Source organism: Amblyomma mixtum, chromosome 1 (assembly GCF_055824585.1).
Source record: "Amblyomma mixtum isolate Tamu chromosome 1, ASM5582458v1, whole genome shotgun sequence".
Lineage (NCBI taxonomy): Eukaryota > Metazoa > Arthropoda > Arachnida > Ixodida > Ixodidae > Amblyomma > Amblyomma mixtum.
In genome coordinates, this window is record NC_143012.1 from 43,996,286 (window position 1) to 44,068,374 (window position 72,089).

The following is a 72,089-nucleotide window of genomic DNA, read 5'->3' on the forward strand; positions in this document are numbered from 1 at the left end:
CAGGTGGCGCCACGAAAGAGCAAGAATGCAATATAATATAAAGACCTTACATCTTCGCCGAAAAACCATAACTTATCCGCTTAATTCTTTTTCGGCGTTATATTAAAAGCACGCTTCCAGTTGTAGTGTCCGAAATAAAATTGTTCCGGCAAGTATTTTCCAACCCGAAACCCTGTTTTCACCCTAGAGGAAACGGACAAAGGTACCCAGATAGACCTCAAAGTGTTAATTATTCTGACACATTCGCAAATGTACGCTTTCTTTGCAGTGTGTGTTACGACTAATGTATATAATGAAAAGGTGCGTTTTGTAGCACTAGGCCCCTTCGGTAGTTAATGGGGTTCATAGACATGAATGAAACTTGTGCGGCAGTGAGGCCACCTATTTCCGATCACCGCAAACAGCGCGAAATGGGGCTCTTGACTTCAGCTCCAGAGAGCGCCACTCGGAAGTAATTTTTCTGGGACTGTAGGCAAAGCTTTAGTTGAGCGGTCGGATAGAAATCTTCAACAGAGCACTCAATGACCGTGAAATGAGCCCCCCCACCTTCCCCCGCCACCTCCCCCCCCCCAACCTAGGCGCCCGCTGACCATCATGACATTGCTGACAATCGCCTTGTCCCTGCTAACCTCCTTTGATGGGACGCTAGCACATGCAAGGTGTCATGCAACCATACGTCGACGCCACTCTTTGAAAAGCCTTCTTCTGAGAGTAATTTGCCGCTGCGTTAGTGGGATATGCAAATCTGCCTATGGTAGTCTCATTTGTGTAAAGTTAACTGCGAATTAAATATTAAGTTTTTCGAAAGATTTTTCGGAATGGAGAACACGCTGTGATCTTGTTGAGGAGGAAAGCCGACGAGAAATATTTTGCCCTAATATAAGACACAGAAAAAGAAGCATGAAACAAGTAACTGGGCAGCAGCTCTACTTTTGTAACGGGAAAAAAAGTGACAAGAATGCACAAGATAAAGGAAAACAGGTCAGGCGCCCAAATTTAATAAACGAAATAGGTAGACTTGGAGTATACTGCTTCTATGCCAACAGCAACGCCGCATTGCTAACCACTCTGAACTTAATGAAATGGGTAGCATGAGCCAACCGTCAAAAGAACCAAGAAGTTATATGCCCTGTAGCTATTATCACTATCCCGCTTATTCAGGAACGTGGCCATGAGCGACAGCTATTGATGCATTCAATGCACTGCGGCTACATACTGCTGGAGAAGCCTATGCAAGCGTAAGAGCGCAATGTCGGATTACAAAATGACTGCAGGTGTTTAGTAATCCACAGAAGCTCCTTACTTACGTTAATCAGCCGCCTTACTAACAAACCAAAAGGGCTTTCTTTATGGCCATGGCGGCTTGACCAGCTAGCCCCAAACAGCACTCTAATGCCTTAAAAGTGCACAGTTGGCGCTGGGGCAATACTTTTTGACGCCCCGAATTTGACGAAATTACAGTTATGGTCTTGTAGTTTAGACATGCAATGAGCTACCTCTAGATTAAATTAAGGCAACACTTATTAACTATTCCCAACAATTACATGTATCGTTAGGAAATGCAAAAAAAAAATGTGGAGCCTTTTGCTGAGCGTTTCAAAACGTACGGATTTGTCGAATAGAAGGGAGCCAAATGTTTCGGCTACATATTTGTAGTTTAAGCTGCTGTTCAGCTGAAATAGGTACATTCAACTCGGCTACCTCTGTGGCACAAAGAAAATCGCGACTGCTGCTGCAACTGAGAAAGGAATGCAATTTCATTACTTCTCAAAACTACCGTGATTCGATCTCATTTGTACTGTAGATTTTTTCTAACTATAATTTATTCAGTCCAAACAGAACGCAATAAATGACGCGTTTTAACGGCATCACTAGAAACGAAAAAAATCACTTTTCATCGACAAGCACAACTATTCTTCTATCTGGAACGTCAAAGTGGGGAGGCGAAAAAGCACTTCCTGTCTTTGTGTTTCTTCGTGAGCACAAGTTACTAGGAGATGGTTCGTGCGTGGAATGGGTGTCCGTTCAAAGTGCTTGCGATGGACTTGAAGTAATGGGCTTGGAGTAAGTGCTCACCCTGCGTGGCTTGCACGTTCTCGAGCAGTTTTCCGCGGGTCCACCACAATGCGAATCACAAACAGATCGCAACGGCACAAAGTCTTCTTCTGTATCTCGCACTCACAGATACCAGGAGCACCTCCTTGTATTCTACTGTCCTTGTACGCGTCAGCCGCTGCATGCTTTGGACCCCGCCTCTACGTTGGACATGCCTTCGTATGAAATGATTTCCTTGTGGACCTTTGTGACATAGCTGCAAGAAAAAGAAAGCGTCATGATGACATCGCAAGCAGCAGTACTGCATCTGCGTCTTAAATGACGCACGCCCTAGATGACTGTCGTCTGTTATAAATTTAAATTTATTTGATTTATATATTGATCGATATTTCATTTGACTGGTTTTTCTCGTCTACGAAGGATACTATATTTTTTTTCGCGCAAGCGTGTATATTCAATGACTTCAGCACCCTCTCGCTAAAAGAATGGGCACAGCAAGAGAACCAAAGCTTTATATTGCTTCTCATATAACAAGCATATTTTTTTTTTTATTAATGTGACTTTGACGGTACGACTTGGCATGAGAAGCCCCATTTTCACTGGGCGGTCGTGGGTGTCAAAAAGCGTAAAATGTGGTCAGACTCCTGAACTTCTCTTGCCGAAAAGCTTTTAGTAACCCCTGCCTCGTAGACGGGAAAGGTAACCAGTTAACAAAACACTTCTCGCAGCTATGGAGGCCCATGTTTTTCTCCTCCATGGTGTCGCTGCAATTTTAGTCTTCGTTTGATCTAAAATGCTTTGCAAACTCAAAAACTTGACCTGTGCTTATGCATGTCTACAGATGAATCTATACTTAAAAAATTCTAGAACTTGGGGGACCTGTTAACTGAATTCTTAAGGAAAAAAAATGGGATAGCCTTTATGCTCCCTGCTATGCTGTCTACATTGTGTGTCTAAAGTTGTTCTTGCGAATTTCTCATCAAAACTCCGGTTGCAACCGGTTTCATCGCCATTATATGGTGTGCATGAGCCATCTCCTGGAGTATTCCAGTACTTTTCCTTGCATTATCAAAGCGTATTATACTAATCCGACCCACTAATCCACCTTAATTCATTTTGTGGGGTGAGCCTACTTCCAAAATACCGGAAATAACTGAAGCTTCCATCTCAGGGAACAAGCACTCAGCTTGAAGGCGTACTTGCCGCTTAAGCCTACTGCCAGATAATTATTTATAGATTATAGCATTATGTTTGAGCGCTGCACTGTGCGCTGTTAATTCGGCCGCGGTCCAAGGCTCTGGATTGTTATCAGCCACCTGTGTTTTTTTAATGTCCACGTCACGCTTGGCAGTCATATCTACACCCTTGATGGTCAAAAATGAGGTCTTCTTTTTCGGAGTCGGTGTTCCAGACAAGTCGATCTCATTATGAACGCTTCTGAAACCAATATTTACTCAGATATAAGCGAAAAGAAATATTTTTTCTCGCAGTTCTTTACCTGAAGAAGAATATTACAAATAAGACATTTTCGATTTTAGTGCAGAAATAAGAAATGTAAAAAATTTGGTTCTTGTTCGTGAATTCACTTCTACCTTCTGAATTTCAGTTACCCTATAAGTAGCCATTCACTCTTTCCCGGTCTTGTTTTTTTTTTTTCAGTCTAATTATTTTCTCCTTTTCCGTCTGCTACACACGCGCATTGCTTTTTCGTGAACAGCAAACATATGCTGTAACTAAACCAGCGCTTTAAAAGTGCACTGAAGAGGAATCTGAACTCATCTTTTTACCGCGGAAACTCAATCTACGCGTTCCGAGCATTCTTAGAAATTTCGAATTATTTGTCCTGTCCGGCCGACTTCCCTAATTTAAATCGTATTGAATGTCCCTGCTCCCGCCTTTTTTGTACTCGCTGCTGACGGTTGGAGGAGTCAACTAACGCGTGGAGGGCCATTCAGGCAGTACAGTGGTGGCTTCGCTTTCGCTTTTATTTTTGTTTTTACTTTTCTCTGAAAAGATCGATCCAGTCAGAGACTACATGGCTCCAAATTACGCCCACGGAAATAAATCTACGTGTGGACTCTGCTTTCGCTGATCGCTACGTATCACTCCGCCGATGGCAAAGCGACAAGCCACCACTGGACTGGCTAAAAGGTTTGGTTTGGTTTATGGGGTTTAACGTCCTAAAGCGACTAAGGCTACGAGAGACGCCCTGGTGAAGGACTTCAGAAGTTTCGGAGCCCTCCACTACGGCGTCTCTCATAGCCTTAGTCGCTTTGGGAAGTTAAACCCCATAAACCAAACCTTTTAGCCAGTCCAGTGGTGGCTTGTCGCTTTGCCATCGGCGGAGTGATACGTAGCGATCAGCGATAGGTTTACAAAGTAAGTTGCTGGGCGAGTTGGTTCCGATATTCCATGACTACAGCGCAACGAACGGGACAAGAAGAAGGACGCAGTGTTGTGTCCCTGCCTGTGTCCTTCTCCTTGTCCCGTTCATTGCGCTGTAGTCAAGGGACTAAAAGGTTGGTTGGCTCCTCCTACCGTCAGCGGTGAGTTATAAAAAGGCAGGAGCCAGGGCGTTTAATCCGATTTAAATAAGGGAAATCGGCCGGCCAGGACATCATTCTGAAGTTCCTAAGAATGCTCGGAAAGTGTAGATCGCGTTCCCACGGTAAAAAAAAGAAAGGAGTTGAGATTCTTCTTTAGTGAGGACCCACTCGCTCTTTATGAGAAGTACTGAGTGCAGGCAGTAACTATTAAGTGTGGTCAGCTTACGCAATCAAGCCAGTGGCGATGCAGCCGATCACTGCGGCGACCAGGAACGGCAGACCTGGCAGGCTCGGCAGGAATGCGAGTGACACGTTGAAGAGCCACGTGAGTAACACGTCCCCAGCGATGGGAACCAGTGAGTCGAAGGAGGAGAGGAAGGCGAACACCTTGCCTGCGAGAAGGAGGCACGCAAGTTCACGAGCTTGATCTCATAGCGTACTTTGCCGCTTTTGGAACTCAGTTTCTGAAAAAAGACTTTAACTGGATTTATTAGGCATTCGGTTTATTTTGGGTTTAACGTCCCAAAGCGACTGAAGCTATGAGAGACACCGTAGTAGAGGGCTCCGGAAATTTCGACCACCTGGGGTTCTTTAACGTGCACTGACATCGCACAGCACACGGGCCTCTGGAATACTCGCCTTCAAGAAATTCAGCCGCCGCGGCCGGGATCGAACCCGCGTCTTTCGGGCCAGCAGCCGAGCGCCGTAACTACTCAGCCACCGCGGCGGGGTTTATTAGGCATTCAGCAGACAATGTAGCTTTCAAGTTTCTAAAGCAAACATGTCTTAAGCGGCTCTGCCTGTGGTATATCGGTTGCAAGAGTTCTGTTCGAACTTTTTATTGAAGAATGCTCTCTTATGTCAGGTATGTGTTCTATCCTTACACAGTGAACTAGCAGCACAAATGAACGCGGGAAATTTGAAAAAAAAAAAAAATATTGCACTAGGAGAAAGTGTATCCTTTCTTACTATCGCTCTTCTCTTGCTTTCGCTATCTCTGTCCTCTCCCTGCTCTTTCATTCCCTCTAGCCGCAGCTCAAGTGCTTCATATTTCCATAGAAGATGCCGCGGCTAGCAATATCTTTTCCTTCCATTTGTAGTTTTATTTAAAAATAGCCGCTGACAACAACAACAACAACTAGGGAAGATTCATCAAGACGGTTGGTGGAAGCCCTGGCGCCATTGTTATTTTCAAATTGGTCGCTTATCGGCTAGTTTTAATGCATCAATATCAAGTATCTACCATTGAAATGCTTTGATGTGACACACGTGTAGCTCACATATCGAGGCGTGAAACGTTGAAGGCGCACTGGTCTTTCAATAACGTGTCTTCTATTGGAGATGACTGCCGTAGTCTCGTTTCTCTCCGTCAACTACCTACTTCTTCTTTTAAAGCACTAGCGTAAACCAAACCAAACCTAACCAAACCAAACCTAACACATTTTTGTCCGCATTCTCATTTAGCGTGGCAGTTCTCTGAGGGCTCACTTACCAACTTCATCGTCATCCAGCAGCTTAGAGAAGTGCGTACGGATGCCGACCTTTGCGAGGAAAGTCGGGACGCCGACAAGGCAGTCTAGAAAGAAAATTAGAAACACATTTTAAAGATCGACAGTCGCACATGCGCACTTTTCTTCAAGCACACAAAAGACATTGCCCTTCACTCCGGCGTTCGTCGCAGCCTGACGTCATAGCCCCCTTAACCAAATCAAACCAAACGAAAGCGATTGAAAAAGTGCAACAAGCGTGAAAGCTTTCTCGAATTAGTAAGCTTCCACGGTGTGGTTTGGTTTTTCACATATGTAGGTACGTAGCATCAGGAAAGAACTACCATTAACAGAAGCCGCACAGGATATGTTGACATCAACCATGTGGAAAACTACGATGCTTGCATTTTTATTACGCAACTGAAAACCGTTCTGGTAAGAGTTGAGCTGGAATTTACAAGAACGATATTGAAATGGGTCCTGTATTCAAAGTAACGGGTATGCGATGAATGTCCCTTCAATGGGTGGTAGGTAGTTTAGGGAAGTTATGAGAACTGGAGTAACTGTGCACGTTGCATCAATAACGACTTCACCCCCTAGCAGACTTGAACGGACCACGCTTGTCATACACAGACTCATTTCTGGCTCATGACGAGTCCAGCCTGTCGTCTGTTTTCCGGCATTGTGTGTTCGGTTCAAGACTAGCAGGACACGTACAACGTATTTTTTAGTTTCCAACACATGGCAGCAGGGGTACTAAATGGCCATTTTGGTGCCATTTTCTGAATAAAAAACCTGTCCGTAGATGATTAAAGGAAGGGCTAAATAAGGCAATTAAAGAAGGAATAGAGAAATGGTTGCTGTTGTATAGGGCACCTAATTAATTTTGGTTAACTGGCGTTTTTAGAGTTGACTACACTCCCATCACGCAGTCTTTCATTTCGTCTCAGATAGTGCTGCCGAGGTATGGATTCGACCCTTGTGTTACAGATCCTCGCGATGCAAAGGAAAGTGCCACGCCAGAGTATTTTCGCACTCGTACTTTATGCTATCATCAGATTCATGTCTTCTTTAAAAGCTGCTCATTACTCACAAATATAGTAGAGCCACTCCTTGTAGGCGATCCCGAGTATGACCATTTGAGCAACAGTGAAGCAAGCTCCGACAAGGGCCATTGAAGGGTCGCTCACTTTGAACACTCTCAGGAAAAGGTAGATGATGGGAAGATTCATAGCCACACCGACTATGGCCGATGTGGTCTGCACAGCCGTGTATCGAGCCACCGTCCAGGAGTACATGTGGTGGACGTAGAAGTACGTGATCGCCATCGCTGCGAAAAAGAATGCAAGGTTTCTTGAGATACCGCGATATTCATAGAATGTCCCAAATTATTACACTCCTTCGATGATTTCTGAGATACATGGACTGGACCGGGTGAGCTACATAACGTCTGCAACACGAAATACGCGGTCACAGCAAACATTTATAAGCAAAACGCACTCAACGCTATTCAGAATAGAAATCCCTGAAACCTTGAACACAACTGGACAGGGTCATTACAAAGCTCTTAACCCATTTCTAGGTATATATTGTACAGCGAAAAACTACTATTTCAAAGCCAGCGGTTCTTACGTGTTGCATATCATGTTTAAAGCAGCTAACACGTGTCCTACTGATAGAACTTATTGAATTCCAACAGCTTCCAAACGGCGGGTCGTGTTTTAGCTCAGGAGTTTTCCAGCCATGCAAGAAAGTTCCTTGCCCTTGGTACAACAAATATTTTACAAAACGATCAGGAAAGTCCCCTTAATGTAAATGTCCACTCTGGTAAAGACACACGTTCACGCGTCTATCAATGCAGCAATGAGCACAGAATGTCATGCGAATTCATATACTCACTAGCATGGTCGAACACGATGCAGCAGGTGGCGGCCACAAGACACCACAATTGAGTCCTTCCCTTGTTAGGCCTACGTTTCACCGTGCTCTTCAAGCCCGCGTACAGATTGTCCAATCGGAACAGGTTCCGCACCCGTAGCCGCAGTCCGTCCTTCACATTCTCGGGCTTCACCACGTTGCCAAGAGCAAAGCAAGCCCAGAGCAGTCCCAGAGTCCCTACCAGGAAGGACACGCTCAGAACCGAGTTCCAACCATAGCGCCCGTAAATCAATCCTCCGATGAAACCACCCAGAGGAGCGCCCAGCGTTATGGTCAAGTTAAGCGCGAAGAAGCGACCCCTCCGCCTCTTAGCACCGGTTGTGACGGTCGCCTGACTGTGAACTGCGGTGAATACGGAGATGATGCCGCCGCTACAGCCGTCAGGAATAGCAGCGAGGACGTTGGCGTACAGGGGCAACTGCATGTGATGCACGGTGATTAGGTTTAGCGTGGTAGTCGCCAGGAATCCAAGTGTAGCGCACACGACCGGCGTTCGGTAGCCGTACTTGTCGCACCAGGGCCCGATGAAGATTGAGATTATCGCTGAGGGTGCCATAGCGACGACCATCTGCATCGTGCTCATCGCGCTGGATATCTGCTCGACATGGCTCTTGATGTCGTCGTTATCGTCCAAGTGAGAGCAGACGCTGGCGTTGAACTTCAGGGTGTAGAGGCAAGCCTTTTTGATAAGCAGGTCCTGAAATATGATTCACGCGTGTGTCTGAGTGGGATTTGAAACGAAGGACTGCTTGCAAGGTGTCTGGAAGGGCGAGGGGCCCCCGCAAAATGTTCATACGGACGTGAAACTGAAGTGTGTCAAAAAAAAACAAAAATGAAACATTATATGCCTTTGCGTTAAAGCAACACATCCGCTGTTATAGTAACTAAACGTGAAATTGTAAATGTCCGAAAATGTTTTCATCTCCGCCCATCATGTAAATTTGCGGAAGGGATAAAGAAAGCTTCAGAATGGTTCACGATTATGACTAAGAAAGGATAGGTGCAAGTAAGTATGAAACAAGAAAGTTGAAGGGGTTTGCTTCTCTTTATTTATTTATTTAACCACTGCGCCAACAAGCATTACAGTGGCGGAGGATACGCAAAACGATCACATAATTGTTGGCAGCGCAACTAATGGACAGCGATGCAATAAAGCAAAACGTAAGAAAACAAAAAATACACACAGCATTACAAAGCTGGAAAGCGATCATTGCCACATAGAAAAGAAAACATCATTACATATAATAAAAAAAAACATTGTTTCAAGTCAACTTGTTCAATTAGCGGATTGTTTCTGACAAAAAAAATACAATTGAAGTATATTGGCAATCTCCTATACCTCCAACCTGTGGTCTACGCCGACACACGTACATTGACGTGCAAGCAAACATTTCGGTTTTTGAATACCACCTCCACAATGATAAACACCGCTAATATATTTGAATCGCAAATAACGCCTGCGGCTTTTCAAATGCCTTCAATGCCGATTTTCTTGCTGTATGGTGAGGCTCTTGGAGCAACCGTGTAGATTCTAAAGTTCGGAGAGGTTAACACCAGAGCTTGTCGCCCCATCAAGAGATTCAGAACGCTTCTGCATAACCAGCCTAACAGCGTGACCATGAACAAGCAAGCATCTTGATCTCTTAACCTCACAGAAAGGCTGCGCTTTAAGCTGGGTACTCACAGATGCAATGGATGTGTTCCTAACAGTTTACTTTAATGACTTGGAACGTTTTTTAGCACATGCAGCAAACTGAAACAATAGCGTACATTCGAATCTCGCGCCATATGTGTCTGAGGTCAAGTTCCTCTAGTGTGAAGTCGGAAGAATTTGTGCCCTCTATGAAAGTTCGAAAAGCGAGCGTTCATGGCCAAAACTGGCAAACTGGCAAAAATGGCAAACTCGCGTTCCGCAGTCGACTATTTCCAGACACCTACCTGAATCGGTGTGACGACCATGAAGCGTGAGGAGAGGTAGAAAACCAGGAATATCTCCAACCTTGCCTTCGAAATGGTGTCGAGAATTCGACGGTACAGGGGAGGAGGCGAGGCGACGGTGGCGTCAATGATCGGCGTGACTGCTTGGTTGTCGCTGTCATCGATTGGCTTCATGATTGGCCCGCAGTCCATAGCGTCTCGTGACGGAGGCGGCGACGCACCGTCAGTGCTGAGAAGGATAGCCGAAGAACGATGTTGGCCACCGCCAATTCTGTGAACTCCGTCAGTAGATGATAGCTTCTGGCTTGGAAGCTCGCATTCCGAGGGTGACGTCATCTCTGCTGGCAACGGCAGCTGCGAAATTACACACCACTGAAATTTAAGTAACTCAGCCACTTTCATTCTCCCTTAAGAGGAAACTAGTTCGAGGATCACCTACACTATTAGCAAAAAAACACCCAAAAGGGAGTAAATGGCTTGTCCTCTAACGCAAACCCAAAAGGAGGTTTTTTTTTTTACTCCACATGTATGGTGTTTCTTTATTTACTCTCTTATATAAGGGAGTAGGTTTTTTACACCCACAGAAATGGAGCCCGAAAATGGCGTCATGTTTATTCTCATTCAGGCTTATGTTTACAGCAGTGACAGCGGCGGAAACGGGAAGTAGCTCTGCGGGCCACCGGCAACCCAACTTGGGAAACTGCGCTGCCCTAATGTGACACCACGTCACGCATTCTTTTCGCCGTCTGCAAGCCCAGCGGCGGCGTAGGCGGCGGGAGCCGTCTGCTTGTCGTCTCCTTTTGCTGTACGAGCTCGTTTGGTTGACCATGTTCGTAGATAAAGGAATGTAACATTATAATCAATAGTTGAAAACTGAAAAGGAGTCGCTGGGCAGTTTTCATGGTCATGCGCCACGCTATATTTGACTAAAAACCAAAGCATAGAAGTTGAAAACACCCCTGATGGTAGTTTCGAATCGCAGTGATTGCTTTCATAATCACTTCATTAAGGCTTGGCTTTTCAATATGATTGCGGAAAAATGTAGCTTCATCAGCTCAGTCAAGAGCTCAGCGTTGACACTATGTTCTATCATAGTTCCATTTTCATTCAACACATAATCTGCTGCAACACACTGCGAGAACCACACTGAAGAAAGCTTTGGAGAATTAGTCCTAAGCGGGGGGCTGTAACGGGGTGGCGATACTAACAAAGGAAAGTCAGGTATGGTTAGAGCACTGGAGGCTTCACAGGAGCAATTCAATTATCTAGCGTACTGTAGCTGAAAACAACGACAAACCGACATCTTGTACCGCGGCACGCGCCCGTGAAGGAGCTAAAGTGAGCAGAGATCCAGCGACGATGGCAACCAAGCGGTCTTCACTCACCGCCATTATCAGACAACTGATCAGAAGCAGACGAGACGCTAGGTGGCGGGGCGGATTGCACGAAATTGTGTTTTTTTACTCAATTTCGGCACTAGTGGAGTATTTGGCACAATTAACTCCTTTTCTGGACTAGAGTAAAAGCAGGTAAATCCTCATTTTTACTCCATTATTCCCTCATGGGAGTAAAATGGAGGACAGTCCACCTTTTTACTCCACACTTATGGAGTAAATGTTTTCACTATAGAGTAAAAAGGGTGGCCGCCACCATTTATACTCCCTTTTGGACTTAATTTTGTTTACAGTGCATGTTTGAACTCGGCAAAGTTTTTCTTCTTCTCCGTGCAATACAGACACTACCCTAGTAGTTTCTTATCTTTCGAAAGTGCATGAAATTCTTGCAGTGTTGAACAAACCACACTTTTAGAGATTGTTGCTTGCTCTTTTTTTTAAACAGTCATGAACGACCAGCTCTCCTGCATACAGGAGATTGAACCGGAGGTAATGCATAGAAATCATGACAGAGGCGGATTTATGAAAGAACTTTGGATCGGGCGTTTGAGATGGGCGGGAATTCCTATGACCTGCATTTCCAATCCCTTCATTTGGAAGTGAATATAGCGCTCCCTTTGAAACATTCTCGGTCATTGCTACATGAGGGAAGTCCCTGCCACTGCCTCCACCCCTCGTTTTCATTCCTATGCTCGTGTTTGTATCGCCACGAAATCTAAACCTCACGACAAGCAGCCTAGAAGTTTGATAGAGCAGCGATTAAATTAGCAAGACGATTCTTTGACTCCAGTGCTTGATGCTCATGATCTTAGTAACATCCTCGTCCATGATTTTCTTTTTTCTGTAGGTGTTGAGAAGTTATAGCCGTTCTCTGGACTTAATTGGTCAGTCATTTATTTCGTCACCAAATTCCTTAATCTCAATTTCTAGCTCGAGAGCTACAAGTACCCGAACGCTACAAATGTAGAGCTTTGCTCTAACTTTTTCATGGTCTGGACATTGCAAGCTTACTGGTAAGGCAAGGTAGGCAAAGTTCTCGAAATCAAGTGAAGAACCAGGTGACGGTACCCCTTTTCACTTCTTCGAAAATTCCGTTAGCCTTACGATCAGTGCCCGAGACCTTATCTCATGGGTAGACATATCCAACACCTTAATCGTGCGTTAATTCATCCAACCTCTTTAGAAAATGACTCTGCGACACGTTCACCGAGCATCACAACTTCTGAGGTAGCCTCCAAGAAAATCAAACCATTTCATCTTTACTTTTGTTCGGAAAAGGAATGAAGTGAGCACAGAGTTGCGATGCGAACAAAATTTATTGATACGATTTGTAGTGCAGTGATGACGTAAGACAAAAGAAGCTTTCCTTTAAAATGAGCTACGTGTGGAGGAAAGTAAGTATCACGAAAGTGTAAAAGAGCAATATCACATCAAATAGGAAATTTTCCAGTGTGACCGCAAGAATACGTGAAGTATTTGATCTGTGGATTGGAGCTGCATTTCATTTTTTCCACCGGTACATTCTCTCGAAATGGATAAAAAAAAATGTTATTAAACCGGAAGCATAGAAACTACTCTACAGCTGTTGAAAGCTCAAAGGAAAATATTGAGGTCTGTCGAGGAGGTGGGGGTGAGTAGTCACAGGATACGCGTTGGATGATTCATTTCATGGGTGCAGTGAACGCAAGAAATTCCTTCGTAATGACAAAACGCGTCATCTACCGATTTCGTTTTCTATAGCCTCCACGCAAAATAATAAAACAAATATAAAAACGGACGTGAATAGCACAGCTGGCAAAACTGCGGCGCGTTTTATACCTCTGCTTTTCTATCTCTAAAATCTTGGCAGCGTCGCCGGAAATCGCACTTCAAAAGAAACCACCGATGCAGTTGCGGGTATAGATGTTAATGTAATAAACAAAATAACAAGAATGAATTTGCTTGGGCGGATTTCCTTGCCGTTACACTGCTCTTTATTATGTACTATGTTGGCTGCACTGTGCCACGTTACCTGAGGGAAGTGACTTCTCGTGGCTCATTCTTGAAACGGCTGACTAGCACATTCTTGCCTCCGTTGTAGCTCAGTTATAATTTGGCATCATTGCCTCGGCAGGGGAGCAGTTGAACGCCATGCGACTGAAACGTTCAGTGGTTTTTGTAACTTTAGAGGGATGGCGCCTTTTGCTACTTACGACTGATTGAGAAACCTCTTGCTGAACTATCATCGGTAACGCGTGCTCCTTCTGATTCGAGCTAAAACCCGTGCTGACCTAATCTACAGGTTCCCATTCTTTATTTTGTAAAGAATGATATGTAAGAAGTGAACGAAATGAGGAGTAGTAAAATGCGAATTGCGTCGTCAAGTTGCTTCAAGTGCAGCACGACATTACGGCGCCACAAAATAGGTGGCCCTTACCAACAACTATCCGCCAACAACTAATGGTTTGGTTTATTGAGGTTTAACGTCCCAAAGCGAATGAGGCTATGAGAGACGCCGTAGTGAAGGGCTCCGGAAATTTCGACCACCTGGGGTTCTTTAACGTGCACTGACATCGCAACAACTATCCGAGGCAGCATTAGAAGCGCTATTTTCTGAAACAAATTTTCTGAAATACACTTCTATACGACGGATTATGGCAGGGCTTACCCTTGCACTCGAAGCAAAGTTGCCCTTTGTTAACAAATCCGAGCCTATATCGAAACTTTGTCGAGATTAGCCTGTATCAGTTAGTTGCAGTTAAATGATGTCGAGCTTGCAGATCTGGCCTCAATAAGTCCCACATTTTCAGTATAAGCGTTACAACTCGGAAAAAGACAAGGTTATCACAAAACACCTAGAGCTGAGCTGTGCATGGAGATTTGTCTTTTTCAACACCGGTTCCACTTAATTTAATAACGGGCACAAACTAGCTCTGATTGATATTTTACTAACAGCCAGACTTTTCGGCCCTCTTAGACGGAGAGGAAAAGACGCAAAACAATGCATGTATCCTGGCTTCCTCCGACTGACCAGCCTCAAGAAACCCAACATAAATGAGGCACTGGTGCCCCCTTTGCCAAAAGTAGCCCAGCAGCAGGTTTTTGCATCTGAACCGAATAACGGATCCTTCAGGGCACTTTTAAAGACTGAATGGTGTCAAAACGTGAAGACAAAAAAGTTCAGCTCATTTTACACAGATTCAGAATTTAAGCGCTGCCATAAGTGCTTCGCTACGCGGCTAAGAAAGGAGCCACCGTTGCCCGGTTACTTTTCGTAAAGACGGTACATCACGTCACTCCAGGCCATTCCGCGTACAAACTGACTAGTACTGTCATCGATCAATAGGCGAGCACTGCAGTCTTTCTGACACTACATAAACCAGTAATAACATCGTCTGATGCCACAGCGGCTTCTTTACTGAGCTGTCGGTTTAAGAACAACTCCATCATTGCTGTCACCAGTCACCACTGTGTCGCGCCGGTTACCTTATTGGTGTCCTCGCACATGACCGGTACTAGGCCCACGTACCAGTTTGTACCGTCGCCCGTGATATCACGGACCCAGCTACAAAAGGGCCAGACACGAATACATTCTTCCAACGCACTTTTTCTGTCAACGCGCACAAAGCACCACAAACTCTCCTGCGCTAAAGACATGCTCCGAAATAAATCTCTGTGAGTCGATTCAACCTGTCCGCGCTCATCACAGTAAGATTCATCCATTCCTTTAAAAAATAAAAAATCGGATTGAAGCGATCGTTGTAACTTACGAATTTGCTGAGTTATCGTTGTTCGAAGTCTGCCTGTCTCGGCTGTGGCTAGTATTGAAGTGGTACGCTGATCGCTGGCCCCAATACAACATCTGTGCTCTTGTATACTGCGACGCTCTGTTGCTAGTCCGCCACACAGGGGCATGCATTTATACGAGAGCGTCATCGTCTGTAGCAGCTGCCACTGCTTCCTTTTTTTGTTTTTTAAAAAACGTTCATCCTGGCAAAGAGCTGCTCGATGTCCTTGCAATCAGGAAGAAGAAAATATAAACGAAAAACGGGCTGGTGCACGGCATTGTTAATAATTCCTGAATTTTTTTGTTTCGTTGCGGACGGGAATGTTTGAAATGCGCAGTGAGTCGTCAAAACATCCGCACCTGCTCAGAATGCTTCGCCTAACATGGAAACGAGACGCGCTTTTTCATATACCCCCATATAACCTAGGTACAAGCAGAAACTTCCCAAAGCCGTTGCCAGGGCGACACCATTTACATGCTTATGGTTACGCAATAATACGGACTTGGATACCGGGCCTATTGCAGCGGCCCGCAGTTACAATAGTTGCTACAGGCAGCCTCGCGAGACGGAAATATCTCCCACAGGTGGGACACATATTGCTCAAGCACGTAGAGCAGCCAATTCATTGCTTCGAATACGTTCTCCCAATTTTTTACTGAGCGCAGAAACAATATGAACGCTCTATAATATCACGGAAAAATAAAAAAAGGAAGACCATAAGAGTATCCAACCAATAGTGAGATTACAGGGTTAAGAAGAACATCTCTTCCCTCTTTATAGGCTGCTGTTGATTTAGACAATAATACTAATGAGGCCGTTCGAGCTTTAGTGCAGAAATGACAGAAACGTTTGTTTGTTTGTGCATTCTGGGTGTTCCCTTTAACGCCGTTGCTATCTGCACATATCTCCAATGCCACGTGCGCCGCCCTCTACGACCACCATATACCACGATGATGGAGGGTAGTTGTAGGCGTCCCCTTTGAATTGATGTGGTGACAGGCGTCACTATACTCTGTATTTATTTTCATTACATATCTGTAATCAATATGTAAAACTTAACGAGTTCATGGCCAGCAGCGCCACGTGAATAGTTTTTAGAGCACAATATCTCCTTCATCCCTCGACAGATCTGCTATTATCTGATTCAAACCAGCTTCTTCCCACTTTTGCATTGCTGCTAAGGCTTTGTTTAGTTTTTCGTTTGTTACTGGCGGGACATCCATTTGCTTTGGGATACTGTCCATCTAATTTACGTCCTGGTTACGTTGGCTACGGTATAGATCTGTGCGGAACTCTTCCGGTACTTTAACCATGTTATTCATATTGCTAATCACATTACCCTCTTTGTCTCCTAACGCATAAATCGAACTTCTGCCTATGCCCATTTCCATCTTCACCACTTTTAGGCTACCTACCTTCTTTAGAGCGTGCTCGATTCTATTCGTACTGCTCATGTAAGTTACCTTGCTCTTATTTATTAACTTTGATAGCTCTACTAACTCTATTATCTCTGTGGGGTTTGACGCTCTCGTGCTTTGGCATCTCCTAATCACATCTTTCGTCTCCTTAGAGATATTGCCGTTATCCTGTCGTACCACTTCACCGCCTACCTCTGCTGCGCCCTCCGTGATGATAGCCGTGGAAATCATCGTTCATAGTTTAAAGAGTAAGGTCGTCGTCGTCACTTAAAGTGAAATATGCGTTCTGAAGTTTATAATGAATTTCTTGGATAGCCTGCAATTCGGGATATCGCTTCAGGAAGGCAGTATCAAACGTAGGATATGACGCAACCCCCGGCAAAAGTTTAAAGAGGTAGAAACAACATAGTGGAAAAGGCTCCTGAGCATCGCCATTTAGCCTACGTCCATGTGACGTCAGCTCCGATGACGTCATATTACGTCCATCTCATGTAATCGCAGATAAACGTGCCGAAGAAACAGAAGGGAAATAAAGTTTCAATGCAAGAATGCCTCAAAGCATGCCAATGCACCTTAGACTACGAAAAAAAAATTTTAAATTACAGCTACAGCTTATGCAGAATGGGAACAATTAAAGGAATCATGTCGTCCTGTCAAATGTTCTCTTAAACTGTGTCGCATTCCTGTGTGTGTTCTTCTTGAAAAGTTAACAATGTGCGCATATCCGCCATGTGTTGGCAGTCATTTAGTAATTAATGTGATTTGATCAATTAGTGATGAAATAAACTTCGTTTGTTGTAGAGAAATATCATGTAATATATCCTTTAGGTAAATTGCTGCTGAAATATCCGCCAATAAAATCTGTAAAGTCAGCAAAGCTTGGAATACGATTTAGCTAGGAGCTATCATGAGACATTGTACAGGTAAGTGCGTCTTTTAGGAAACGCCCTCTTATACACTGAGCCTGTCTCTTTGTCCTCAGGCCAGAGTGTCTCGATAGTAATATCCCGCAGTCTGTTTGCTGCCACATTCCTTTAACTTTTAGCGCCGGATTCTGTTATTCCGGTTTTGCTCAATTCGGTTACCCTTACTCATTTTTGTTAGGCAGCATTCGAGCGCCTAAAGCGTGACTCACAATTCCGTCCCTGATTTCCTAACGAACCAAGGCTGGAACTCAGTTGCTACACATTTTTTTCGTTATATTTTGTCTTCTTCGAAACTGCGCATGGCTTCATGCGTCGCGGCAAAAAAGAAAAAAATGTCTTTCTTTTTATTGCACACGAAACATCTGAAAAAGATAACGTAGTGAGCAACGCATTTCCTGTTCTGCATGCCGCACTTCGCGCACAAGTGCACATGTCTGTTGCCGGAGAGATGGCAGCGTGCCGCTGCATGTGCGAACGAAAACACCGCATACCTTAAGGCAAAGAGACGGTACTGGTTGAAGGGATAATCAATCTTTATAGGCTGATCATCATAATCGTAATAAGACTGCTTATTTCCCCTTGAGATGAAAAGCTTCCGACACTGGTCTTTAGTTCGACTTGACCTATGCCAGCCTAAGCTACACCCAGAGCACATTAACCTCTGCGCCGCATCTGTGTCTCCATGGCTACCGCCTCTGCCCAAGCAGCGCTTTAATCTTTTGTTACAGTTCATTACTCCTCTGCTTTTTTACATAATTATCTCATTGAAATCAAATTCTCTCGTTTTATATCTTCTGAGTAATGATTCACTACAGCTTATTCTCTAATTGGAAATGCAGTCGTTGTCGTTGTCCCCTATCACTGCCCAGTCGTGTTTCTTCTCAACAGCCGCCTGCACCGCCCTGAACCAGAATGCTAGCTTTTTTACTACCATCACAGTTTTCTTCATGCAGACATAGGGAGCAGCACAAATAACTAAACTGGAGTGATGGGAACTACTCCTACCAACAATTCCCGGAGTATCTAAAAACAGAATCAAAGTTTCAGCGTATTAATTGTTCACAACAAATTTTCTGCGCCCACAAAGGCAACGTCGCAGTCTGCTACTTGAACTTAAAACAATTCTTATCCATAGGTTTTCCCCTCAGCAAATGCGTTAGATTTAAATATTCGCCACTTGTCTTTTCAGCTTGGAGAAATGGGACGCTGGTTGTCCAGCCGCAGTTGACTTCCGCTCGCAATCCAGGCTTGCATCGTTATTTGAGAATTTCTATTTTTTTTTTTTTGCGGCTGGCGCACACGTGTCGTCCTGCAATGTGTAACGGTAGGGGAAGGTAACCATTTCCGCTCAGCGAATATTGCGAAGCCAGCAGCGCCAGCGTTAATGAGAATCCTTTTTTTTTTCTTTTGGGAAGGTACGCTTTACACATGTCGGGATAAAAAAGGCTTACAATAGGCGGCGAGACTGACAATGCTTTTCAGCTTCCAAACCTCGGTTGTGGAGAGTTAATAAGAATAGCGCACTGGTCAGGTTTGTATTGGCTGATCATTACAATGTGCAACTTAATGTACAGGTGCAGTCAAAAGTAAATGGAACGCAATATTCACAAAAAAATTTAATCATTGGCCCCCCCCCCAATTCATGCACCCTTGAATACATATGTGCAGCCTGATTGCGATTTCGCGAATTGCACTGTGCACTAACAAGCATGGACCACTATGCTGTAGATTTAAAGAAACAAAATTTTTTTGACAAAGTCGCGTTCCATTTACTTTTGACTGCACCTGTACGCGTGAGAAGGTTGTAGCATCGTGTCCACTATCTAGTTGTGTCTGCTTATAGCATCCTGTTCATTCTCTGCAATGTGTAATTGAGATTAATGTGGAGTTACTGCTCACAGAGCTCATGACTAGCTTCACGCATTTCTGGCTGTTATGATCATCTATGCGGGCAAGGGCGGAATATTTAGCCTCCTGAAACCGGAAGTGCAAACTGTGGCACTGAGATCTTCAAAACACTTAATATATAATGTTCTAAAAACCACTTTGTACCATGGCGCTCTTTGGGCAAACCTGCCGTTCGGGGATTACAATTCAGCGTCATCAGGATGTACTATCGCGCTCAATATGACTTGCAGCCCGCGAGCGTGTGGCCGCCGCTTTTTCGGAAGCATGGTGGGGCCGAAAAGCGGCGCGCCTGAAAGCTTAGTGGAAATTATTGTGCTGTTTCAGCGGCCAGGCGCATCCCCCGCCCCGTCTGCTCAACGAAATCTGAGCTCTTTAATTCTCACAGGCGCCGGTGCGTCTAGCCTCAAATCGTCAAAACCGCTCCACTCATACTGTGATTGAAGTGCTATTTGGGAAACGGTGAAAGCCAGGTGAAAGCAGCAAAGGGAATGAAACAAAATCAACTGTGACATGCGTCTTCTATTCGTCACGCAAGTGCTGGCGATGCGATAATGCCATGGTACTGCCAAGATCCAGGGGAGAAGACTGAGTGGTGGAACAGCAATATTCTTTCCCTTTCGTTTCCGAGCGCGTCGCTTGTCGGCTCCACCATGCTTCCGGGGAGCGCTCCGGCCACGCTGCTTGAGGTTGCAAGTCATATTGATCGCGATAGTACTCATTAGGATTCCAAAAAAAGTTTTCACCGTCTTTTTCTAAGCTTCGAACTCGTCTCGGTGCGCTGGACAACCCGTAATGTGGAAAAAATTATATTTGCAACCGTAAAGAGATATTACACCCCGTGTTCGCTAAAATGTGGTTTTATATGCATTGGATCTACTGCTAAGAACACTAACAAGCCCTTAGAAGGGATTTAATGATTGTACAAATACACTTAATCCAATAATTTTCAGCTGCACCGTCCAACGGGCTCGCTCTGACTTCTACATTTTCGAGAGCTCCTGATGGAGGCGGTAGGGTGAAACTAGGTTGACACTAGGATTAAGTAGGGTGATATATTTTTAGCAGGCCAGTCCAAGATTTACGATAGCTGTTTAATAATGTTGGAAGGGTAGAGGATAATTTTTCTATTGTGGCCGCCACGGTGGCTGAGTGGTTAAGGTGCTCGGCTGCTGGCCCGAAAGATGCGGTTGCGATCCCGGCTGCAGTGGTCGAATTTTAATGGAGGAGAAATTCTAGAGGCCCGTGTACTGTGCGATGCCAGTGCACGTTAAAGAACCCCAGGTGGTCGAAATTTCCGGAGTCCTCCACTACGGCGACCCTCGTAGCCTGTGTCACTCTGGGGCATTAAACCCATTTGAAATAAAAAAAAAATAACTATTTTCATGGCGTAGTTTGTTCTGGGGGTTTGTACAATCCATTCCTCTTTGTGACGGGGAGGGTAAAATACAGTGCTCTTTTTCAATAATGACATCTCATGCAGAGACTTACAGGGAAACTGCATACGTTTTAGAAACCAACGAGCTTAATTGGGTCGAATGTGTGAAACCTGCTGGTAAAGCATGCGGAGTCTTTTTGGGCTAGCGCTTGAAATAATGAAGTAATCGCCGATTAAAATCCGGACGCCCTGATGACGTCATCGAAGGTATCGGTGCATTTCCAACGCACAAACGCCTGCTTTGAAGGAAAAAAAACCAAGGCCACCGAAGGCGAACCCTGCCGAGTGTTGTTTGGCAGCAAGCATCTGGCGAGTCAGGGCAGGGTGTGACGGACGACAGCGGTAATTTGAAATCATACCTTCCGTCTTAATGAAGTAATCGCCGATTAAAATCCGGACGCCCTGATGACGTCATCGAAGGTATCGGTACATTTCCAACGCGCAAACGCCTGCTTTGAAGGAAAAAAACCAAGGCCACCGGAGGCGAACCCTGCCGAGTGTAGTTTGGCAGCAAGCATCTGGCGACTCAGGGCAGGGTGTGGCGGACGACAGCGGTAATTTGAAATCATACCTTCCGTGTTAATGAAGTAATCGCCGATTAAAATCCGGACGCCCTGATGACGTCATCGAAGGTATCGGTACATTTCCAACGCACATACGCCTGCTTTGAAGGAAAAAAAACCAAGGCCACCGAAGGCGAACCCTGCCGAGTGTTGTTTGGCAGCAAGCATCTGGCGAGTCAGATCAGGGTGTGGCGGACGACAGCGGTAACTTGAAATCATACCTTCCGGGTTAATGAAGTAATCACCGATTAAAATCCGGACGCCCTGATGACGTCATCGAAGGTATCGGTACATTTCCAACGCACATACGCCTGCGTTGAAGGAAAAAAAAACCAAGGCTATCGAAGGCGAACCCTGCCGAGTGTTGTTTGGCAGCAAGCATCTGGCGAGTCAGGGCAGGGTGTGGCAGACAACAGCGTTAATTTGAAATCATACCTTCCGTGACGTCCCGCTGAGTTGCCCTGCACTCCTACGGTGCATTGAGGAGAAGCGCAAAATTCAATCGCGATTACGTCACTATTTTAATTGCTAGTGCGAAACATTTCGAATGCTTTACCTACAGCCTATATAGATTTGAATCCTTGAATATCGCGAAATTCTCAAAAAAAGTGCGGCAGTTGCCCTTTAACATCTTTTAGTTCGCGCTGGAACGCAAGTGTTACCTTATAAGTGTAAAGATTTTACACTGGAATTATGGTCGCTTGGGAGAAAAACTGTAGGCTGGTATAGGCTGCTGATGGTGTGTTTGCCAGTTGAGCGTCAGTGCTAGAGGTGGGGTTGCATCAAGATCACATGAATAGGCCTGCAGCCCCATAAATGGGTGGCAAGAACCAGAACAAAACTAGATTACCAAGGATTCAGAAGCAAGCCGTTTACTGTATGCAATGCGAATCATGAGGCATTTAGATCTTCTCGCTGGCAGGGCCTGTAATAAATTCGATTAGCGCAGGTCCTTATCATTCACTGACATTTGAGAAGGCCGCAAGGGGTGTTCCCACTCGTCTCCATCGAAACTCTACTGTGACGAGCGGAACACATACGGTTAAGGATCGTCCCCACCCGGATTAAAGTGACTGACGTCCGCGATGTATTTATACAATGCTCGGAACCTCACATAGAACACCCGTCCATCTTTGCTAATAGCCGTAAAAGGCCGTTTAATCGTGCTCGCTATTCAGTGATTCGTCGTAAATAACATAGCATCGTCGAGAGAACATCCACGATGTAATCGGACACGTACAGAAAATATAAAATAAAAAATATGTCTACCTGAGCCGTTAGAAGAAAGAATCACGGCTAGGCTATAGGAGACTTAAATTTAAAAGCAGTGCTAGAAGCTGAACTCGCTAAACGACCGGAGGCGGCTCCGAAGGAATGACAATTGCCTACAATTGTCGGGACTAATATTCGCGTGCAAAAGAAGTTCACTTTGCGTAGCAACGAGAATGGCGATGAAACTTGCATTTAACCGAGCAAAAACATAAGCAGCCCCAATGGGAACACTTGCATCACTCATCCCTGCTCCCTGAAGCAGGCAACAGCAGCTCGTATTTCTGGCGGAAAAGCGGACAAGGAAGGTACAGAAGCGAACGCAAAGAATACAAGGGACGTACAAAAGGCGAAGATGCGTCATCAGCATCTATCTCTGGTTTGATTCGCCCTCCGCTATGACGCCCGGCGTAGGAAGCGCTGGAGACGGGGAGGCCTCGGTTCCCGCCTAGTTGCCTTGGACGCAACTGGCGACTTGGTCATTGTCCGAAGCTACCATGTGCCAGCTTCCGTTGGCTTGGACGACCACGGCGATGGAATGTTCGTTGGCGTTGGCAAGGATGTCAAGCCTGAAGAGGTCGATGCGGAGGTCCTTGACGAAGACCTGGTCGTTGCACACGGGGCACCTCCAGCAAGGCTCCAGAGTGGCCTCGTAACTTCCTAGGTACGCGTGCGCGTCAAAGCACTGGACATGTCTGCACCGGACCCCACGACAGGGGATGTGGATCCTCATTCCAGAAAGAGGGCAGACTATAGATACCTGCGAGTCACGAGATAAATACAACGGCAAATATACTCTTTATCCCTGCCTCACCTACTACAAGCGCCGACAAGTGATATCAAAGGAAGAGCTTGAACCAAGTAAAGAAAAATTACGCGCATAAGAGCTCGCAGGAAGCTGTAAGTTTACACTAACGACGCCTTGATGGAAAAACGCTGCTGCGCATGCACGGGCGTATCAATATAGCTCAGATAACACTATAGCTCAAATAACACTATAGCTCAAATAACACTATAGGTCAGAAAACATCTATAGGTCAGAAAACATCTATAGGTCAGAAAACATCTATAGGTCAGAAAACATCTATAGGTCAGAAAACATCTATAGGTCAGAAAACATCTCTAGGTAAGAAAACATCTCTAGGTAAGAAAACATCTCTAGGTAAGAAAACATCTCTAGGTAAGAAAACGTCTATAGGTCAGAAAACGTCTATAGGTCAGAAAACGTCTATAGGTCAGAAAACGTCTATAGGTCAGAAAACGTCTATAGGTCAGAAAACGTCTATAGGTCAGAAAACGTCTATAGATAAGAAAACGTCTATAGGTCAGAAAACGTCTATAGATAAGAAAACGTCTATAGATAAGAAAACGTCTATAGATAAGAAAACGTCTATAGATAAGAAAACGTCTATAGGTAAGAAAACGTCTATAGGTAAGAAAACGTCTATAGGTAAGAAAACGTCTATAGGTAAGAAAACGTCTATAGGTAAGAAAACGTCTATAGGTAAGAAAACGTCTATAGGTAAGAAAACGTCTATAGGCTAGAAAACATCTATAGGTCAGAAAACATCTATAGGTCAGAAAACATCTATAGGTCAGAAAACATCTATAGGACAGAAAACATTACAGGACAGAAGAAATTATAGGTCATTAGACACTACAGGTCATTAGACACTACAAGTAATTAGACACTACAAGTCATTAGACACTACAGCTCAGACGACACTAGAGCTCATATAACACTACAGCACAAATTTATTTTTTTATTTTATTTATTTGTTCAATACTGCAGGCCTTGGAGTGGCCCAAGTAGGAGGGGCATATAAGTAATAATAATACAGCGGAACAATCAATACAAGCAGGTAACACTAAAAGAAATTCTCAATTTGTTGGAAGCCGTGAGCATCCTTGCAACTTAAATGTGGACGCGACGTGTTCTAGAGGTAAATAGAGCCCATGCCGTTCAAATTTACGGCCAGCTAATACACGTGAACTCGCGAACAAATTACTGTAGCGTCCAACATTTTCCACTTGCCGTTGGTGTCCTCTTTTGGCGATGCATTGTACGCTCAGCTTACATGAACAAACTGGGCCGAAGCTATTTTAAGACTGGTTACATGCTCCAGAAAATGCTAATTCTGCACTCGGGGCGCATCCATACCTATAAGCATTGCACGGTGGCCTGATATTCAGTGGCGAGGCAGGCTTCGACAAGAGCCACGGTGTCTTCTCGCTTGTACACGTAGGGGTCGCTTTCCTGAATTGTTTGCAGCACATAATCCTCCGTGGTCCTCGTCACTTCATCTAGGTGCACTGAAACATGCCACGGGATGGCTTCGAACCGCAACGTGAAATTCTTTGTAGGTGCGGTGCAGAGGAGCGGTGTTATGTTCACCATCGTGAACGGCAGACCACCATAGACTTTGCCGCCTAGTCTCAATGTGGCTGTGCAACCACGCGCGGGAGCCTGCTCCTGATTGAAGGAAAAGTGGGCAAACATCACTGTAGAATGGATTCGAAATCTCGTGGTATTCCTGAACTCTCGCAAATATGACAGGACTTCAGGGTGCCGGGCCGAATGCGAGGGCGTCAGGTCCCATCTTTGTAGATAGATGTAGAACGGCTGGGCCGAGAACATGGCGATGGCTCCAAGGAAAACGTGAACGTCCCGCCGTCTATCACCTTAAAGATAAATATGCGGTGTCAGGAGCATTGCCGTGCATAACTACGTCGCCTAAAATTCAAGGGCACTTTGTTCACCGAAATAGCGGTGAGGTTAAGCGAGGTGTTGCTGCTTGTGTCACTGATGTGTGGTTAAGATGTTAAGCTTCACCTCTAAGAGTGGAACGCGACAGCGTATTGCAACGCTGCCAGGGAGTCCACAGAACGCCATCGCCCGTTCGGCTCTAAGCCTTGCTCGTCGGTAATTTGATTTTCGAGGAAAGGGAATGCATGCGCCTCGCATATCTCGGTGGTCACCTGAACCTCACCGTAAATGACGAGAGGAAGATAGGAGTGAACGAAGACACCGTATTCGTTTGGTTTATTAGTTTATTGGGATTTAACGTCCCAAAGCAGCTCCGGCTATGAGAGACGACGTAGTGAAGGGCTCCGGAAATTTCGACCACCTGGGGTTCTTTAACGTGAACTGACATCGCACAGTACACGGGCCTCTAGAATTAGCCTTCATATTCATTAGACGCGCCTTTGTTCATTCCAAACCATCGAGCTGGCATGGCGGAGTGGTTAGCGTGCTTGTCTCGCACTCTGGAGACCCTGGTTCGATTATCCGACTCGACCAACTTCCCACTCGGTTTTATTTGTTTTTCTGGTCTTACTAGAAAGGTTAATTAGGCTAATCGGTTAATTAACTAACTCAATAAACTCATTCCCACTTACTTGGAGCATCACTATATCATTCCTTTAATTGATTGCATGGTTACTAGCCAAAGTACAATTGACCCTGTTTGAAATTCGCGCATTGTGACGTCACGACCAATTGAAAAGCGTGAAATTTCTGTCGACAACTCCTGCTTACAACGATGAGGCATTAAAGGCTTCCGCCTTAATATCGACCGGAAGGTGCGGGTGGTCATTGCGCCGCGGAGAGGATGCGTTGCGCTTCAGCAGAATCCTATTCAAGTAGAAACGACATTTTAGCTAGCTGGCATACCATCATGGCAAAAATCGTGCACTCAGGACAACGGACAAGGAAGACCAAACAACGCAAGCGCTTGCTCGCAACTGGGCGTTTGTTTAAAAAATGCAGAAAAAGAGAGAACGATAAAAAACCACAAAGAGAAAAAAACGCCATCACGCAGGCGCATCAGGATGAGAGTCACGCAGGAAACGTCAAGATAAGAAAACTTTTCATGCAGGACCACCATTTTGGTCAGCAGCACACGTGTGCTCATTCTCACGGCTATGATAGGCCTCTGAAACCTTTCTAGTTAGTTGACTTGGATGCCGAAACAAGATTGTGGATTCATCCAGCAAGGGCTAGCAACCAGTACATTTCGAACACTGCTTAGCACGATTAGATGAAGGCGGCTTTTTCAAAGACAAAAAGCGCTTGGTCAAACTGGCTGTTGCCTTAATATACTATAGCGATAGAAAGAAACGCGAACAGAGCGGTGCCTAGGCGCACCGTTATCCGCATTTCTTTTAAACACGCTCTTACTTCGGGGGTAGCAAAAAGATGCTGTGGTTGTCCGTGATGCATCCTAGGACGACTCTACCCCTTTTTTCTTACGACCCAGGTAAAAGCGACATCAAAAGAAATTCGAACAGAGGAGCCCGTAGGCTCCACTCTGTTTGCGTTTCTGTGCATCGTGATAGTATGTACAGCCACGAGATCTATGAGCGTGAACCCGGCAGCGCGTGCCTGCTAGCCTTGAACCCTACTCGTGGCGATACGCGGCGGCCGCCTTCATAAAAAAAGTGGAAAGAGAGGCGTGTCCTTTAGCTTGCTGGAAGGTGGCAAGGCGGCATAGCCCTTTCCACCACGTTGCTAAAAGCAGCCGCCGTGGGTCGCCATCAGTAGGGCTTGAGGCTATCTGTCACGCACTCCCGTGTTCCCGCCAATAAGTTTCATGACTGTACAGGCGCCGAAATCTTTAACTGGCGTGTGAGAGCGTCGACTTTTCTGTGCCTCAGCGCCATATGACGGGGCGGAGTTTGAAACAGGATGAGTCTAAGCGGATGCTCACAAAGCACGCTGGGCTGGGCCCGTCGTCTGCCAGGCTTTTCCTTCTTAAGGACGTCACCCCTTATTATCGCGTTTCGATGAGCAGGCAGCGTGAGTAGACGAATGGTTTTGCTCGCATTTTACGTTGCGAAGAACAGCGTTGTAGCAACCAAGCGAGGAAATAAAACTGAAAGATAGGCCGAACACTCCCAATCGTGCGATAAGCCGGAGAACATGGATCGTTCATGTGTTACTTAATGACGCGAAAGCTTTTTTACATCTGCACGAAGGGCGCTTATCAACACTCTGCGTGCTTTATGCTTCAGCGTGGCGACGAAACTAAAAGGCCGCTGTGAAACTGATGTGCTCTCACGTCTGCAGCCGTGCTCGCAGCAGTTCGGAACAGTTATCAAGATGCCACTCCGTGTATGTCAAGCGACAAGACTCCGAATTATAGGGATGTCGTTGGGCGGCTCATCGCAGAAAGAGATGCTAAAGCAACTGGAGCGGCTGGCACTTCATTGGGCAGATCATACGTGCCCACTGGGACGAAGGTCGGATCGAAGATGATCCTTGCTACCTCATCAGGAAAACAAAAGAAGACTTGCAGATTGTTGCCTGAGCTAGTGATAACCCTTTCATAACGATAATGACCCATGTTCTCCATTCATAATGATAACCACCCATGTTCTCCGGCTATCGCATGATTGGGCGTGTCCGGCATATATTTCAGTTTTATTTCCTTTCTTGGTTGCTGCAACGCTGTTCTTCGGAACGTAAAATGCGAGCAAAACCATTGGCCTACTCACGCTGCCTGCTCGTCGAAACGCGATAATAAGGGGTGACGTCCCTAAGAAGGAACAGCCTAGCAGACGACGGACCCAGCCGAGCGTGCTTTGTCAGCATGCGCTTAGCCTCATCCTATTTCCAACTTCGCTACGTCATATGGCGCTGACGAACAGAAAAGTCGCCGCTCGCACACGCCAGCTAAAGATTTGGGCGCCTGTACATTCTTTGCCAAAAGTATCCAGGCTGCACGGTTGGCTTCTCAGTCGTATATTAAAGCTATTATGCCAGCGCTCAAGCTCTAAATCTGTGTATGGTAAGGAGAACCCCTGTCCTCACCTTCAAAGAACTTTGATCTTTAGGGAAGCCGTGAGGGCTTTGCTACACGAACGAGGAGCAAACCATGCAGCCTGGCTATTTTTGGCAAAGACTATACGTCTGCAAAAGAACAAGATCACCTGCGTCTTTTGGGTCAGCAGTCGAGCGCCATAACCCCTAAGCCACCGCGGGAGCTCACGCTTAAAATGAATTTTGATAAGCGCCTATGGGGAGGCTCCCAAGGTGTCCCTACGAACGTTTTGCTAAGAACGTTTGGCTGTGCAAGTAGAATCACAGTATCTGCTGCACTCGTCGTGGCGTTCTAAGCATGCAGAACGAATGGCGGTTTACTAGAGAATATTTCAGGGAAAAACAAACTCCTCTGAAGGGCGAGACCAGAAAATATCGGCAAGGTTAAGCACAGACTACTTACAGGGAGTGCCCTTCTCTAGTGTACTGAAGGAAATGTTATGTGCTCTCACGTCCGGAAGATTCAATGCGTTGCGGTTAGTAAAAAGAAGGAAAGCAAGCTAAAATATTGCGAACACTTTAATATACGGTTAAAGAATCCACAAAAATGGATGGAATTTAAGTTGCATGCCGTCAATAAAGGGTTCAAAGTAAGCACATGCCGCACAAAAATTATCACTTACCTAAAACTGAAGCAACGAAGCCCCCGAATTTAGGAAAATGTTCACGAGCGGGACCTCAGAAAAGACTTCGGTGCTCTCAGCCGTGGAAATGGCGTATGCTTAAAATCAGCCAATAGGAAAGCGACGTGAGCGATGAACAAAAAAGAAGCTGATGCGTCAGGTATGATTGAACGGGCGATTAAACTTGCGATGAAACGAAAATGTGCTGTAACACTACCTATGATAAGTATTATCTTTGACACTCCTCCCAGCTAAAAGCGAAAGAGGTAAAAAGATGGCGAAGAAATTAAAGGCACGATCACTAGTACTAATGGTACTCTGAGGGAGTACAGGTGGATAGATCGACATATTTCGTACTTCGCCGACGATGGAAACATGGATGAGTATTAGAAGCGTCCCCTTTAAAACAGGGTGGTGAGAGGCGCCACTATACTCCGCTCAGCGAATATCGCGAAGCCAGCAGCGCGAGCGTAAATGAGAATCCTTTTTTTTTTCTTTTGTGAAGGTACGCTTGACACATGTCGAGATAAAAAAGGTTTACAATAGGCGGCCAGACTGACACTGCTTTTCAGCTTCCAAACCTCGGTTGTGGAGAGTCAATAAGAATAGCGCACTGGCCAGGTTTGTATTGGCTGATCAATACAAGGTGCAACTTAAAGTACGCGTGAGAAGGTTGTAGCATCGTGTCTACTATCTAGTTGCGTCTGCTTATAACATCCTGTCCATTCTCTGCAAGGTGTAAAATAGATTAAGGCGGAGTTACTGCTCACAGAGCTCATGACCAGCTTCACGCATTTCTGGCTGTTATGATCATCTATACGGGCAAGGACGGAATATTGAGCCTCCTGAGACCGTTAGTGCAAACTGTGTCGCTAATATCATCAAAACGCTCAAAATATAATGTTCTAAAAAGCACTTTGTACCGTGGCGCTCCTTGGGCAAACCTGCCGTTCGGGGATTACAATTCAGCCTCATCAGGATGTACTATCGCGCTCAATATGACTTGTAACCCGGGAGCGTATGGCCGCAGCGTTTTCGGAAGCATGGTGGGGCCGAAAAGCAGCGCGCCTGAAAGCTTAGTGGAAAGGAATCTGCTGTTCCAGCGGCCAGCCGCATTCCCCGCGCCGTCTGCTTAACGAAATCTGAGCTCGTTAATTCTCAGTGGCGCCGGTGCATCTAGCGTCAAATCGTCAAAACCACTCCACTCATACTGTGATTGAAGTGCTATTTGGGCCACGGTGAAAGCCAGCTGAAAGCAGCAAAAGGAATGAAAAACAATCAACTGTGACATGCGTCTTGCATTCGTCATGCAAGCGCCGACGATGCGATAACGCCATTGTACTGCCAAGACCCAGTGTAGAAGTCTGAGTGGTGGAACAGCAAAATTCTTTCCCTTTCGTTTTCAAGCGCGTCGCTTGTCGGCTCCACCATGCTTCCGGGGAGCGCTCCGGCCACGCTGCTTGAGGTTGCAAGTCATATTGATCGCGATAGTACTTATTAGAAATAAAAAAAGTTTTCAATGTCTTTTTCTAAGCTTCGAACTCGTCTCGGTGTGGTGGACATCCCGTAATGTTGGAGAAAATTAAGAAATTAACAACCGTAAAGGGATATTACACCCCGTGTTCGCTAAAATGTGGTTTTATGTGCATCGGCTCTACTGCTAAGAACACTAACAAGCCCTTAGAAGTGATTTACTGCCTGTCGAAATACACTTAATCCAATAGTTTTCAGCTGCACCATCCAACAGGCTCGCTCTGAATTCTACCTTTTGGAGAGCTCCTCAAGGAGGCGGTAGGGTGAAACTAGGTTGAAACTAGGAATAAGCAGGGTGATATATCTTCAGCAGGCCAGTCCGAGATTTACGATAGCTGTTTAATAACGTTGGAAGGGTAGAGGATAATTTTTCCATTGTGACCGCCACGGTGGCTGAGTGGTTAAGGAGCTCGGCTGCTGGCCCGAAAGACGCGGTTTCGATCCCGGCTGCAGTGGTCGAATTTTAATGGAGGAGAAATTCTAGAGGCCCGTGTACTGTGCGATGTCAGTGCAGGTTAAAGAACTCCAGGTGGTCGAAATTTCCGGACCCCTTCACTACGGCGTCTCTCATAGCCTTAGTCGCTTTGGGACGTTAAACCTCGTTAAACCAAACCAAACCCATTTGAAATTTAAAAAAAAATATTTTCATGGCGTAGTTTGTTCTGGGGGTTTGTACAATCCATTCCTCTTTGTGACGGGGAGGGTAAAATACAGTGCCGTTTTCCAATAATGACATCTCATGCACAGACTTACAGGAAAACTTCATACGTTTTAGAAATCAACGAGCTTAATAGGGTCGAATGTGTGAAACCTGCTGGTAAAGCATGCGGAGTCTTTTTGGGCTAGCACTTGAAATAATGAAGTAATCGCCGATTAAAATCCGCACGCCCTAAAGAGGTCATCGAAGGTATCGGTACATTTGCAATGCACAAACACCTGCTTTGAAGGAAAAAAATACAAGGCCACCGAAGGTGAACCCTGCCGAGAGTTGTTTGGCAGCAAGCATCTGGCGAGTCAGGGCAGGGTGTGGGGGACGACAGTGGTAATTTGAAATCATACCTTCCGTGACGTCACGCTGAGTAGCCCTGCACTCCTACGGTGCATTGAGGAGAAGCGCAAAATTCAATCGCGATTACGTCACTACTTTGATTGCTAGTTCGAAAGACTTGGAATGCTTTACCTACAGCCTACATAGATTTGAATCCTTGAATATCGCGAAATTCTCAAAAAGTGCGGCTGTTGCCCTTTAACATGTTTTAGTTCGCTTTGGAATGCAAGTGTTACCTTTGTGAAGAAGAAGCTTTCTTCCGTGCTTTCTTATCTGACGTCGTTCAAGCCCTGCTTGCTCAGTGCAAAATCATTCACCCCACTTGCACAGCCTACCACCCGCAAACAAACGGTCTTACTGAACGATTTAATCGCACCCTTGGTGACATGTTGGCGAAGTACGTCGGATCCGATCACACCAACTGGATTATTGTTCTTCCTTATATCACCTATGCATGAAACACTGCTACGCAATCCAGCACGGGTTTCTCTCCGTTCTTTTTGCTTTACGGTCGGCATCCATCTGCTCCCCTTGATACTGTGCTCGCCTCAACCCTGATGCATCTGAATGTACCACAGTTACCGAAGCTGCACAGCACGCCGAAGAATGCCGCCAGATTGCTCGGTCGTTTACGACTGACTCTCAATGGCGCCAGAAACATCACCATGACACCAATCAGAAGAATGGACTACACTTCGAGCCCGGTTCACTCGTGTGGCTATGGGTTCCATCCGGCAGCCCCGGCCTCACATCAAAACTGCTCTCCAAGTACCATGGGCCCTACCGTGTCGCCGAGCGCACTTCGCCAGTAAATTACGTCGTTGAACCTGTTATGCCGCCTTCTGATTTTCGGCGCCGAGGCTGTGAAACTGTACATGTGCAGCGCCTTAAGCAATTCTATGACCCCCTTTTCTCTCCGTCCCCTTAAGTGGCCAGGATGGCTCCTTTTTCTCTGGGGGGCATTGTGATGAAGAAGCTGGACCCCTTCGATGGACGCTGATGAAGAAGAAGCAGTTGTGGGAAAGAGGTGAAGAAGAAGAAGAAGATTGCCATCGCGCAGATCGTGTTAGTCTTGGTCGCCCCGCTCCATCGCCGACCTCGACGCCGTCCCCGACGTCCTTCTTCTACACCTTATAAGTGTAAAGATTTTATACAGGATTTGTGGTTTCTTGGGGGAAAACTGTAGGCGGCTATAGGCTGCTGATGGTGTGTTTGCCAGTTGAGCGTCAGTGCTAGAGGTGGGGCTGCAGCAAGATCACATGAATAGGCCTGCAGCCCCCCAAACAGGTGGGAAGAACCAGAACACACTAGATTACCAAGGATTCAGAAGCAAGCCGTTCACTGGATGCAATGCGAATCATGAGGAATTTAGATCTTTGGGATGGCAGGTCCTGTAACAGTTTCGATTATCGCAGGTCTTTAACGTTCACTGGCATCGGAGAAGGGCGCACGGAGTGTTCAGAAATCTGGAAACTCGACGACAGAGCTTAAACACTGCTGAAAGGAAAGAAGGGAAAGAAACTCGACGGTGGCGAGAGCAACACATATCGCGTGTTGCGTAAATCAGAGAAAATCGAAAAAATATTTCCGCGGCCTAACCGCACGTTTGTTCGGGCTCAAATTTCGCACAGAGGTTGCATTTGGGGGTCAGTTTTGTTTTATACTACATTTAGGTGGGCTACTTGCTTGATTCGGTCAGAATTATTTGTAAATCCCCATCGTCTGCGGCGACAACGAACCAATACCGAATGACATCGCATCAACGGTGCTCGTGGCGCCATCTCGCACCCACCGGAGAAACCCAGCTTTGCTAAGTTGGTGAGCAAATGATCTTTGCTTGGTGGTCCCTGCTGCGAAGCAGCGCAAGACATCACCGAAAATGCGGTCGTACAGCGATCAACAGAAGGTCATGGCCGTGACTTGGCTATGCGAGTCTAACTTCTCCCCCCGGGCCCTTCCCGGTAGAGGGCTCGTTTCTCCGGTGGGTGCGAGATGGCGCTACGGGTACCACTGTTGCGTTGTCTTTCGGTTTTGGTTCGCCGTCACTGCTGACAAAAGGGAATTATAAATTCTGACGGAATAAGACAAGTTCCCCACTTAAATGTAGTATAAAACAAAACTGACCACCAGAATTAACCTCTGTGAGAAATTTTAGCCCGAACAAACGTGTCGTTGGGCCGAGAGAATTTTTTTCGATTTTCTCTGATTTACGCAATAGTCGGTACGCTTAGGGATCGTCCCGACCCGGATGACAGTGACGGACGTCCGCGATGTATTTACACAAAGCACGAAACCTCACACAGAACACCCGTCCATCTTTGTTAATAGCCGTGAAAGGCCGTTTAATCGTGCTCGCTATTCAGCGATCAGTCGTAAATAACATGGCATCGTCCAGGGAACATGCACGATGTAAACGGACACGTCCGGAAAACATAAAATAGAAAATGCGTCTGGCTGCTCCGTTAATGTACACAATAAAAGATCATGACTACAGGAAGGGGGGAGGGAGGTAGGGCTAAAAGCTGAACGCGCTGAACGATGGGTGTAGGCTCCGTAGGAATGATAATTGCCTACAATTTGCGTACCTAAAATTCGCGGGGAAAGAAAGTTCACCTCGCGTAGCAACGAGAATGACGATGAAACTTGCATTTAACCGATCAAAAACATATGCAGCCCCAATGGTAACACTTGCAACACTCATCCCTGCTCCCTGAAGCAGGCAACAGCAGCTCGTATTTTTGGCGGAAGGGCGGACGAGGAAGGTATAGAAGCGAACAAAAAGAATACAAAGGACGTAAAAATGGTGAAGATGCGTCATCAGCGTCTATCATTGGTTTTTTTCGCCCTCTACTATGATGCCCAGCTCATGAAGTGCATGAAACGGGGAGGCCTCGGTTCCCGCCGAGTTGTCATGGACGCAACTGGCGCCTTGGTCATTGTCCGAAGCCACCATGTTCCAGCTTCCGTCGGCTTGGACGACCACGGCGATGGAATGGTCGTTGGCGCTGGCAAGGATGTCAAGCGTGAAGAGGTCGATGCGGAGGTCCTTGACGAAGACCTCGTCGCTACACACGGGGCACCTCCAGCAAGGCTCCAGAGTGGCCTCGTAACTTCCTAGGTACGTGTGCGCGTCAAAGCACTGCACGTGTCTGCAGCGGACCCCACGACAGGGGATATGGATCCTCATCCCAGAAAGAGGGCAGACTAGAGATACCTGCGAGTCACGAGATAAATACAACGGGAAATATACTCTTTATCCCTGCCTCACCTTCTACAAGCACCGACAAGTGATATCAAAGCAAGAGCTTGAACCAAGTAAAGAAAAATTACGCGCATATGGGCTCGCAGGAAGCTGTAACTTTACACTAACGACGCCTTGATGGAAAAACGCTGCTGCGCATGCACGGGCGTATCAATATAGCTCAGATAACACTATAGGTCCGAAGACACTATATGTCAGAAGACACTATAGGTCAGAAAACATCTATAGGTCAGAAAACATCTATAGGTCAGAAAACATCTATAGGTCAGAAAACATCTATAGGTCAGAAGACATCTATAGGTCAGAAGACATCTATAGGTCAGAAGACATCTATAGGTCAGAAGACATCTATAGGTCAGAAGACATCTATAGGTCAGAAGACATCTATAGGACAGAAGACACTACAGCTCAGACGACACTACAGCTCAGACGACACTACAGCTCAGACGACACTACAGCTCAGACGACACTACAGGACAGAAGACACTACAGGACAGAAGACACTACAGCTCAGACGACACTACAGCTCAGACGACACTACAGCTCAGACGACACTACAGCTCATATAACACTACAGCACAAATTTATTTATTTATTTTATTTATTTGTTCAATACTGCAGGCCTTGGAGTGGCCCAAGCAGGAGGGGCATATAAATAATAATACAGCGGAACAACACAAGCAGCTAACACTAAAAGAAATTCTCAATGTGTTGGAAGCCGTGAGCATCCTTGCAACTTAAATGTGGACGCGACGTGTTCTAGAGGTAAATAGAGCCCATGCCGCTCAAATTTACGGCCAGCTAATACACGTGAACTCGCGACCAAATTACTGTAGCGCGCAACATTTTCCACTTGCCGTTGGTGTCCTCTTTTGGCGATGCATTGTACGCTCAGGTTACATGAACAAACTGGGCCGAAGCTATTTTAAGACTGGTTATATGCTCCGGAAAATGCTAATTCTGCACTCGAGGCGCATCCGTACCTGTAAGCATTGCACGGTGGACTGATATTCAGTGGCGAGGCAGGCATTGACAAGAGCCACGGTGTCTTCTCGCTTGTACACGTAGGGGTCGCTTTGCTGAATTGTTTGCAGCACATAATCCTCCGTGGTCCTCGTCACTTCATCTAGGTGCACTGAAACATGCAACGGGATGGCTTCGAACCGCAACGTGAAATTCTTTGTAGGTGCGGTGCAGAGGAGCGGTGTTATGTTCACCATCGTGAACGGCAGACCACCATAGACTTTGCCGCCTAGTCTCAATGTGGCTTTGCAACCACGCGCGGGAGCCTGCTCCTGATTGAAGGAAAAGTGGGCAAACATCACTGTAGAATGGATTCGAAATCTCGTGGTATGTCTGAACTCTCGGAAATATGACAGGACTTCAGGGTGCCGGACCGAATGCGAGGGCGTCAGGTCCCATCTTTGTAGATAGATGTAGAACGGCTGGGCCGAGAACATGGCGATGGCTCCAAGGAAAACGTGAGCGTCCCGCCGTCTATCACCTGAAAGATAAATATGCGGTGTCAGGAGTATTGCCGTGCATAACTACGACGCCTAAAATTCAAGGGCACTTTTATGCGAAGCATACTATAGCTACCACTTCAGCCCTTCACCGTTGTTATGCGCCTCCAAATCACGTGATACATGACGTCGCACCACGTGACACGATGACGTCACGACAGTAGAGAAACGGGGGCCCACCTCGCGCCATCGCTGTCGTTGTGTGCCCCCAAATCACGTGATACAAGACGTCACACCACGTGACACGATGACGTCACGACAGTGGAGAAACGGGGGCCCACCTCAGGCCGTCGCTGTGGTTGTGCGCCTCCAAATCACGTGATACATGACGTCACACCCCGTGACACGATGACGTCACGACAGTGGAGAAACGGGGGCCCACCTCGCGCCGTCGCTGTGGTTGTGCGCCTCCAAATTACGCGACACGATGATGCTTCGCATTCTCCAGGCTTAAAACCAGGTTAAGCCTCAGCCATTTTTTTTTTACCTAAAAAGCGGTGAGGTTAAGCGAGTTGTTGCTGCTTGTGTCACTGATTTGTGGTTAAGATGTTAAGCTTCGCCTCAAAGAGTGGAACGCGACAGCGTCTTGCAACGCTGCCAGGGAGTCCACAGAACGCCATCGGCCGTTCGGCTCTAAGCCTTACTCGTCGGTAAATTGATTTTCGAGAAAAGGAAATGCATGTGCCTCGCATATCTCGGTGGACACCTGAATCTCACCGTAAGGGAAGGAGGAAGATGGGAGTGAAGGAAGACACCGTATTCGTTTGGTTTTTAGTTTATTGGGATTTAACGTCCCAAAGCAGCTCAGGCTATGAGAGACGCCGTAGTGAAGGGCTCCGGAAATTTCGACCACCTGGGGTTCTTTAACGTGAACTGACATCGCACAGTACACGGGCCTCTAGAATTAGCCTTCATATTCATTAGACGCGCCTTTGTTCATTTCCAACCAACGAGCTGGCATGGCGGAGTGGTTAGCGTGCTTGTCTCGCACTCTGGAGACCCTGGTTCGATTCCACGACTCGACCAACTTCCTACTCGGTTTTATTTGTTTTTCTGGTCTTACTAGAAAGGTTAATTAGGCTAACTGGTTAATCAACTAACTCAATAAACTCATTCCCACTTACTTGGAGCATCACTATATAATCCCTTTAATTGATTGCATGGTTACTAGCCAAAGTACAATTGACCCTGTTTGAAATTCGCGCATTGTGACGTCACGACCAATTGAAAAGCGTGAAATTTCTGTCGACAACTCCTGCTTACAACGATGAGGCATTAAAGGCTTCCGCCTTAATATCGACCGGAAGGTGCGGGTGGTCATTGCGCCGCGGAGAGGATGCGTTGCGCTTCAGCAGAATCCTATTCAAGTAGAATCGACATTTTAGCTAGCTGGCATACCATCATGGCAAAAATCGTGCACTCAGGAGAACGGACAAGGAAGACCAAACAACGCAAGCGCTTGCTCGCAACGGGGCGTTTGTTAAAATATGCAGAAAAAGAGGAAGATAAAAAACCACAAAGAGAAAGAAACGCCATCAGGCAGGCGCATCAGGATGAGAGTCACGCATTCAACGTCAAGATAACAAAACTTTTCATGCAGGACCACCATTTTGGTCAGCATCACACGTGTGCTCATTCTCACGGATATGATAGGCCTCTGAAACCTTTCTAGTTAGTTGACTTGGATGCCGAAACAAGATTGTGGATTCATCCAGCAAGGGCTAGCAACCAGTACATTTCGAACACTGCTTAGCACGATTAGATGAAGGCGGCTTTTTCAAAGACAAAAAGCGCTTGGTCAAACTGGCTGTTGCCTTAATATACTATAGCGATAGAAAGAAACGCGAACAGAGCGGAGCCTAGGCGCTCCGTTATCCGCATTTCTTTTAAACACGCTCTTACTTCGGGGGTAGCAAAAAGATGCTGTAGTTGTCCGTGATGTATCCTAGGACGACTCTACCGCTTTTTTCTTACGACCCAGGTAAAAGCGACATCAAAAGAAATTCGAACAGAGGAGCCCGTAGGCTCCGCTCTGTTTGCGTTTCTGTGCATCGTGAGAGTATGTACAGCCACGAGATCTATGAGCCTGAACCCGGCAGCGCGTGCCTGCTAGCCTTGAACCCTACTCGTGGCGATACGCGGCGGCCGCCTTCATAAAGGAAGTGGAAAGAGAGGCGTGTCCTTCAGCTTGCTGGAAGGTGGCAAGGCGGCATAGCCCTTTCCACCACGTTGCTAAAAGCAGCCGCCGTGGGTCGCCATCAGTAGGGCTTGAGGCTATCTGTCACGCACTCCCGTGTTCCCGCCAATAAGTTTCATGACTGTACAGGCGCCGAAATCTTTAACTGGCGTGTGAGAGCGTCGACTTTTCTGTGCCTCTGCGCCATATGACGGGGCGGAGTTTGAAACAGGATGAGGCTAAGCGCATGCTCACAAAGCACGCTCGGCTGGGCCCGTCGTCTGCCAGGCTGTTCCTTCTTAAGGACGTCACCCCTTGTTATCGTGTTTCGATGAGCAGGAAGAGTGAGTAGACGAATGGTTTTGCTCGCATTTTACGTTGCGAAGAACAGCGTTGTAGCAACCAAGCGAGGAAATAAAACTGTAAGATAGGCCGAACACTCCCAATCGTGCGATAAGCCGGAGAACATGGATCGTTCATGTGTTACTTAATGACGCGAAAGCTTTTTTACATCTGCACGAAGAGCGCTTATCAACACTCTGCGTGCTTTATGCTTCAGCGTGGCGACGAAACTAAAAGGCCGCTGTGAAACTGAAGTGAAGCTACTCTGCAGCCGTGCTCGCAGCAGTTCGGAACAGTTATCAAGATGCCACTCCGTGTATGTCAAGCGACAAGACTCCGAATTATAGGGATGTCGTTGGGCGGCTCATCGCAGAAAGAGATGCTAAAGCAACTGGAGCGGCTGTTACTTCATTGGGCAGATCATACGTGCCTACTGGGACGAAGGTCGGATCGAAGATGCTCCTTGCTACCTCATCAGGAAAACTAAAGAAGAAGACTTGCAGATTGTTGCCTGAGCTAGTGATAACCCTTTCATAACGATAATGACCCATGTTCTCCATTCATAATGATAACCACCCATGTTCTCCGGCTTATCGCATGATTGGGCGTGTCCGGCATATATTTCAGTTTTATTTCCTTTCTTGGTTGCTGCAACGCTGTTCTTCGCAACGTAAAATGCGAGCAAAACCGTTGGCCTACTCACGCTGCCTGCTCGTCGAAACGCGATAATAAGGGGTGACGTCCCTAAGAAGGAACAGCCTAGCAGACGACGGACCCAGCCGAGCATGCTTTGTGAGCATGCGCTTAGCCTCATCCTATTTCAAACTTCGCTACGTGATATGGCGCTGACGAACAGAAAAGTCGCCGCTCGCACACGCCAGCTAAAGATTTGGGCGCCTGTACATTCTTTGCCAAAAGTATCCAGGCTGCACGGTTGGCTTCTCAGTCGTATATTAAAGCTATTATGCCAGCCCTCAAGCTCTAAATCTGTGTATGGTAAGGAGAACCCCTGTCCTCACCTTCAAAGAACTTTGATCTTTAGGGAAGCCGTGAGGGCTTTGCTACACGAACGAGGAGCAAACCATGCAGCCTGGCTATTTTTGGCAAAGACTATACGTCTGCAAAAGAACAAGATCACCTGCGTCTTTTGGGTCAGCAGTCGAGCGCCATAAGCCCTAAGCCACCGCGGGAGCTCACGCTTAAAATGAATTTTGATAAGCGCCTATGGGGAGGTTCCCAAGGTGTCCCTACGAACGTTTTGCTAAGAACGTTTGGCTGTGCAAGTAGAATCACAGTACCTGCTGCACTCGTCGTGGCGTTCTAAGCATGCAGAATGAATGGCGGTTTACTAGAGAATATTTCAGGGAAAAAACAAACTCCTCTGAAGGGCGAGACCAGAAAATATCGGCAAGGTTAAGCACAGACTACTTACAGGGAGTGCCCTAGCTTCTCTAGTGTACTGAAGGAAATGTTATGTGCTCTCACGTCCGGAAGATTCAATGCGTTGCGGTTAGCAAAAAGAAGGAAAGCAAGCTAAAATATTACGAACACTTTAATATACGGCTAAAGAATCCACAAAAATGGATGGAATTTAAGTTGCATGCCGTCAATAAAGGGTTCAAAGTAAGCACATGCCGCACAAAAATTATCACTTACCTAAAACTGAAGCAACAAAGCCCCCGAATTTAGGAAAATGTTCACGAGCGGGACCTCAGAAAAGACTTCGCTGCTCTCAGCCGTGGAAATGGCGTATGCTTAAAATCAGCCAGTAGGAAAGCGACGTGAGCGATGAACAAAAAAGAAGCTGATGCGTCAGGTATGATTGAACGGGCGATTAAACTTGCGATGAAACGGAAATGTGCTGTAACACCACCTATGATAAGTATTATCTTTGACACTCCTCCCAGCTAAAAGCGCAAGAGGTAAAAAGATGGCGAAGAAATTAAAGGCACGATCACTAGCACTAATGGTACTCTGAGGGAGTACAGGTGCATAGATCGACATATTTTCTATTTTGCCAACGATGGAAACATGAATGAGTATTAGGAGCGCCCCCTTTAAAACAGGGTGGTGAGAGGCGCCACTATACTCCGCTCAGCGAATATTGCGAAGCCAGCAGCGCGAGCGTAAATGAGAATCCTGTTTATTTTCTTTTGTGAAGGTACGCTTGACACATGTCGGGATAAAAAAGGCTTACAATAGGCGGCCAGACTGACACTGCTTTTCAGCTTCCAAACCTCGGTTGTGGAGAGTCAATAAGAATAGCGCACTGGTCAGGTTTGTATTGGCTGATCAATACAAGGTGAAACTTAAAGTACGCGTGAGAAGGTTGTAGCATCGTGTCTACTATCTAGTTGCGTCTGCTTATAACGTCCTGTCCATTCTCTGCAAGGTGTAATATAGATTAAGACGGAGTTACTGCTCACAGAGCTCATGACCAGCTTCACGCATTTCGGGCTGTTATTATCATCTATACGGGCAAGGACGGAATATTGAGCCTCCTGAGACCGTTAGTGCAAACTGTATCGCTGATATCATCAAAACGCTTAAAATATGATGTTCTAAAAAGCACTTTGTACCGTGGCGCTCTTTGGGCAAACCTGCCGTTCGGGGATTACAATTCAACCTCATCAAGATGTACTATCGCGCTCAATATGACTTGCAGCCCGCGAGCGTGTGGCCGCAGCGTTTTCGGAAGCATGGTGGGGCCGACAAGCGGCGCGCCTGAAGACTAAGTGGAAAGGAATCTGCTGTTCCAGCGGCCAGGCGCATTCCCCGCGCCATCTGCTTAACGAAATCTGAGCTCGTTAATTCTCAGTGGCGCCGGTGCATCTAGTGTCAAATGGTCAAAACCGCTCCACTCATACTGTGATTGAAGTGCTATTTGGGCCACGGTGAAAGCCAGGTGAAAGCAGGAAAAGGAATGAAAAAAAATCAACTGTGACATGCGTCTTGCATTCGTCATGCAAGCGCCGGCGATGCGATAACGCCATGACACTGCCAAGACACAGGGGAGAAGTCTGAGTGGTGGAACAGCAAAATTCTTTCCCTTTCGTCACAAAATGTGTGGGTACCGGGGCACACGGGGGTGGCAGGGAACCGAGAGGCCGACAGGATAGCTCGAGGATACATTACTTTCCGAGCTTCCGACGAGACCGCGGAACTCGCGCCAGCACCCAGGGAATACTCGGCCATACTACAAAACTATAGAGGCAGAAGAATGCGATATCCCCCACCGCACAAATCTCTGAGCAGAGAGGAAGCTGTCACTTGGAGACAATTACAAACAGGCTCTTTCCCAAACGTACATATACTAAACGAAATGCACCCTGCGATATACACGAACAAATGTCCCTGGTGCGACGAAAAACCTACACTATACCACATCACATGGGCCTGCCAAAACATAGACGTGGTCCCCAAAATACAAAACCCCACTGCGGAGCAGTGGGAGACTCTGCTGTCCAGCGACCGCTGCGAAGACCAACAAGGTCTGGTACAGCGAGCTCAACGGGCGGCAGTGGCCAGCGGAGCCCTGGACTGAGGGCAACCGACCACTGATTATATGCGGACGACTTCGACAGAGAAGGCTCCGGGGGGTAGAACCAAGACGTCTCTGAAGATGCCCCCAAACCGCAGAAAAAACCATTAGTGTAAATAAAGTTTTCCCTTCCATCCTTCCTTTCGTTTTCAAGCGCGTCGCTTGTCGGCTCCACCATGCTTCCGGGGAGCGCTCCGGCCACGCTGCTTGAGGTTGGAAGTCATATTGATCGCAATAGTACTTATTAGGAATAAAAAAACAAGTTTTCAATGTCTTTTTCTAAGCCTCGAACTCGTCTTGGAGTACTGGACATCCCGTAATGTTGGAGAAAATTATGAAATTAACAACCGTAAAGGGATATTACACCCCGTGTTCGCTAAAATGTGGTTTCATGTGCATCGGGTCTACTGCTAAGAGCACTAAAAAGCCCTTAGAAGTGATTTAATGCCTGTTGAAATACACTTAATCCAATAGTTTTCAGCTGCACCATCCAACAGGCTCGCTCTGATTCTACCTTTTGGAGACCTCCTCAAGGAGGCCGTAGGGTGAAACTAGGTTGAAACTAGTAATAAGCAGGGTGATATATTTTTAGCAGGCCAGTCCGAGATTCTGTTTAATAACGTTGGAAGGGTAGAGCATAATTTTTCCATTGTGGCCGCCACGGTGGCTGAGTGGTTAAGGTGCTCGGCTGCTGGACCGAAAGACGCGGTTTCGATCCCGGCGGCGGTGGTCGAATTTTAATGGAGGAGAAATTCTAGAGGCCCGTGTACTCTGCGATGTCAGTGCACGTTAAAGAACTCCAGGTGGTCGAAATTTCCGGAGCCCTCCACTACGGCGTCTCTCATAGCCTGGTCGCTGTGGGACGTTAAACCTCGTTGAACCAAACCAAACCCATTTGAAATAAAAAAAAATATTTTCATGGCGTAGTTTGTTCTGAGGGTTTGTACAATCCATTCCTCTTTGTGACGGGGAGGGTAAAATACAGTGCCGTTTTCCAATAATGACATCTCAAGCAGAGACTTACAGGAAAACTGCATACGTTTTAGAAATCAACGAGCTTAATAGGGTCGAATGTGTGAAACCTGCTGGTAAAGCATGCGGAGTCTTTTTGGGCTAGCACTTAAAATAATGAAGTAATCGCCGATTAAAATCCGCACGCCCTAATGACGTCATCGAAGGTATCGGTACATTTACAATGCACAAACACCTGCTTTGAAGGAAAAAAATACAAGGCCACCGAAGGCGAACCCTGCCGAGAGTTATTTGGCAGCAAGCTTCTGGCGACTCAGGGCAGGGTGTGGGGGACGACAGCGGTAATTTGAAATCATGCCTTCCGTGACGTCACGCTGAGTTGCCCTGCACTCCTACGGTGCATTGAGGAGAAGCGCAAAATTCAATCGCGATTACGTCACTACTTTGATTGCTAGTGCGAAAGACTTGGAATGCTTTACCTACAGCCTACATTGATTTGAATCCTTGAATATCGCGAAATTCTCAAAAAGTGCGGCTGTTGCCCTTTAACATGTTTTAGTTCGCCCTGGAATGCAAGTGTTACCTTATAAGTGTAAAGATTTTATACTGGAATTATGGTTGCTTGGGGGCAAACTGTAGGCTGGTATAGGTTGCTGAAGGTGTGTTTGCCAGTTGAGCGTCAGTGCTAGTGGTGGGGTTGCAGCAAGATCACATGAATAGGCCTGCAGCCCCTCATACAGGTGGCAAGAACAAGAACAACACTAGATTACCAAGGATTCAGAAGCAAGCCGTTTACTGCATGTAATGCGAATCATGAGGCACTTAGATCTTTGGGATGGCATGGCCTGTAGCAGTTTCGATTAGCGCAGGTCTTTAACGTTCACTGCACTGACATCAGAGAAGGCCGCACGGAGTGTTCAGAAATCTGGAAACTCGACTACAGAACCTAAACTCTGCTGAAAGGAAAGAAGGGAAAGAAACTCGACGGTGGGGAGAGGAACACATACCGCGTGTTGCGTAAATCAGAGAAAATCGAAAAAAAAATTTCCTCGGCCTAACCGCACGTTTGTTCTGGCTCAAATTTCGCACAAAGGTTGCCTTTGGCGGTCAGTTTTCTTTTATACTACATTTAGGTGGGGTACTCGCGTGATTCGGTCAGAATTATTTGGAAATCCCCGTCGTCTGCGGCGACAACGAACCAATACCGAAAGACATCGCAGCAACGGTGCCCGTGGCGCCATCTCGCACCCACCGGAGAAACCCAGCTTTGCTAGTTTGGTGAGCAAATGATCTTTGCTTGGTGGTCCCTGCTGCGAAGCAGCGCAAGACATCACCGAAAATGCGGTCGTACAGCGATCAAGAGAAGGTCATGGCCGTGACTTGGCTATGCGAGCCCAACTCCTCCCCCCGGGCCCTTCCCGGTAGAGGGCTCGTTTGTCCGGTGGGTGCGAGATGGCGCTAAGGGTACCACTGTTGCGTTGTCTTTCGCTTTTGGTTCGCCGTCACCGCAGACAATGGGGAATTCCAAATAATTCTGACCGAATCAGACAAGTTCCCCACTTAAATGTAGTATAAAACAAAACTGACCACCAGAAGTAACCTCTGGGAAATTTTAGCCCGAACAAACGTGTCGTTGGGTCGAGAGAATTTTTTTCCGATTTTCTCTGATTTACGTAACAGTCGGTACGCTTAGGGATCGTCCCGACCCGGATGACAGTGACTGACGTCCGCGATGTATTTACACAAAGCACGGAACCTCACAAAAAAGACCCGTCCATCTTTGTTAATAGCCGTGAGAGGCCGTTTAATCGTGCTCGCTATTCAGCGATCTGTCGTAAATAACATGGCATCGTCCAGGTAACATGCACGATGTAATCGGACACGTCCGGAAAACATAAAATAGAAAATGCGTCTGGCTGCTCGGTTAATGTGCGTAATAATAGATCATGACTACAGGAAGGGGGGAGGGAGGCAGGGCTAAAAGCTGAATGATGGGTGTCGGCTCCGCGGGAATGATAATTGCCTACAATTTGCGTAACTAAAATTCGCGGGGAAAAAAAGTTCACCGCGCGTAGGAATGAGAATGACGATGAAACTTGCATTTAACCGAGCATAAACAAATGCTGCCCAATGGGAACACTTGCATCACTCATCGCTGCTCCCTGAAGCAGCTCTTCTTTTCGGCGGAAACACGGACGAGGGAGGTACAGAAGCGAACACAAAGAATACAAGGGACGTACAAAAGGCAAAAATGCGTCATCAGCATCTATCTCTGGTTTGATCCGCCCTCCGCTATGACGCCCGGCGTAGGAAGCGCTGGAGACGGGGAGGCTTCGGATCCCGCCGAGTTGTCATGGACGCAACTGGCGCCTTGGTCATTGTCCGAAGCCACAAAGAACCACTTTCCGTCGGCTTGGACGATCACGGCGATGGAATGGTCGTTGGCGTTGCCAAGGATGTCAAGCGTGAAGAGGTCGACGCGGAGGTCCGGGATGAAGACCTGGTCGCTACACATGGGGCACCTCCAGAAAGGCTCCAGAGTAGCCTCGTTACTTCCTAGGTAGGTGTGCGCGTCAAAGCACTGCACGTGTCTGCAGCGGACCCCACGACAGGGGATGTGGATCCTCATCCCAGAAAGAGGGCAGACTAGAGATACCTGCGAGTCACGAGATGAATACAACATCAAATATACTCTTTATCCCTGCCTCACCTTCAAGCGCCGACAAGTGATATGAAAGGAAGAGCTTGAACCAAGTATAGAAAAATTACGCGCATATGGGCTCCCAGGGAGCTGCAACTTACACTAATGACGCCTTGATGAAAAAACGCTGCTGCGCATGCACGTGCGTATCAATATAGCTCAGATAACACTATAGGTCAGAAGACACTATACGTCAGAAGACACTATACGTCAGAAGACACTATACGTCAGAAGACACTATACGTCAGAAGACACTATACGTCAAAAGACACTATACGTCAAAAGACACTACAACTTAGCGACACTACAGCTCAGACGACGCTACAGTTCAGACGACGCTACAGCTCAGGTGACACTACAGCTCGGACGACACTACAGCTCATATAACACTACAGCTCAGATTTATGTATTTATTTTATTTATTTGTTCAATACTGCAGGCCTTGAAGTGGCCCAAGCAGGAGGTGCATATAAATAATAATAGTAATACAGCGGAACAATCAATACAAGCAGGTAACACTAAACGAAATTCTCAATTTGTTGGAAGCCGTGAGCATACTTGCAACTTAAATGTGGACGCGACGTGTTCTAGAGGTATATAGAGCCCATGCCGTTCAAATTTACGGCCAGCTAATACACGTGAACTCGCGAATAAATTACTGAAGCGTCCAGGATTTCCCAATTGAGGTTGCGTGTCCTCTCTTTTGGCGCTGCATTGTACACCCCGGTTGCATGTACAAACTGGGCTGAAGCTATTTTGCGCCTGGTTACATGCTCCGGAAAATGCTAATTCCGCACTCGGGGCGCATCCGTACCAGCAAGCCTTGCACGGTGGCCTGATTGTCAGTGGCAAAGCAGGCTTTGACAAGAGCCACGGTGTCTTCTCGCTTGTACACGTAGGGGTCGCTTTCCTGAATTCTTTGCAGAACATAATCCTCCGTGGTCCTCGTCACTTCATCTAGGTGCACTGAAACATGCAACGGGATGGCTTCGAACCGCAACGTGAAACTCTTTGGAGGTGCGGTGCAGATGAACGGTGTTATGTTCACCATCGTGAACGGCAGACCACCACAGACTTTGCCGCCAAGTCTCAATATGGCTCTGCAACCAAGCACGGGAGCCTGCTCCCGATTGAAGGAAAAGTGGGCAAACATCGTTGAAGAATAGTCTCGAAATCTCGTGGTATTCGTGAACTTTCGAAAATATGACAGGACTTCAGGGTGCCGGTCCGAATGCGAGCGGCTCAGGTCCCATCTTTGTAGATAGGTGTAGAACGGCTGGGCCGAGAACATGGCGATGGCTGCGAGGAAAATGTGGACGTCCCACCGTCTTTCACCTGAAAGGTAAATGTGTGGTGTCAGGAATATTGCCGTGCATAACTACGACGCCTATTATCAAGCGAAATGTGCGCTTGTGCATTGCGCCTCGGAGAGGATGCGTTGCGCTTCAGTAGAATGCTATTCAAGTAGAAACGACATTTTAGCTAGCTGGTATACCATCATGGGAAAAAGCGCGCTCAGGAGAACGGACAAGGACGACCAAACAACGCAAGCGCTTGCTCGCAACTGGTCGTTTGTTCAAAAAATGCAGAAAAAGAGAGGAAGATAAAAAACCACAAAGAGAAAGAAACGCCATCACGCAGGCGCATCAGGTTGAGAGTCACGCATTCAACGTCAAGATAAGAAAACTTTTCATGCAGGACCACCATTTTGGACAGCAGCATACGTGTGCTCATTCTCACGGATATGATAGGCCTCTGAAACCTCTCTAGTTAGTTGACTTGGATACCGAAACAATATTGTGGATTCATCCAGCAAAGTCTAGCAACCAGTTCGTTTCGAACACTGCTTAGCAAGATTAAATGAAGGCGGCTTTTTCAATGAGATAATGCGCGTGGTTAAAGTGGCCGTTGCCTTAATATATTATCACGATGGAAAGAAACGCGAACAGAGCGTAGCCTAAGCACTCCGGGATACGCATTTATTTTAAACACTCTTTTACTTCGGGCGTAGCAAAAAGATGCTGTAGTTGTCCGTGATGCATCCTAGGACGACTCTAACGTCTTTTTCTTACGACCCAGATAAAAGCGACATCAAAAGAAATTCGAACAGCGGAGCGCATAAAGGCTCCGCTCTGTTTGCGTTTCTGTGCATCGTGATAGTATGTACAGTCATGAAATCTATGAGCGTGAACACGACAGGGCGTGCCCGATAGCCTCGAACCCTACTCGTGGCGATAAGAGGCGGCCGCCTTCATAAACAAAGTGGAAAGGGAGGTGTGTCCTTCGGCTTGCAGGAAGCAGGCAAGACGGCATAGCCCTTTCCGCCACGTTGCTAAAAGCAGGCGCCGTGGGTCGCCATCAGTACGGCTTGAGGCTATCTGTCACGCGCTCCCGTGTTCCCGCTAATAAGTTTCATCACTGTACAGGTGCTCCAAAAGTAAAACGGAGCACGCGAGCGGTGGCCAAACTGTCAAAAACTGCATGCCAGCGCGCTCTATCAGCAGATGCGCAGCGGAGAGCGAAAGGGCGTCGGCTCATCCGGTTGATCCATCTCGATGGCTGATGCTCACTTTATGGTCAGATCGAACGAAGCCACGCTGCTACCATCACTGCTCGCGAGAAGCGCTTTCAGTGCTTTTTGCAATGCTTGCCCGCATCGTGGAGAAAAGCTTGCGTTCGGCGGCGTTCGCTTGATGCTTCGTCATGAATGCCACCATTTTCGGTCTGCGTGACCGACGTGGCTCGCGCTTCAAAAGCGGCGAGTTGGTTGTGCTATCGAGTATAATTGCTTCTGCATCGGTTTCGCAAGTGCGGAATGACAAAATGAATAGCATGCATATATTGGCTGCGTGTCATTATGATATGAACAGATGCTCAAGGGCATAGCAAGTGAGGTAACTGGGGAACACTTCCTTCAATACAAATTGGTTTTCTTACTCTTTAGTTTAGACGAACTTGTTTTGCAAGTTGGTGCATTGCTTTGAAGGAACCAAGTTGAGCTATAAAAAACACAGTCACAGGAAAAAGGCCAAGGAGGCAGAAAGAGCGCAATGTAGAAAACAATGTAAATATGTAGAAAACATATTTAAACAAATTTTCATGGCAGATAAGGTTGTCTCTGCTTGAGTCGTCCTCGATCGGTTATATTTTGAGCATCTATTTATGTCAAAAGACAACGCAGCCAATACTGAATGCTATTTTTTTTTTCATGCGTTCCCTTGAGCCAAGAAAAATTTCGACTGCACTTGCCAATCAAACTCGCCGCCAAGTTGAGCGCGAGCCATGGTGCTCTCGCAGAGTGATTCCTGACGAAGCAGGGAGCGAACTCCGTCGAAGGCAAGCTTTTCTGCACGATGCAGGTAAACATGCCAAGAAGCACTCAAAGCACTTCTGGCGAGCAGTGAAGGTAAAAGCGCGGCTTCGCTCGATCTGACGATACAGCGAGCATCAATCATCGAGATGGGTTAACTGGATGTGCCAACGCCCTTTCGCTCTCTGCTGCGCATCTGCTTATAGAGCGCGCTGCCATGCAGTTTTTGCCAGTTTGGCCACCGCTCGCGTGCTCCGTTTTACTTTTGGAGCACCTGTACATTCTTTGCCAAAAGTAACCAGGCCGCAAGGTTTGCTTCTCAGTCGTTACGCCAGCCCTCAAGCTATGAATCTGTGTATGGTAAGGAGAACCCCTGTCCTCACCTTCAAAGAACTTTTTGATCTTTAGGGAAGCCGTGAGGGCTCTGCTATACGAATGAGGAGCAAACCATGCAGCCTGGTTACTTTTGGCAAAGACTATACGTCTGCAAAAGAACAAGATCACCCCCGTCTTTTGGGTCACCAGTCGAGCGCCATAACCACTAAGCCGCTGCGGCAGCTCACGCTTAAAATGAATTTAGATAAGCGCCTATTCGGAGGTTCCCAAGGTGTCCCTACGAACATTTTGCTAAGAACGTTTGGCTGGGAAAGTGGAATCACATTACCTGCTACACTCGTCGTGGCCTCTGAAGCATGCAGATTGAATGCCGGTTTACTAGAGAATATTTCAGGGAAAAACAAACTCCTCTGAAGAGCGGGACCAGAAAATATCTGCAAGGTTAAGCACAGACTACTTACAGGGAGTGCCCTTCTCTAGTGTACTGAAGGAAATGTTATGTGCCCTCAGGTCCGGAAGATTCAATGCGTTGCGGTTAGCAAAAAGAAGGAAAGCAAGCTAAAATATTGCGAACACTTTAATATACGGCTAGAGAATCCACAAAAATGGATGGAATTTAAGTTGCATGCCGTCAATAAAGGGTTCAAAGTACGCACATGCCGCACAAAAATTATCACTTACCTAAAACAGAAGCAACGAAGCCCCCGAATTCAGGAAAATGTTCACGAGCGGGACCTCAGGAAAGACTTCGCTGCTCTCAGCCGTTGAAATGGCGTATGCTTAAAGTCAGCCACTAGGAAAGTGACGTGAGCGATGAACAAAAAAGAAGCTGATGCGTCAGGTATGATTGAACGGGCGATTAAACTTGCGATGAAACGGAAATATGCTGTAACACCACCTATGATAAGTATTATCTTTGACACTCCTCCCAGCTAAAAGCGAAAGAGGTAAAAAGATGGCGAAGAAATTAAAGTTAGTTAGTTATATTGATTTTTATGGCGCAAAAGCAACTGAGGCTATGCTGCGCCAACCTCAAGGTTAGAGTTTTTGTTAATGATGAAGCTTTTTAAAAATACTTAGAGTTTGTTTAAAACGTTGGCTTCCTTGAGAAACCTAAAAATACATGAAATGTCAACCAGTGCTCGATCACCTAAGAGTAGCATGGGGTGTAATGGGATGCTTTCCCTGTAAAATGTTGTGAAATATTTCTTTCTTAGTTCTTCTAATTTTATGCATGAGATTAAAATGTGGTTCACTGTGAGTTCAGCACCACACATTTCACACACAGGTTTGTTTTGTTTGGCTAGCAGAAAGTTGTGCGTGAGGTGGGTGTGTCCAATGCGGAGCCGACATAAAATAACTTCGGTAAAACGTTCTTGATGCCTACATGATTGCCATTCCCCTAAAATTGGTTTCACAGAATGTAATTTGTTGTTTACGTGATCTTGCCATGCGGCCTGCCACTTATTTCTGAGTGTACTGTTGATAAACTTTAAGCAATCCCTGTGCGGTATGCTCACTTGTTTTATTTGGCCATTCCGGGCTTGTGCAGCGCATACATCTGCTTTTTCATTACCTACGATTCCAACATGGCTAGGAACCCAGCAGAATTTAATGTTACGTTTTTGTTTTGTGATTTTAACAATGTTATGTATGATGTTACCTATTATGGGTTCAGCAGCATTTCTGGAGTGCAGTGCTTTGAGCATACTCAGGGAATCGGTGTAAATGATGCTATTTTTGATATTCTCTCTTACTATTTTTTCCACAGCTACAAAGATGGCATAACACTCAGCAGTAAAAACCGATGCGCATTCTGGTAGTCGCATTATCTGTTTGTTTTTTCCTTGGATTACTGCACTTCCAACGTGATTTTCTGTTTTTGAGCCATCGGTATAAAATTCAATGTAAGTGTCATACTTTTCTTGTAGTGCAAAGAATTCCTGTAATATGTACTCATTTGGCGTTTGCTTTTTATCTAAATGTGTCATTGTGAGGTCACATACTGAAGGCAGGCTGTACCATGGTGGTAAATATTCATTCCTTTGTGCAATATTCGGTAGGGCATCTAGTACTGTTAGCTCTTCACATTTGTCTTCAAAGCGCAATAGTAATGGTCTGATAGAATGTGGTTTGTTGATGAATAATCTTTTAGATGGGCACTTGGTGACAACTGGATGGCAGAGATGTTTCGGAAGAGAACGGATTTTTAAGACATATGAGCATGTAAGGGCGATTCTTCGGTCCTCAAGAGCGGGCTCATTAGTTTCAACGTATAGGCTGGCTACTGGTGATGTTCTGTATGCTCCAGATGATAGGCGGAGACCAAGATTATGAATGGGGTCTAATCTTTTCAAGTAGGATGCTCTTGCCGAGCCATATACTATGCACCCGTAGTCCAGCTTGGAGCGCACCAGGGAGCGATATATTTGTAAAAGGCTTGCTCTATCGGACCCCCACCGCTTCCGTGAGAGCACTTTTAAGACATTGAGGGCTTGAGAAGCTTTCTTTTTAAGGTTGTTAATGTGTGGTAGAAATGTGAGTTTCTTGTCGAAAGTTAGGCCTAAAAATTTGTGTTCTTGTTTAATTGGTAGCGCAGTGTGATTCAAGTATAGACTGGGATCGCCCTGTAGGCCTCGTCGCAATGAAAAAAGAGCAGCTACTGTTTTTTGAGGAGAAAATTTAAACCCATTTATGTCTGCCCAAGCACCTAGTTTATTTAGTGTGATTTGTATTTGTCTCTCACAGGTTGATATGCTAGAGGACGTGCATGCTATTTGTAGGTCATCTACATAGACTGAATACATTATGGACTTGGGTATTACTTTAGCTAAGGAATTCATTTTTACTATGAAGAGTGTCGTGCTTAGAATGCACCCCTGGGGTACGCCGTTCTCTTGGGTGAAAGTCATGGAGAGAGTTGCTCCTAGGCGGACTCGGAATGTGCGGTTAGCCAGGAAGTCGTTCAAGCAGTTCAACATCCTGCCGCGGATACCTAGCTCTGCTAGGTCACGGAGGATGCCGAACTTCCACGTAGTATCGTAGGCCTTCTCCAAGTCGAAGAAGACCCCAATACAGTGCTGCTTGTGGATGAACGCCTCCCGGATGGTGTTTTCTAGGCGGACAAGATGATCTGTGGTGGAGCATGTTTTCTTAAACCCACATTGGTGTTTATCTAGTAGTTGCCGAGATTCAAGTACGAAGGTTAGTCTAATGTTTATTACACTTTCGAAAGATTTAGCAATGCAGCTGGTGAGGGCTATTGGTCTGTAACTGCTAGGACTTGTTGGTGGTTTTCCGGGTTTGAGAAAAGGTATTATGACTGCTTTTTTCCACTCGTCAGGTATATTGCCAGTTATCCAGATTTTATTAAAGAATTTTAACAGTGCCTCTACAGCAGCCTCGGAGAGATGTGCAAGCATAGCGTAATGCACGTTGTCTGGTCCCGGTGCTGTCTTTTTGCCAGAAGATAGTACCTTATTTAATTCTTCTAGTGTGAGAGGCTGGTTATAATCCTCATGAACACCTGCTCCAGATGGGAATCTTTGTTTCTCAGCTATTGCTTTGTGTTTTTGAAATGTGTTTGTGTAGTTGGATGAGCTTGAGATCTCAGCAAAATGCTCGCCCAGTATGTTGGCCTGTTCTTCTAAAGATGTTTGTGTCCCGGGTGCTGTCAAGAGAGGAAGTGTGAAAGGGGTATGGTCACCAGTAAATTTACGCACTTTTTCCCACATTTTCTTTGATGTTATTGAACTATTTATTGAGGAGACATATTTCTGCCAAGAGGTTTTCTCTGCATTTCTTCGCACATACCGCGCTCTGGCTTTTGCCTTCTTAAAGGTGAGTAGGTTCTCTGCAGTGGGATATCGACGCAGAGCGCTCCAGGCTTTCTTTTGTTGTTTTTTTGCTAATGTGCATTCTTTTGTCCACCACACTTTGTGTTTCTTTTGTGCAAGTCCTGTTGTTTGTGGTATAGCGAGTGTTGCGGCTGATATTATGCATTCTGTAAACTTCTCATTAATTTCATCTGTGCTAAGGTCGTCACAAAATTCTTTTTCCAGAGTGGCACTTTTTGTAAAAAGTGACCAGTCGGCGAGCTGAATTTTCCAGCGCCGTGGCCTTGTGGGGATGATTGGAGTGGACGATGAGAGCCTGATGATGGTAGGTAAGTGATCGCTGCCCATGGGGTCATTTAAAACATCCCATTTAAAATCGTTAAAAAGTAATGGTGATGCGAAAGCTAAATCGAGAGAGCTCATTTTTGCTGAGCTTGGACAGCAATATGTGGCTTTTCCCGTATTTAAAAGACAGACATTATTCGAAAGTATAAAATCTTCGATTGTTTGGCCTCTAGAGTCACAGCGTTCGCTTCCCCAAAACGGAGAGTGAGCGTTAAAATCGCCAACTACCAGAAATGGCTCCGGCAGTTCATCGATCAGGGCTTCTAGATCTTGGCATGTTAATGTGATGTGTGGGGGAAGATATACGGAACATATTGTAATGGTTTTGTAGCTGATGACGCTAACCGCAACCGCCTCAAGTTTCGTTTTCAGTTTGATTTCTTGAGTCGGGACGCCGCTTTGGATGATGATTGCGACGCCTCCCGAGAGTCTATTTGCATGTTCGCGATCACGCCTAAAAGTTGTATAATGTTTTAAGATATTTGAATGTTGTGGACCAAGATTGGTCTCCTGGAGACATAGAGCTAGAGGCATCACTGACCCTAGAATATGTGTTATATCACTGTAGTTCCTCAACATTCCTCTACAGTTCCATTGTATTATGAAAGCCATCTTAGTTTTGTGTTTGTACTGATTGAAAAGCTAGATCAAGTTGTTTATGGCCCCGTGACTCGGGGCCTGTCTCTTTTTGACCGATCCAGGGAGCTCCGCCGACCATCCGACGTGGACGGTGAGGGGCTGCCCGGGGTCGTGTCCATCGCCTCTGCAGAGGCACTGGACGACCGTGCAGGAGGCACATTGATTTTTGAGTTAGACCTCGACCTGTGGGAAGAGGTCTTTGGGCCCGCCGACCCGGGGGTCTGCGTCCCCTCCTTTGGGGTAGGCGGAGTAGCGTGAGCTACTCCACCAGACGGCGCGGATGGCCCCGCCCCAGGCTCACTACGTGTGACCTGGACAGGTGCCGAAGCCTGGTGTGGTGCGCCGCGCCCACGCACCACATCGGCGAAGTTTGTTTTTGCAGTGAAGGAGAATTTGTTTGTTTGAGAGTATTGCCTTCTTGCTTCCTTGAAAGAAATGTTTTGCGTAGTCTTGAGAGTAATGATTTCTTTTTCTTTCTTCCAGGACGGACAAGCCCTGGAGTAGGCAGCATGGTCGCCTTCACAATTTGCACACCGTGGGTTAGCAACACATTCTTCAGATTGGTGTTCTTTTGACGAGCATTTTGCGCAAGTTTTGCGGCCGCGACAACTCTGCGAGCCGTGGCCAAATCTCTGGCAGTTGAAACATCTGCGTGGGTTGGGAATATACGGTCTTACATTGATTTTCAGGTAGCCTACTTCAATGGATTCGGGTAATGTGCTCATGTTGAATGTCAAGATCAGGTGTTTGGTGTCCACTTCTTTGCCATCCTTCCGGATTTTGATCCGGTGGACATCTATAACTTCTTGGTCAGTAAGTCCTTCGAGCATTTCCTTTTCAGAAAGGTGGACAAAATCTATTTCAGAAATGACGCCTCGTACAGTATTCAGAGACCGATGTGGGGTCACAGAGACAGGGATGTCCCCAATGGATACAATTGTTGCAACTTTTGAGTGTTGTGTGCTGTCGCGCAGTTCAAGAAGCAAGTCGCCACTGGCCATTTTTGACACCTTGTAGCCAAGGCCTAAGGCATCTGTCAAGCGTTTTGAGACTTGGAATGGGGATATTATCCTTGCTTGCGTTTCTTCTGCTTTGCTATGGATGACGTGAAATTTTGGAAATGATACTTTTCTTTTTTGAAAAAAGTCGTCTGCTTCGGTCCGCCCTCTCTTGAGAGAGCGATCAAGTTTTGAAAGGGGGGGAGCCATAAAAAATTGAGGTTTTTCGGTCATGGTGCCAGCCACCCACCATGGAGCCCAACAGGGGGACGCGACAGGAACTTGAAAGCAAGTCCTGCCCACGCCAGCTGTACACCTTAACTATAACCTAATATGACTCAACTCAGGGTAGTTGGTCACACACGGTTAACCCTCGCCGCCAGGAAAAAGAGGAAAAAACGAAGAAGAGAGGAGGAGACAGGAGAGTTGTAAGAAAGAGATAGTAAAGTGAAAGATAGAGGGGAGGATAGGAAAAGGCGACTGCCGATTTCCTCCGGTCGGGTCAGGCCGGAGGTGCCGTCTACAGGAAGCTGGGGCCAAAGTGGTGTGTTGCCTCCGCCGAGGGGCCTTAAGGGTCCAAACGCTCGGCATCGGCTCAACCACCAGGATCCCCTTTTCCCCGGACACGGCGATGCCACGCACGGCTAAGCGCGGATGCTCGGGTCCGTGGTGACGCATTGTTCACCATCATCCCCCTGCGGGGATGTCCCTGCGGATGCTCGGGTTAACCCCGTGGTGTCGCCACTCACCAACGTCTGCATGCTGCAGACGCCTCCCTGCGGGGACGAAGAAATTAAAGGCACGATCACTAGCACTAATGGTACTCTGAGGGAGTACAGGTGCATAGATCGACATATTTTCTATTTTGCCAACGATGGAAACATGGATGAGTATTAGGAGCGCCCCCTTTAAAACAGGGTGGTGAGAGGCGCCACTATACTCCGCTCAGCGAATATTGCCAAGCCAGCAGCGCAAGCGTAATTGAGAATTCTGTTTATTTTCTTATTAGCGCTCCGGCCACGCTGCTTGAGGTTGCAAGTCATATTGATCGCGATAGTACTTATTAGGATTAAAAAAACAAGTTTTCAATGTCTTTTTCTAAGCTTCGAACTCGTCTCGGTGTGCTGGACATCCCGTAAAGTTGGAGAAAATTATGAAATTAAAAACCGTAAAGGGATTTTTCACCCCGTGTTCGCTAAAATGTGGTTTTATGTGCATCGGGTCTACTGCTAAGAACACTAACAAGCCCTTAGAAGTGATTTAATGATTGTTGAAATACACTTAATCCAATAGTTTTCAGCTGCACCATCCAACAGGCTCACTCTGACTTGGAGAGCTCCTCAAGGAGGCGGTAGGGTGAAACTAGGTTGAAACTAGGAATAAGCAGGGTGATATATCTTCAGCAGGCCAGTCCGAGATTTACGATAGCTGTTTAATAACGTTGGAAGGGTAGAGGATAATTTTTCCATTGTGACCGCCACGGTGGCTGAGTGGTTAAGGAGCTCGGCTGCTGGCCCGAAAGACGCGGTTTTGATCCCGGCTGCAGTGGTCAAATTTTAATGGAGGAGAAATTCAAGAGGCCCGTGTACTGTGCGATGTCAGTGCAGGTTAAAGAACTCCAGGTGGTCGAAATTTCCGGACCCCTTCACTACGGCGTCTCTCATAGCCTTAGTCGCTTTGGGACGTTAAACCTCGTTAAACCAAACCAAACCCATTTGAAATTAAAAAAAAATATTTTCATGGCGTAGTTTGTTCTGGGGGTTTGTACAATCCATTCCTCTTTGTGACGGGGAGGGTAAAATACAGTGCCGTTTTCCAATAATGACATCTCATGCACAGACTTACTGGAAAACTTCATACGTTTTAGAAATCAACGAGCTTAATAGGGTCGAATGCGTGAAACCTGCTGGTAAAGCATGCGGAGTCTTTTTGGGTTAGCACTTGAAATAACGAAGTAATCGCCGATTTAAATCCGCACGCCCTGATGACGTCATCGAAGGTATCGGTACATTTCCAATGCACAAACACCTGCTTTGAAGGAAAAAAAATAAGGCCACCGATGGCGAACCGTGCCGAGAGTTGTTTGGCAGCAAGCACCTGGCGAGTCAGGGCAGGGTGTGGCGGACGACAGCTGTAATTTGAAATCATACCTTCCGTGACGTCACGCTGAGTTTCCCTGCACTCCTACGGTGCATTGAGGAGAAGCGCAAAATTAAATCACGATTACGTCACTATTTTAATTGCTAGTGCAAAACAATTGGCATGCTTTACCTACAGCCTACATAGATCTGAGTGCTTGAATATCGGGAAATTCTCAAAAAAGTGCGGCAGTTGCCCTTTAACATCTTTTAGTTCGCTCTGGAATGCAAGTGTTACCTTTGTGAAAAAGAAGCTTTCTTCCGTGCTTTCTTATCTGACGTCGTTCAAGCCCTGCTCGCTCAGTGCAAAATCATTCACCGCACTTGCACAGCCTACAACCCGCAAACAAACGGTCTTACTGAACGATTTAATCGCACCCTTGGTGACATGTTGGCGAAGTACGTCGGATCCGATCACACCAACTGGGGCATTGTCCTTCCTTATATCACCTATGCATGAAACACTGCTACGCAATCCAGCACGGGTTTCTCTCCGTTCTTGTTGCTTTACGGTCGGCATCCATCTGCTCCCCTTGATACTGTGCTCGCCTTAACCCTGATGCATCTGAATGTACCACAGTTACCGAAGCTGCATAGCACGCCGAAGAATGCCGCCAGATTGCTCGGTCGTTTACGACTGACTCTCAATGGCGCCAGAAACATCACCATGACACCAATCAGAAGAATGCACTACACTTCGAGCCCGGCTCACTCGTGTGGCTATGGGTTCCATCCGGCAGCCCCGGCCTCACAACAAAACTGCTCTCCAAGTACCATGGGCCCTACCGTGTCGTCGAGCGCACTTCGCCAGTAAATTACGTCGTTGAACCTCTTATGCCGCCTTCTGATTTTCGGCGCCGAGGCCGTGAAACTGTACATGTGCAGCGCCTTAAGCCATTCTACGACGCCCTTGTCTCTCCGTCCCCTTAAGTGGCCAGGATGGCTCCTTTTTCTCTGGGGGGCATTGTGAAGAAGAAGCTGGACCCCTTCGATGGACGCTGATGAAGGAGAAGCAGTTGTGGGAAAGAGGTGAAGAAGAAGAAGAAGATTGCCATCGCGCAGGTCGTGTTAGTCTTGGTCGCCCCGCTCCATCGCCGACTTCGACGCCGTCCCCGACGTCCTTCTTCTACACCTTATAAGTGTAAAGATTTTATACAGGATTTGTGGTTTCTTGGGGCAAAACTGTAGGCTGCTATAGGCTGCTGATGGTGTGTTTGCCAGTTGAGCGTCAGTGCTAGAGGTGGGGATGCAGCAAGATCACATGAATAGGCCTGCAGCCCCCCAAACATGTGGGAAGAACCAGAACAACACTAGATTACCAAGGATTCAGAAGCAAGCCGTTCACTGGATGCAATGCGAATCATGAGGAATTTAGATCTTTGGGATGGCAGGTCCTGTAACAGTTTCGATTATCGCAGGGCTTTAACGTTCACTGACATCGGAGAAGGGCGCGCGGAGTGTTCAGAAATCTGGAAACTCGACGACAGAGCTTAAACACTGCTGAAAGGAAAGAAAGGAAAGAAACTCGACGGTGGCGAGAGCAACACATATCGCGTGTTGCGTAAATCAGAGAAAATGGAAAAAATATTTCCGGGGCCTAACCGCACGTTTGTTCGGGCTCAAATTTCGCACAGAGGTTGCATTTGGGGGTCAGTTTTGTTTTATACTACATTTAGGTGGGCTACTTGCCTGATTCGGTCAGAATTATTTGTAAATCCCCATCGTCTGCGGCGACAACGAACCAATACCGAAAGACATCGCATCAACGGTGGTCGTGACGCCATCTCGCACCCACCGGAGAAACCCAGCTTTGCTAAGTTGGTGAGCAAATGATCTTTGCTTGGTGGTCCTTGCTGCGAAGCAGCGCAAGACATCAGCGAAAATGCGGTCGTACAGCGATCAAGAGAAGGTCATGGCCGTGACTTGGCTATGCGAGTCTAACTCCTCCCCCCGGGCCCTTCCCGGTAGAGGGCTCGTTTCTCCGGTGGGTGCGAGATGGCGCTACGGGTACCACTGTTGCGTTGTCTTTCGGTTTTGGTTCGCCGTCACTGCAGACAAAAGGGAATTATAAATAATTCTGACGGAATAAGACAAGTTCCCCACTTAAATGTAGTATAAAACAAAACTGACCACCAGAATTAACCTCTGTGAGAAATTTTAGCCCGAACAAACGTGTCGTTGGGCCGAGAGAATTTTTTTTCGATTTTCTCTGATTTACGCAACAGTCGGTACGCTTAGGGATCGTCCCGACCCGGATGACAGTGACTGACGTCCGCGATGTATTTACACAAAGCACGAAACCTCACACAGAACACCCGTCCATCTTTGTTAATAGCCGTGAAAGGCCGTTTAATCGTGCTCGCTATTCAGCGATCAGTCGTAAATAACATGGCATCGTCCAGGGAACATGCACGATGTAAACGGACACGTCCGGAAAACATAAAATAGAAAATGCGTCTCGCTGCTCCGTTAATGTACACAATAAAAGATCATGACTACAGGAAGAGGGGAGGGAGGTAGGGCTAAAAGCTGAACGCGCTGAACGATGGGTGTAGGCTCCGTAGGAATGATAATTGCCTACAATTTGCGTACCTAAAATTCGCGGGGAAAGAAAGTTCACCTCGCGTAGCAACGAGAATGACGATGAAACTTGCATTTAACCGATCAAAAACATATGCAGCCCCAATGGTAACACTTGCATCACTCATCCCTGCTCCCTGAAGCAGGCAACAGCAGCTCGTATTTTTGGCGGAAGGGCGGACGAGGAAGGTATAGAAGCGAACAAAAAGAATACAAAGGTCGTAAAAATGGTGAAGATGCGTCATCAGCGTCTATCATTGGTTTGTTTCGCCCTCTACTATGATGCCCAGCTCATGAAGTGCATGAAACGGGGAGGCCTCGGTTCCCGCCGAGTTGTCATGGACGCAACTGGCGCCTTGGTCATTGTCCGAAGCCACCATGTTCCAGCTTCCGTCGGCTTGGACGACCACGGCGATGGAATGGTCGTTGGCGCTGGCAAGGATGTCAAGCGTGAAGAGGTCGATGCGGAGGTCCTTGACGAAGACCTCGTCGCTACACACGGGGCACCTCCAGCAAGGCTCCAGAGTGGCCTCGTAACTTCCTAGGTACGTGTGCGCGTCAAAGCACTGCACGTGTCTGCAGCGGACCCCACGAGAGGGGATATGGATCCTCATCCCAGAAAGAGGGCAGACTAGAAATACCTGCGAGTCACGAGATAAATACAACGGGAAATATACTCTTTATCCCTGCCTCACCTTCTACAAGCACCGACAAGTGATATCAAAGCAAGAGCTTGAACCAAGTAAAGAAAAATTACGCGCATATGGGCTCGAAGGAAGCTGTAACTTTACACTAACGACGCCTTGATGGAAAAACGCTGCTGCGCATGCACGGGCGTATCAATATAGCTCAGATAACACTATAGGTCCGAAGACACTATATGTCAGAAGACACTATATGTCAGAAATCATCTATAGGTCAGAAAACATCTATAGGTCAGAAAACATCTATAGGTCAGAAAACATCTATAGGACAGAAGACATCTATAGGACAGAAGACATCTATAGGACAGATGACATCTATAGGACAGAAGACACTACAGCTCAGAAGACACTACAGCTCAGACGACACTACAGTTCAGACGACACTACAGTTCAGACGACACTACAGCTCAGACGACACTACAGCTCAGACGACACTACAGCTCAGACGACACTACAGCTCAGACGACACTACAGGACAGAAGACACTACAGCTCAGACGACACTACAGCTCAGACGACACTACAGCTCATATAACACTACAGCACAAATTTATTTATTTATTTTATTTATTTGTTCAATACTGCAGGCCTTGGAGGGGCCCAAGCAGGAGGGGCATATAAATAATAATAATACAGCGGAACACAAGCAGCTAACACTAAAAGAAATTCTCAATGTGTTGGAAGCCGTGAGCATCCTTGCAACTTAAATGTGGACTCGACGTGTTCTAGAGGTAAATAGAGCCCATGCCGCTCAAATTTACGGCCAGCTAATACACGTGAACTCGCGAACAAATTACTGTAGCGCGCAACATTTTCCACTTGCCATTGGTGTCCTCTTTTGGCGATGCATTGTACGCTCAGGTTACATGAACAAACTGGGCCGAAGCTATTTTTAGACTGGTTATATGCTCCGGAAAATGCTAATTGTGCACTCGGGGCGCATCCGTACCTGTAAGCATTGCACGGTGGCCTGATATTCAGTGGCGAGGCAGGCATTGACAAGAGCCACGGTGTCTTCTCGCTTGTACACGTAGGGGTCGCTTTCCTGAATTGTTTGCAGCACATAATCCTCCGTGGTCCTCGTCACTTCATCTTGGTGCACTGAAACATGCCACGGGATGGCTTCGAACCGCATCCTGAAATTCTTTGTAGGTGCGGTGCAGAGGAGCGGTGTTATGTTCACCATCGTGAACGGCAGACCACCATAGACTTTGCCGCCTAGTCTCAATGTGGCTGTGCAACCACGCGCGGGAGCCTGCTCCTGATTGAAGGAAAAGTGGGCAAACATCACTGTAGAATGCATTCGAAATCTCGTGGTATGTCTGAACTCTCGGAAATATGACAGGACTTCAGGGTGCCGGACCGAATGCGAGGGCGTCAGGTCCCATCTTTGTAGATAGATGTAGAACGGCTGGGCCGAGAACATGGCGATGGCTCCAAGGAAAACGTGAACGTCCCGCCGTCTATCACCTGAAAGATAAATATGCGGTGCGACGCCTAAAATTCAAGGGCACTTTTATGCGAAGCATACTACTTTAGCTACCACTTCAGACCTTCACCGTTGTTTAGCGCCTCCAAATCACGTGATACATGACGTCGCACCACGTGACACGATGACGTCACGACAGTAGAGAAACGGGGGCCCACCTCGCGCCATCGCTGTGGTTGTGTGACTCCAAATCACGTGATACAAGACGTCACACCACGTGACACGATGACGTCACGTCAGTGGAGAAACGGGGGCCCACCTCGCGCCGTCGCTGTGGTTGTGCGCCTCCAAATCACGTGATACATGACGTCACACCCCGTGACACGATGACGTCACGACAGTGGAGAAACGGGGGCCCACCTCGCGCCGTCGCTGTGGTTGTGCGCCTCCAAATTACGCGACACGATGATGCTTCGCATTCTCCAGGCTTAAAACCAGGTTAAGCCTCAGCCATTTTTTTTTACCTAAAAAGCGGTGAGGTTAAGCGAGGTGTTGCTGCTTGTGTCACTGATTTGTGGTTAAGATGTTAAGCTTCGCCGCTAAGAGTGGAACGCGACAGCGTCTTGCAACGCTGCCAGGGAGTCCACAGAACGCCATCGCCCGTTCGGCTCTAAGCCTTACTCGTCGGTAAATTGATTTTCGAGGAAAGGAAATGCATGTGCCTCGCATATCTCGGTGGACACCTGAATCTCACCGTAAGGGAAGGAGGAAGATGGGAGTGAAGGAAGACACCGTATTCGTTTGGTTTTTAGTTTATTGGGATTTAACGTCCCAAAGCAGCTCAGGCTATGAGAGACGCCGTAGTGAAGGGCTCCGGAAATTTCGACCACCTGGGGTTCTTTAACGTGAACTGACATCGCACAGTACACGGGCCTCTAGAATTAGCCTTCATATTCATTAGACGCGCCTTTGTTCATTCCAAACCATCGAGCTGGCATGGCGGAGTGTTTAGCGTGCTTGTCTCGCACTCTGGAGACCCTGGTTCGATTCCCCGACTCGACCAACTTCCCACTCGGTTTTATTTGTTTTTCTGGTCTTACTAGAAAGGTTAATTAGGCTAATTGTTTAATTAACTAACTCAATAAACTCATTGCCACTTACTTGGAGCATCACTATATCATTCATTTAATTGATTGCATGGTTACTAGCCAAAGTACAATTGACCCTGTTTGAAATTCGCGCATTGTGACGTCACGACCAATTGAAAAGCGTGAAATTTCTGTCGACAACTCCTGCTTTCAACGATGAGGCATTAAAGGCTTCCGCCTTAATATCGACCGGAAGGTGCGGGTGGTCATTGCGCCGCGGAGAGGATGCGTTGCGCTTCAGCAGAATCCCATTCAAGTAGAATCGACATTTTAGCTAGCTGGCATACCATCATGGCAAAAATCGTGCACTCAGGACAACGGACAAGGAAGACCAAACAACGCAAGCGCTTGCTCGCAACTGGGCGTTTGTTTAAAAAATGCAGAAAAAGAGAGAACGATAAAAAACCACAAACAGAAAAAAACGCCATCACGCAGGCGCATCAGGATGAGAGTCACGCAGGAAACGTCAAGATAAGAAAACTTTTCATGCAGGACCACCATTTTGGTCAGCAGCACACGTGCGCTCATTCTCACGGATATGATAGGCCTCTGAAACCTTTCTAGTTAGTTGACTTGGATGCCGAAACAAGATTGTAGATTCATCCAGCAAGGGCTAGCAACCAGTACATTTCGAACACTGCTTAGCACGATTAGATGAAGGCGGCTTTTTCAAAGACAAAAAGCGCGTGGTCAAACTGTCTGTTGCCTTAATATACTATAGCGATAGAAAGAAACGCGAACAGAGCGGAGCCTAGGCGCTCCGTTATCGTTTTGATCTTTAGGCAAGCCTTGAAGGTTTTGCTACACGAATGAGGAGCAAACGATGCAGCTTGGTTACTTTTGGCGAAGACTATACGTCTGCAAAAGAACAAGATCACCCGCGTCTTTTCGGTCAGCGGTCGAGCGCCATAACCACTAAGCCATCACGACAGCTCACGCTTAAAATGAATTTTGATAAGCGCCTATTTGGAGGTTCCCAAGGTGTCCCTACGAAGGTTTTGCTAAGAACGTTTGGCTGTGCAAGTAGAATCACAGTACCTGCTACACTCGTCGTGGCCTCTGAAGCATGGAGAATGAATGGCGGTTTACTAGAGAATATTTCAGGGAAAAACAAACTCCTCTGAAGGGCGAGACCAGAAAATATCTGCAAGGTTAAGCACAGACTACTTACAGGGAATGCTCTTCTCTAGTGTACTGAAGGAAATGTTATGTGCTCTCACGTCCGGAAGATTCAATGCGTTGAGGTTAGCAAAAAGAAGGAAAGCAAGCTAAAATATTGCGAACACTTTAATATACGGCTAGAGAATCCACAAAAAATGGATGGAATTTAAGTTGCATGCCGTCAATAAAGGGTTCTAAGTAAGCATATGTCGCACAAAAATTATCACTTACCTAAAACTGAAGCATCGAAGCCCCCGAATTTAGGAAAATGTTCACGAGCGGGACCTCAGGAAAGACTTCGCTGCTCTCAGCCGTGGAAATGGCGTATGCTTCAAATCAGCCACTAGGAAAGCGACGTGATCGATAAAAAAAAAACAGAAGCTGATGCATCAGGTATGATTGAACGGGCGATTGAACTAGCGATGAAACGGAAATGTGCTGTAACACCACCTATGACAAGTATTATCTTTGACCCTCCTCCCAGCTAAAAGCGAAAGAAGTAAAAAGATGGCGAAGAAATTAAAGGCACGATCACTAGCACTAATGGCACTCTGAGGGAGTACAGGTGCATAGATCGACATATTTTCTATTTTGCCAACGATGGAAACATGTATGAGTATTAGGAGCGTCCCCTTTAAAACAGGGTGGTGAGAGGCGCCACCATACTCCGCTCAGCGAATATTACGAAGCCAGCAGCGCGAGCGTAAATGAGAATCTTGTTTTTTTTTCTTTTGTGAAGGTACGCTTGACACATGTCGAGATAAAAAAGGCTTACAATAGGCGGCCAGACCGACACTGCTTTTCAACTTCCAAACCTCGGTTGTGGAGAGTCGCGAGTTAGCGACCATCTTCCATTTTTTGTCTTTTTGCCCCATTCGAGGAAAACTTTTTCTAATAGCGCAGCTAACATTTTCTATCGAAAAGTTAATGACGAAACTATAAATTGCTTTCGACGCATGATTTCAGAGGTGGACTGGTCACTCGTTTTTAATGAAGAAGATCCTAGTCGCTGTTACGATGTCTTTGAAAAAATATTTCAAGATGCCTATTATGAAGCATTTCCTCTAGTCCGCCGTGGGTTACGAAAGAGCTGTACAAAAAAATAAGGCAAAAACACAATCTCTTTGCTGATTTTTTGAAGCACAAGGACATCAATATACTAAATTTGCATAAAGCTGTAAGGAATAAGCTCAACACTGATGTAAAAACCGCAAAACAGAAATATTACGCGAAAGCGTTCGCTAATAAACTTGCCCCTAATCAGATATGGAGGTCATACAACAATTTAGTATCAAAACGAACCGAGCCAACTCCAGTAGAGATTGTGGTAGATGGCGTTCCACTTAGAGGTCGTCCCTTATCAGACATGTTTAACGAACACTTCCTGACGGTTGGTGAAAATCAGTGTGCGCAAACAACATGCACAGATCCAATGTGTATCTTAAAGGCATACCAAAGCCTTGGATATTTCTTTCCCCAACAACTACAGCCGAAATATCTTCGTATATAATGCGTCTAAAAAATAACTGTTCCGTTGGAGCTGATAACATGAAGGGTGAGGTAGCGAAAGCCGTATCTGATATTATCGCACCTTTGTTGTCCCATATATGCAACCACAGTGCTCAAAGAAGGCAGGTTTCCAGAGATAAATTAAAGATAGCAAGAGTGTGTGATACATAAGACAGGAAGCTATAATGATCCTAACAATTATCGCCCAATATCCGTTTTGCCGGTCTTCTCAAAAATTGCTGAACAAGTCATCAATACCCGCCTTAATTCGTACTTCATTAAGACCGGAGCTATTGCGAAAGAACAATATGGCTTTCAGAAAGGGAAATCTACGGAAAAAGCTTTACTTCACATAAAGGATAAAATAATTAACAATATAGAAAACAGACTTTTTACACTTGGGCTATTCTTAGACTTTAGAAAAGCCTTCGACTCGGTCTGTCACAAAATTTTACTACGCAAATTACAATTCTATGGGATACGAGGTTCCGCACTTAATCTTATTCAGAGCTACTTATCATCCAGAGTACAATTTACAATGATTAACGCCATACCTTCAAGCCACGGCCTTATACTCACTGGTGTGCCACAGGGCTCAATACTGGGTCCTATTCTATTCCTAGTTCACATAAATGACATTGTTAATATTATTCCTTCCTCCGAAACAGTTTTATACGCTGACGACACAAATATTTTCTTTCATGACGCGAGTTTACAAGCAATAGAATGTAGATCAAATCTCTGGTTAGAAAACCTTACATTATAGCTGAGGGCCAACAGGTTAGAACTAAACATCACGAAGACGAAGTATGTAATATTCAGAGCTAAAAATAAATTCATAGATGATGAGCCAATAATATTATACAATTCAAATGTTTTACAACGAGTACAGTCAATAAAATTCCTTGGAGTTATATTTAATGAACACCTGCTGTGGACTGACCATATTAATCAAGTAAGAAAAAAAATTTCGCGATCAGTGGGCCTTCTAAATTAATTTAGACTTCTATTGCCAGTATGGCTCAAAAAGCAACGTTATTTCATTTTAATTTATTTACATCTTCACTATTGTTTACTGATATGGGGAGACTCAACACAGACTAATTTAAATGCTTTGTTTTTACTACAGAAAAAGGCCATACGAGCAATTGCTAATCTAGGCTACTTGGATAGCACTACCTTGTGGTGGAACAGCTTGGGGTTACTGACAATTTTTCAATTAAAAACTCTTCGGCTAGCACTTGAAACATATAACAGATTTCATCATGAAACTAATTTTTTTGCAACACCAGAACTACCACAAAACCCATATCCCTTTCGACACATGACAATAAGAGCACCAAAATCAAGAACAAATTACGGATTCCAAACGATTAGATATCAGATGACTACCTTTTTGTATGAAAACAGAAATTTTAATGACCTCCTCCATCAATGCAGAACCCGAAAATATACAAGAGAAAAGTGATTGCACTGTTGACTACATGACTAACCGGTACATCCTGTGACATATTGTAAATTGATAACAGTTAACATGATTGTATATGTAAGGTATCGGTAGCGTTCGCGGGGGGTCATAGGAACGCGGCTGGGAGCGCTCAAAGCGAAGCGTCCCCTTCTCGGAACGCGGCCGCTCGCGAACGCGCCAGGAAGTACGGGTGTCCACCCGCCCCGTGGTACCGATTCGCGCACGTGCTGGCACGAATGTCTATTTGTGTTTGTTTTTATTTTGTGCTGGAGAGAGTGCTTTACCTTGTTGAAGCCGGAGGGCTGGCCATGCCCTTGAAGAACCAATGATGTTAACAGCACAACATGATTGGAAGCCACGAAATGTGGGCCGGGCCTTTAGGGCTTTAAAACCGGGCCCCGGAGCTGGAAGCGGGGTTCTGCGCTAAGGTGAGATGCAACGCATCTTCGGCAACGCCGAGAGGGGCCTCCCCTAGTATTAGCCAGATCCGCCCTTTTTGTTGTTTGGTTTGTCCTTTTTGCCGTTTAATTTGTCTCAAGTGCCTTAACTTGTATCTATTGTACATATTTGTATATAAATCTCCAGTCATTGCCTTTTTCATCCCTGCGGCTCTATTCATCGAGAGACCGTCTCTGACGGGGCACCGCTGGTGCGAAGAGCTTCAGTCTTCGAGTTGAAACCAACCCGTCTCTGGCGGGGCACCGCTGGTGCAATAAGGAAGACGGAAGAACCTGTGGATCTTTACTGGCGCAGCCGACAGGATCCTGGGGCCATCGGAAGACGGCGCAGGAAGAAGGCTGACGGCAGGGAGAAAGGCGACGATCAGGCAACAGCAGCGTTCGAAAAAGGACCTGCGGAGAGACAACGGCAAGGGCCACTGCAGCGGACCAGCGACGCGGGACTGCGTCCGGTCAAGGAAGGCAGAGCGTCGAGAACTCGACGGTCACCGGCGGGTCGCAGCGTGACAACGTGCACAGGACCAGCGGCGTGCGACAGCTCATCGCAGCGTCCGATGAAAGTGGCGGTGGACTGCGACGCCAAGGAGCTGGCAATGCGGATCGACGCATCGAAACTGTGAGTTTCCTTCGTCGCATTGTTAGCGTCCCTGTGCATGTATTCGAGCTGGTAGGACAGTTGAGGAGTACAGACGGCGGTATGGAGGGCTATCCATGCCGGCCCTCACTCGATGTGAGGTACCAAGTTGAGTTAGCGAAGGCGCGCTTAGCGGACCTTCAGGCTCAACTTGCGAAAGTAAATGGCGGAAAGGCGCTGCTTCGCGAGGAAGAACCTCAGGATGTTAAGTATGTCTTGGGGGTATTAGAAGCGAGACGCCAGCAGGTAGAGCTCGAGATTTTTAAGATCAAGGAGTCTAGGAGAGCTAGCCAACTAGCCAGGGAGAACTGCTCCGAGTCACGAGCAGAGAGGTCGCCAATGCGGGAAGGCAACGGCATATGCCTGCCGGGCGCAGGTCAAGAGGACAGCCGGGCAGAGGTAAAGGGTGAGCCAGATTTCTGCGAAGCTGGAGTCGCAGTTCAAGAAAGCAGCCTGACGGAACGCAGCGTCGCGGTATCAGAGGCGGTGAACGCGCACGCCGACGACACGGCCGCCCAGGTTAGCTCGATCCCAAATGACACCAGGGACGCGGACGCGTGCTCAGGATTGTTGGAAGTGAGTCTCACAATTTCAAAAACGCAGTCTCAAGCAAGCTGCGGAAAAGAGCATTTAGCTCAGCAGGGAACGGCCAGCGACGACAGATGTCAGATCGCGGACCTAGTGACAGGAGAAAGTCTAGCGTTGCTGGAACCGCACACTGTGTCGGTCATAGGGCATGAAGGGCCCCGTAGCGTCATTGATGGAAAGAGCGTTCCATGCGAGCCAGAGAACGGAGGCGGGCTTGCTGGGCCGACCGGGCAGAGCGCCACACAGTTGTGGAATGCACCCGATGTGTGTCTGGCCAGGTCATTTGAGTACCCGGAAATGAGTGGCGACTTGCCGCAAGGCAAGCTCGGGTCATGCGACGGCGAGTCAGCTCGTGCAGCAGACGATGCCACGAAGCCGGCCAGCGTCTATCAAGCAAGGAGCGGCGATTTAAATGTTTGCCCGTGCAGGAACGGTGCAAATAGCTCCAAACGCTCCAAAGTACCAGGGGACAGGCGCATAGCCTTCACAGTGAATGTCGGCGCGTGGAACAGTACGTTCCGTGCTGCGGTACGCCAAATTATGTTCAGCAAAGCCGGCCGCACTGTTACAGCTGAACTCGGCAAGAGAGATGTTCCTAACGCAGCACGCGGTTCGTACCGGCGCGCCAGAGAGAGCGGGCCCTCAGGTGCGTCGTGTAGTGAGGGGTTTGGACCCATCAATACCCGGGACGTTTTTGATCCTGGAGGGCACCATCTTTTCAGTTCGCGCCCCGTTGTGGCGCCAGCCTAATGAGTGAGTTACCGTTTAGGCGTTAATTGTGTTACTGACAACACGTGGTGGCTCGAATGTACACAGGGACGCTCGGTGCGACTAAGGAGGCTCACGTGGCCACTTAAGGACATCGTACGAGTGTTAGTGAACGCTCCAGTTGCGAGTGTCTGTGTGTGTGTGTGTGCTCGTTCGCGAGCAGGACGCGGGCGTGCATGCAAGTGAACTGAGTAGCCTGTCAACTTGGACTCCGTTTTACGGCGCACAGAAGCGTGTCACCGCGTGTATTTGAGTGTGCAATTTGCTTGTGTTGTGTTGGTGCCCGTGTGCATTTTTTTTGTTTATGGTTTTGTTCGTGCCAGTGTTTGTGTAGCTGCGGTATGTCACCCACAGGGTGGTTTTGTGACCCGTACCGATCCCTTTGTTATAATTCTAAAAGTGGCATTTGAGCCCTTTGTAGAATCTTGGGAAGGGCGTGTAAGGTATCGGTAGCGTTCGCGGGGGGTCATAGGAACGCGGCTGGGAGCGCTCAAAGCGAAGCGTCCCCTTCTCGGAACGCGGCCGCTCGCGAACGCGCCAGGAAGTACGGGTGTCCACCCGCCCCGTGGTACCGATTCGCGCACGTGCTGGCACGAATGTCTATTTGTGTTTGTTTTTATTTTGTGCTGGGGAGAGTGCTTTACCTTGTTGAAGCCGGAGGGCTGGCCATGCCCTTGAAGAACCAATGATGTTAACAGCACAACATGATTGGAAGCCACGAAATGTGGGCCGGGCCTTTAGGGCTTTAAAACCGGGCCCCGGAGCTGGAAGCGGGGTTCTGCGCTAAGGTCAGATGCAACGCATCTTCGGCAACGCCGAGAGGGGCCTCCCCTAGTGATTAGCCAGATCCGCCCTTTTTGTTGTTTGTCTTGTGCCGTTAATTTGTCTCAAGTGTCTTAACTTGTATCTATTGTACATATTTGTATATAAATCTCCAGTCATTGCCTTTTTCATCCCTGCGGCTCTATTCATCGAGAGACCGTCTCTGACGGGGCACCGCTGGTGCGAAGAGCTTCAGTCTTCGAGTTGAAACCAACCCGTCTCTGGCGGGGCACCGCTGGTGCAATAAGGAAGACGGAAGAACCTGTGGATCTTTACTGTATATATATTTTTTTCCTTTTTTATAATTCCCTGTAACCGAACAGCACGCATCTTAACAACTTTGAAGATATCTTAACATTGTTGTACAGTTTTTCCTTTGTTTTTTTTTCTTTTAACATGCCAGCAAGTGTAATGGCGGCCGCTACATTTATTGTATTTGTATATTTTGTGTATTTGCCGAATGCAGTTTGCTTACCCCCAGGGAGGAACGCCCTCGTCAGGCACCACGCCTTTTGGCCTCCTTCTTGAAGTGTATGAAACACTTCAAATAAATACTTTTCAAACTTCAAACTTCAATAAGAATAGCGCACTGGTCAGGTTTGTATTGGCTGATCAATACAAGGTGCAACTTAAAGTACGCGTGAGAAGGTTGTAGCATCATGTCTACTATCTAGTTGCGTCTGCTTATAACATCCTGTCCATTCTCTGCAAGGTGTAATATAGATTAAGGCGGAGTTACTGCTCACAGAGCTCATGACTAGCTTCACGCACTTCTGGCTGTTATGATCATCTGTGCCGACAAGGGCGTAATATTTAGCCTCCCGAAACCGGCAGTGCAAACTGTGTCGGTGATATCATCAAAACGCTTAATATATAATGTTCTAAAAAGCACCCTGTGCCACTCTTTGGGCAAACCTGCCGTTCGGGGATTAAAGAGACAGTGAGGAGAGCTCTATTGATATTTTTTTAAAGCAAAATCCGTTAGTTCGGCATTTCATGGCTTTGTTCCCACTTGGCCGACAGCGGAAGATGC

At 46.7% G+C, this 72,089-nt stretch overlaps 2 protein-coding genes across 2 annotated transcripts; both read right to left on the minus strand.

Annotated features, from left to right (window-relative positions):
• Positions 1 to 859: 859 nt before the first annotated feature.
• LOC149366182 (putative peptidoglycan muropeptide transporter SLC46) lies at positions 860 to 15,242 on the minus strand. The gene is made up of 7 exons (XM_089549322.1): positions 15,108 to 15,242; positions 9,965 to 10,318; positions 7,988 to 8,723; positions 7,182 to 7,418; positions 6,094 to 6,177; positions 4,828 to 4,993; positions 860 to 2,311 (listed from the first exon to the last, which is right to left on the minus strand). The coding sequence occupies exons 2-7, from the start codon at positions 10,298 to 10,300 to the stop codon at positions 2,227 to 2,229; spliced, it is 1,644 nt and encodes a 547-aa protein (XP_089405448.1). The 5' UTR covers positions 10,301 to 10,318; positions 15,108 to 15,242; the 3' UTR covers positions 860 to 2,226.
• Positions 15,243 to 34,496: 19,254 nt separating this feature from the next.
• On the minus strand, positions 34,497 to 36,151 carry LOC149366183 (E3 SUMO-protein ligase PIAS2-like). Its single transcript, XM_089569719.1, has 2 exons — positions 35,915 to 36,151; positions 34,497 to 34,883 (listed from the first exon to the last, which is right to left on the minus strand). The coding sequence occupies exons 1-2, from the start codon at positions 36,149 to 36,151 to the stop codon at positions 34,497 to 34,499; spliced, it is 624 nt and encodes a 207-aa protein (XP_089425845.1).
• Positions 36,152 to 72,089: the final 35,938 nt, after the last annotated feature.

Coding starts and splice junctions, on each gene's coding strand:
- LOC149366182 (XM_089549322.1), bottom strand. CDS start 10,300: ATGACGTCACCCTCGGAATGCGAGCTTCCAAGCCAGAAGCTATCATCT. Junction 8,724..9,964: donor TGGTCGTCACACCGATTCAG/GTAGGTGTCTGG, acceptor ATCATATTTCAG/GACCTGCTTATCAAAAAGGC. Junction 6,178..7,181: donor GGAGTGGCTCTACTATATTT/GTGAGTAATGAG, acceptor TTTTCTTTCTAG/ACTGCCTTGTCGGCGTCCCG.
- LOC149366183 (XM_089569719.1), bottom strand. CDS start 36,151: ATGGTGAACATAACACCGCTCCTCTGCACCGCACCTACAAAGAATTTC. Junction 34,884..35,914: donor CCACCGTGCAATGCTTACAG/GTACGGATGCGC, acceptor CGTGACTCGCAG/GTATCTCTAGTCTGCCCTCT.